At 44.8% G+C, this 72,089-nt stretch overlaps 1 protein-coding gene across 2 annotated transcripts; it reads left to right on the top strand.

Annotated features, from left to right (window-relative positions):
- Positions 1–46,214: 46,214 nt before the first annotated feature.
- On the top strand, positions 46,215–62,623 carry YIPF5 (Yip1 domain family member 5). Of its 2 annotated transcripts, XM_069764058.1 has the most exons (6): positions 46,215–46,324; positions 56,247–56,366; positions 57,245–57,414; positions 59,009–59,154; positions 60,195–60,376; positions 61,755–62,623. In XM_069764058.1, the coding sequence occupies exons 2-6, from the start codon at positions 56,257–56,259 to the stop codon at positions 61,915–61,917; spliced, it is 771 nt and encodes a 256-aa protein (XP_069620159.1). In that variant the 5' UTR covers positions 46,215–46,324; positions 56,247–56,256; the 3' UTR covers positions 61,918–62,623. The 2 variants fall into 2 exon arrangements, with proteins under 2 accessions (XP_069620159.1, XP_069620160.1); XM_069764059.1 differs by lacking the exon at positions 56,247–56,366 and having other exon boundaries at positions 46,227–46,324.
- Positions 62,624–72,089: the final 9,466 nt, after the last annotated feature.

The raw sequence follows: 72,089 nt of genomic DNA, 5'->3' as shown, positions 1-72,089 counted from the left end.
CCTCAACATCCCAACTATTCAAATGTTCAACTCACTGTACAGAACCACAGATGGGTGAGTCTGAAGACCTGGTCACACATTCTATGCCATGTTCATCAGACGTGTACTCAAAAGCTTTGCAGAGTCAAGAGGAGGAAATCTGCACTGATGCCCAACAGTTTTTTAAGCTTGCAACCGGGGCAGGAAAAAGTACGGTCCGAACAGCATCCTGACCCTCATCATCAGACGTTAACCCCTAGGGGTAGGTGATCCTGATAAGACTCAGATATCTGAAGCTTACGCAGACTGTACTGTGCTGACAGAGCAAGAAGAGGAGGGTGACTCCAATAGAGGGGAATGTGATAACACAGAGGATGATGATGATGTTAGATCCCAGCTGGCATGAACAAAGAGGCACTCAGCTGAGTAGGTCATCTAAGGAGGAAGACAAGAAAGTTACGTTGTGCCATCCGTCGCAGACACGTAGTGATGCAGCCACGACGAGCAATGCATCCTCAGCCACAACTGTGCCTCTGACCAGCAGCATCCGCAGGTCTGAAGCGCCCAGGGGTGGAAATGGTTGCCTAGCCTCGGCCTTTATTGACACTGCAAATGATGGGCCAATTCACGTAATCTGGCAATTTTGAAAAAAAAAACTGAGTAGAGGTAAAAACCGCAATAATTTGACTACTACATGTATGAACCTTCACATGCGCAATCAACATGCTTAATGTCAGGACTCCGAACATTTTTTATTACCTTTTGTGCATTACTGCCCTTTTCCTAGATGGCGTCTTTGGTCTCATGTGCAATGTGTCTTCCTGCTATAAAACTCCACCCCAGATTTCAGTCTGTGCTAGAGTATTCTGTCTTGCATCCAGCTCCTGACCCTGTTGACTCCCTGGCTATATACCTGCTCCTGTGAACCTGTGTGGTGATCCTGCTACTCTGCTCTGAGTTCCTGCTGCATACACCAGTTTCCAGTAATCCTCCTTCATCTACTGCTTGTGTTTTCTTCCATCTGCATTTGTTGGACATGTGTTATGATCTGGTGATTAAGGAGCGACATGCGTCTAGCTCTGAGCAGGTGGTATCTATACTGACCGAAGTCCCTAAGCTCAACACAACACTAGAAGTAGCCGTGGAATGCTCCTAACTCGGCCTAGACATCTCGTCACAGCCTAAGAGCTAACTACCCCTAAAGATAGAAGCAGGAAAACTATCTTGCCTCAGAGAAAATCCCCAAAGGATAGATTAGCCCCCCACAAATAATGACTGTGAGAGGAGAAGGAAATGACATACGTAGTATGAAACAAGATTTAGCACAGGAGGCCACTTCTAGCTAAATAGAAATAGTACAGAACAGAACGCTGTGCGGTCAGTAAAAAAAAACTAGAAAAAGTCCACCGCAGAGAAATGCAAAAATCTCCACACCTGACTAAAGGTGTGGAGGGCAAACTCTGCTGCCCAGAGCTTCCAGCTTAACTGAATAGAGCCATACTGAAAAGCTGTACAAATGAACAAAAACAAAGAAAGTGCTGAACAACAAAGTCCACAACAAGAGAACCGCAAAAGGACAAGCAAGGACTTAGCTTTGATGAACTGGTCAGAGTGTCAGGAAAGTCCTAAGAGCAATGACTCCAGGCAGGAACAATTGACAACTGGCATTGAATGAGGGATAAGGCCAGACTAATATAGCCGAGCCAGAAAGACGATCAGTGAAAACAGCTGCTGAAGCCAGCTGCTGAAGCTAAATCCAAGAAGTAGCCATACCACTCAAAACCACAGGAGGGAGACAAAGAGCAGAACTCACAAAAATGCTACTTACAACCACCGGAGGAAGCCCAAGAGCGGAATTCACAACAGTACCCCCCCCTTAAGGAGGGGTCACCGAACCCTCACCAGAGCCCCCAGGTCGATCAGGATGAGCCAAATGAAAAGCACGAACCAAATCGGCGGCATGAACATCGGAGGCAACAACCCAAGAATTATCCTCCTGGCCATAACCCTTCCACTTGACAAGATACTGAAGCTTCCGCCTCGAAAAACGAGAATCCAAAATTTTCTCAACCACATATTCCAACTCCCCCTCAACCAACACCGGGGCAGGAGGATCAACAGATGGAACAACGGGCACCACATATCTCCGCAACAATATTCTATGGAAAACATTGTGGATGGCAAAAGAGGCTGGAAGGGCCAAACGAAAAGACACAGGATTGATAATCTCAGAAATCTTATAAGGACCAATAAACCGAGGCTTGAACTTAGGGGAAGAAACCTTCATAGGAACATGACGAGAGGACAACCAAACCAAATCCCCCACACGAAGCCGAGGACCAACACACCGACGGCGGTTAGCAAACCGCTGAGCCTTTTCCTGGGACAACGTCAAATTGTCTACCACATGAGCCCAAATCCGCTGTAAGCTGTCCATCACAGAATCAACACCAGGACTATCAGAAGGCTCAACCTGCCCTGAAGAAAAACGAGGATGGAAACCAAAATTACAAAAGAAAGGCGAAAACAAAGTAGCCGAACTGGCCCGATTATTAAGGGCAAACTCGGCCAACGGCAAGAAAGTCACCCAATCATCCTGATCAGCAGACACAAAGCATCTCAAATAGGTTTCCAAGGTCTGATTAGTTCGCTCAGTTTGGCCATTGGTCTGAGGATGGAACGCCGAAGAAAAAGACAAATCAATACCCATCCTAGCACAAAAGGCCCGCCAAAACCTGGAAACAAACTGGGAACCTCTGTCAGACACAATATTCTCCGGAATGCCATGCAAACGAACCACATGCTGAAAAAACAATGAAACCAAATCAGAGGAGGAAGGCAATTTAGGCAAAGGTACCAAATGGACCATTTTAGAGAACCGGTCACAAACCACCCAGATAACAGACATCCTCTGGGACACAGGAAGATCCGAAATAAAATCCATGGAAATATGCGTCCAAGGCCTCTCCAGGACGGGCAAGGGCAAAGGCAAAAGCAACCCACTAGCGCGGGAACAGCAAGGCTTGGCTCGGGCGCAAGTCCCACAGGACTGCACAAAAGCACGGACATCACGCGACAAGGAAGGCCACCAAAAGGACCTAGAAACCAAATCTCTGGTACCAAAAATCCCAGGATGACCAGCCAATACTGAACAATGGACCTCAGAAATCACCTTACTCGTCCATCTATCAGGAACAAACAGCTTCCCCACAGGACAGCAGTCAGGCCTATCAGCCTGAAATTCCTGAAGCACCTGCCGCAAATCAGGGGAAATGGCAGAAAGAATCACCCCTTCCTTAAGAATGCCAACCGGCTCAAGGACTCCAGGAAAATCCGGCAAAAAACTCCTAGAGAGGGCATCCACCTTAACATTCTTAGATCCTGGAAGATATGAGACCACAAAATCAAAACAGGAGAAAAACAGGGACTACCGAGCCTGTCTAGGGTTCAGCCGCTTGGCTGACTCAAGGTAAATCAAATTCTTATGATCGGTCAAGACCACAATGCGGTGCTTGGCTCCCTCAAGCCAATGTCGCCACTCCTCAAATGCCCACTTCATAGCCAACAACTCCAGATTGCCGACATCATAATTGCGTTCCGCAGGCGAAAACTTTCGGGAAAAGAAGGCACATGGCTTCATCAAGGAACCATCAGAATTCCTCTGTGACAAAACGGCCCCTGCCCCAATCTCAGAAGCGTCAACATCAACCTGAAAAGGAAGAGAAACATCCGGTTGACGCAACACAGGGGCAGAAGTAAATCGGCGTTTAAGCTCCTGAAAGGCCTCAACAGCCTCAGAGGACCAATTAGTCACATCAGCGCCTTTCTTCGTCAAATCGGTCAGGGGTTTAACCACACTAGAGAAGTTGGCAATGAAACGGCGATAAAAATTAGCAAAGCCCAAAAATTTCTGAAGGCTCTTCACAGATGTGGGTTGAATCCAGTCATGAATGGCTTGGACCTTAACAGGATCCATTTCTATAGACGAAGGAGAAAAAATAAACCCCAAAAAAGAGACCTTCTGAACTCCAAATAGGCACTTAGACCCCTTCACAAATAGAGCATTATCACGAAGGATCTGGAATACCATCCTGACCTGCTTCACATGAGACTCCCAATCATCGGAAAAAATCAAAATATCATCCAAATACACAATCAGCAATCTGTCAAGATAATTGCGGAAAATATCATGCATGAAAGACTGGAACACAGATGGAGCACTAGAGAGCCCAAATGGCATCACAAGGTATTCAAAATGGCCTTCGGGCATATTAAATGCAGTCTTCCATTCGTCACCCTGTTTAATACGAACAAGATTATATGCCCCTCGAAGGTCAATCTTGGTAAACCAACTAGCCCCCTTAATCCTAGCAAACAAATCAGAGAGCAAAGGTAAAGGATATTGGAATTTGACCGTGATCTTATTAAGAAGGCGATAATCAATACAGGGTCTTAAGGAGCCATCCTTCTTGGCAACAAAAAAGAATCCCGCTCCCAATGGTGACGAAGACGGCCGAATATGCCCCTTCTCTAAAGACTCCTTAACATAGCTCCGCATGGCGGCATGCTCTGGCACAGACAGGTTGAAAAGTTGGCCCTTAGGGAACTTACAGCCAGGAATCAAGTCAATAGCACAATCACAGTCCCTGTGTGGTGGAAGGGAACTGGACTTGGGCTCATCGAATACATCCTGGAAATCTAACATAAATTCAGGAACATCAGAAGAGGGGGAAGAGGAAATTGACATCAAAGGAACGCCACTATGTACCCCTTGACAACCCCAACTAGTCACAGACATTGATTTCCAATCCAGCACTGGATTGTGTACTTGTAACCATGGAAAACCCAGTACAACAACATCATGCAGGTTATGCAACACCAGAAAACGGCAATCTTCCTGATGTGCAGGAGCCGTGTACATAGTCATCTGCGTCCAGTACTGAGGTTTATTCTTGGCCAATGGTGTAGCATCAATACCCCTCAAGGGTATGGGACTCTGCAAAGGCTGCAAAGAAAAACAACAGCGCCTAGCGAATTCTAAGTCCATTAAGTTCAGAGCAGCGCCTGAATCCACAAATGCCATGACAGAAAAAGATGACAATGAGCAAATCAGGGTCACAGACAGGAGAAATTTAGGGTGCACAGCACTAGTGGTAACAGATCTAGCGACCCTCTTAATACGCTTAGGGCAATCAGAAATAGTATGAACAGAATCACCACAGTAAAAACACAGCCCATTCTGACGTCTGTATCCCCTCTGTTCCGCTCTAGTCAAAATCCTATCACATTGCATGGGCTCAGGACTTTGCTTAGAGGACACTGCCATATGGTGCACCACTTTGCGTTCGCGCAGGCGCCGATCAATCTGAATGGCCAGAGACATAGATTCGCTCAAACCAACAGGCGTGGGAAACCCCACCATAACATCTTTAAGGGCTTCAGAAAGACCCTTTCTGAAAATTGCTGCCAGAGCGTCCTCATTCCATTTAGTGAGCACAGACAATTTTCTAAATTTCTGGCAGTATAATTCTGCCGCTTCCTGACCCTGACACAGGGCCAACAGTGTTTTCTCAGCATGCTCTACAGAGTTAGGTTCGTCATACAATAATCCGAGCGATTGAAAAAATGCATCTACATTAAGCAATGCCAGATTCCCTGACTCAAGTGAGAATGCCCAGTCCTGAGGGTCGCCACGCAGTAGAGAAATAACTATCTTTACTTGCTGAACGGGGTCACCAGAGGAACGGAGTTTCAGAGCAAAAAACAATTTGCAGTTATTTTTAAAGTTCAAAAACTTAGATCTATCCCCGTAGAACAAATCCGGAGTAGGAATTCTAGGTTCTAAGGCCGGAGTCTGAACCACATAATCTTGAATACTCTGTACTCTTGCAGCAAGCTGATCCACACGAGAAAACAAACCCTGAACATCCATGCCTGCATCCAAATCCCGAATCACCCAGAGATCAAGAGGAAGGAAAAAGACAAAACAAACTAAGGGGAAAAAAATGGCTCAGAACTCTTTTTCTCTTCCTTCTTTTGAGAGGCATTCAGCTCATTTTTGGCCAGTTGTACTGTTATGATCTGGTGATTAAGGAACGACATGCGTCTAGCTCTGAGCAGGTGATATTTATATTGACCGAAGTCCCTAAGCTCAACACAACACTAGAAGTAGCCGTGGAATGCTCCTAACTCGGCCTAGGCATCTCGTCACAGCCTAAGAGCTAACTACCCCTAAAGATAGAAGCAGGAAAACTGTTATGAAAGGCAATTCAGAATCAGACATGGAGGTCAGAGCACATACAGTGAACTGACAATTACCCAAAATAATAGAACGAGCTCTGAGACGTGGGAACTCTGCAGACCGCAATCCCTAAGCCTATCAAACCACACTAAAGGTAGCCGTGGAGCGCTCCTGACCAGAACCTAGGCGCCTCGTCACAGCCTGAGAAACTAGCTAATCCTGAAGATAGAAAAATAAGCCTACCTTGCCTCAGAGAAATTCCCCAAAGGAAAAGGCAGCCCCCCACATATAATGACTGTGAGTAAGATGAAAACACAAACATAGAGATGAAACAGATTTAGCAAAGTGAGGCCCGACCAGCTGAACAGAACGAGGACAGGGAAGATAACTTTGCGGTCAGCACAAAAACCTATAAAAAACCACGCAGAGGGGACAAAAAGACCCTCCGCACCGACTAACGGTACGGAGGTGGTCCCTCTGCGTCTCAGAGCTTCCAGCAGGCGAGAAAAACCAATAAAGCAAGCTGGACAGAAAAACAGCAACAAAACAACATAAGCAAAACTTAGCTTTGCAGAGCAGCAGGCCACAGGAATGATCCAGGGAAAAAACAAGTCCCACACTGAAACATTGACAGGAAGCATAGATCAAAGCATCAGGTGGAGTTAAGTAGAGAAGAAGCCAACGAGCTCACCAGATCACCTGAGGGAGGAAACTCAGAAGCCGCAGTACCACTTTCCTCCACAAACGGAAGATCCCAGAGAGAATCAGCCGAAGTACCACTTGTGACCACAGGAGTGAACTCTGCCACAGAATTCACAACAGTACCCCCCCCTTGAGGAGGGGTCACCGAACCCTCACCAGAGCCCCCAGGCCGACCAGGATGAGCCACATGAAAGGCACGAACAAGATCGGGAGCATGGACATCAGAGGCAAAAACCCAGGAATTATCCTCCTGAGCATAACCCTTCCATTTAACCAGATACTGGAGTTTCCGTCTTGAAACACGAGAATCCAAAATCTTCTCCACAATATACTCCAATTCCCCCTCCACCAAAACCGGGGCAGGAGGCTCAACAGATGGAACCATAGGTGCCACGTATCTCCGCAACAATGACCTATGGAATACGTTATGTATGGAAATAGAATCTGGAAGGGTCAGACGAAAAGACACAGGATTAAGAACCTCAGAAATCCTATATGGACCAATAAAACGAGGTTTAACACTAGGACTACTGGACTCGTGACCCCGCCTAGAACTACTGAAAGGAGTCATTTTGACTCCTTGCTTGTTTTCGTTTATTTTTAGAGTTTCATTTGTGGTTATTTATTAATAATTATATTTTTTGTAATGTATTATTATTGTGAGATCCAACAGTAATGCTTTTGATTGTTTTTTTTCTGCTTTTCTTATTTTTCTACAGAAAATAACAATAATTATAATAGACGTTTTTCAAACATTTTTTTTTATTCAAGTGCACACATATAAACAACAACTGAAGAACAAAAAGCAGAGAAAATGTAGGTGGAGGAGCATAAAAATGAAAATATGGCGCAGAATTCACCTTCTAAACATTTGGTGTTTCGCATTTTAGGCATTGCCTTTGATTTATGGCAGTACATTGCCCACACAAAGACCACAAGTCTTACAATTGCCGACAGATCTATTTTTCTTGCACTTTTCTTTGATCTGGCAAAATTTTGTTTGAACCATCACTTCTGAACATGTAGAAACTTGGGACGTGGAACCCTTTTCCCTATCTGTGACATAAGGACCACTCAACTCTCTCACAAGCGTTTGCAAAAATGCCTTGCGTGACATTTTTTGGTGGGTAATCTCCTTGAATATTATACATGCATTTATACCCGCAAAGTCTAAGGCATTTTCAAATGCATGAACAGGCCATCTCCTTGTGGATGTTCGTGTGGTATATTTTCGTGCCATCTGATCCACTACATCTACTCCATATTTTGTTTCATTGTAAAACTTTACCGTTTCTGGAGTTTTTTTAGCGGAATCAGACGCAACAACAACATCTGGATGGACGGAACTCAAAATGACAACATTTTTGTTGGGCTTTCCTTGATATACTGTAAATGTAAAATTGTCTTCATTTCTAAACACTTTAGTGTTGTACAATTCCTCTTTCATGGATTTTATTTCTTTAGGCACTTCTCGCCTTATCTTATTCAGTGTTCCCACGATGGTTGTTCCTTTGCTTTTTAGCTGTTTAGCTAATTTTAATGAAGTAAAATAATTATCGGTTGTAACATTGCGACCTTTTTTCAAAAACGGGTCCAATAACTTCATTACCACATGGTCAGCTAAACGGTCCTCAGCACGGCATGTGTCATCTTTGCCTAGATAAGGGAAGCCATTTGCCAGATATTTGCTCTCCTTATCAACAGCTAGCCAATATTTGTGGCCATATTTATCTGGTTTGGAAGGCATGTACTGCGTGAATGGACACCTAGTTTTGCTTGGGAAAAGTTGCTCATCCACCGTTATGTATGGGCCAGGTTTGTAACACGCAATACAATTTTCAATAAACCTGTCCCACACAGTAGAAAATAGAGCAAACTTGTCCGTTTGCAGTCTCTCCGATCGAGTAGATTTCTCATCAAATCTGAGAAACCTCATAATTTCAACAAAGCGGTCCCTAGACATTGTCGCTTTGCAAAACGGTATTCCCCAGTCATTACACCAAATACTGCTAATCGAGTGACGGTTCGTGCCAGATATTCCACGAGCATAGAATATCGCAATGAATGCATCTAGCTCCTCATCAGATAGAGTAAACTGTAAATTATTGTTCCTGCATGCTTCTGCAAGCGTACAGTTCTTTATATGTGTCAATATATATGAATCAAAAAATAAACGCCATGCGCTCAAAGGACTATCGATAATGATATTTCTTCTGGCGTATCCTGTAGGGCCAGGTGCTTCTCGAAGAATATTTTGGCTGTCACGCCTACCAGGCAAGTGTTGTCCAATTTCAACAGGTTTCCATTGAATACCATCCGCTGAAACTAGTATTCCTTCAGATTCGCCTTCTCTGGTGTTTGTTGTTGCATTACCTTCGCCGCCATCGTTATCTGTTGTTCTTTCATTTCTGGGACGTTTTGCTGATTTTTTCTGTCCACGACCAGGAGGATGGTCACGAGGCAACATAACTGCATGAGCCCGATCCCCAGTTGATGTGCTTGGAATATCTGGAAAAAAGTTGATGAATATTTAGAATTTTTGTTTTGTAAGGGTCCATGCACACTGGCTGGATTAGCGGCGGAATATCCGACCGGATATTCTCACCACAATCCGGCCCGTACCTGCCCGCTCAGGTACAGAGCGGAGTTTCATACCTGAAGCTCCGCTCCGAACCCCGGGCTGGAGCCGCTGTCTGGGACGGAGCCGTGCTCGCGCGTAAGCAAGCGCTGCTCTGTTCCTGACAGCGGCTCCAGCCCGGGGTTCGGAGCGGAGCTTCAGGCATGAGCGGGCAGGTACGGCCTGTATTGCGGCAAGAATATCCAGATGGCTATTCAGCCAGAATTCTGCTAGTGTGCACAGGCCCTAACTCAGTGTGTGGAAGAACAAATAAATACACATAACTACTTACCTTCTGGATTTGTTCCTTCTGAGTCTTCAGATTCACTTGATATGTTCTGAGGAATGAAATCTTCATCACTGTCAGAATCAAATACATGTTCCTGCAATTCGGATTCCGATTCATCCTCCGGTATGGATTACAAAGTAGCCAGAATATCCTGAGGCTTTATCAAACGTCTTCTCTCCATATTCCTCACAAATTCCATAATTCTATATAGTTCCCTGCTGAAAAATAGAAATGAAAACTAAAAGAAATAATAACTGTTCTGCCACCTTCAAAAGTAGGTGGGCTGAATCAGTTGACAGACAGCTAAACTATTTCATAACAATTCATACCTGTATGAGTCTTCAGAGCTCGTATGTCTGCGTCTGTTCTCTTTGTCTCTTCAGCTGAACTGAAAGTAAAGTTACTATCCAGAATACAGTCTTCTGCTAGGACCTTAGAAAAACACCACTCTTCATTAGCATAAGATAAGAGCCTAGAGTAAACAAGCTATTTTGTTCAGCATTACACAGTAATACAAGCAGGTAAAACACAAGGAAAATGTGAAAAGTTGACATGTAAATTGAACTACATCTATATGAACATCAGGGTAAATAAGACAGAGTGAAAAAATTATGCACAAAACTTTATAGCAACATTTAGTGACAAAAGGACCTCAAAATATAGTAGGGAGTCAAAATGACTCCCTTCAGTAGTTCTTGGTAAATTTTGAAAAAAACGCGCAAATTTTTTACCAAAATTATTTATTCTCGCAAAATCTTTTTTCACATCATATTTGAGGAAAAGTCACCGAGTTTCAAGCCGGAATTCTGAAAAATGTAGTCACAGAAGAGAAATAAAAAACGAAAGGAGTCAAAATGACTCCATCAGTAGTTCTAGTGTTAAACTTAGGAGAGGAAACCTTCATAGGAATATGACGAGAAGATAACCAAACCAGATCCCCAACACGAAGTCGGGAACCCACACGGCGTCTGCGATTAGCGAAAAGTTGAGCCTTCTCCTGGGACAAGGTCAAATTGTCCACTACCTGAGTCCAAATCTGCTGCAACCTGTCCACCACAGTATCCACACCAGGACAGTCCGAAGACTCAACCTGTCCAGAAGAGAAACGAGGATGGAACCCAGAATTGCAGAAAAACGGTGAAACCAAGGTAGCCGAGCTGGCCCGATTATTAAGGGCGAACTCAGCCAAAGGCAAAAAGGACACCCAGTCATCCTGATCAGCAGAAACAAAGCACCTCAGATATGTTTCCAAGGTCTGATTGGTTCGCTCGGTCTGGCCATTAGTCTGAGGATGGAAAGCCGAGGAAAAAGACAAGTCAATGCCCATCCTACCACAAAAGGCTCGCCAAAACCTCGAAACAAACTGGGAACCTCTGTCAGAAACAATATTCTCTGGAATGCCATGCAAACGAACCACATGCTGGAAGAACAAAGGCACCAAATCAGAGGAAGAAGGCAATTTAGACAAGGGTACCAGATGGACCATCTTAGAAAAGCGATCACAGACCACCCAAATGACTGACATCTTTTGAGAAACGGGAAGGTCAGAAATAAAATCCATAGAGATATGTGTCCAAGGCCTCTTCGGGACCGGCAAGGGCAAAAGCAACCCACTGGCACGAGAACAGCAGGGCTTAGCCCGAGCACAAACCCACAGGACTACACAAAAGCACGCACATCCCGCGACAGAGAGGGCCACCAAAAGGATCTAGCCACTAACTCTCTGGTACCAAAGATTCCAGGATGACCAGCCAACACCGAACAATGAAGTTCAGAGATAACTCTATTCGTCCACCTATCAGGGACAAACAGTTTCTCCACTGGGCAACGATCAGGTTTATTAGCCTGAAATTTTTGCAGCACCCGCCGCAAATCAGGGGAGATGGCAGACACAATTACTCCTTCCTTGAGGATACCCGCCGGCTCAGATAAACCCGGAGAGTCGGGTACAAAACTCCTAGACAGAGCATCCGCCTTCACATTTTTAGAGCCCGGAAGGTACGAAATCACAAAGTCAAAACGGGCAAAAAATAACGACCGAGCTTGTCTAGGATTCAAGCGCTTGGCAGACTCGAGATAAGTCAAGTTCTTATGATCAGTCAATACCACCACGCGATGCTTAGCTCCTTCAAGCCAATGACGCCACTCCTCGAATGCCCACTTCATGGCCAGCAACTCTCGGTTGCCCACATCATAATTACGCTCAGCAGGCGAAAACTTCCTGGAAAAGAAAGCGCATGGTTTCATCACTGAGCAATCAGAACCTCTCTGCGACAAACAGCCCCTGCTCCAATCTCAGAAGCATCAACCTCGACCTGGAACGGAAGAGAAACATCTGGTTGACACAACACAGGGGCAGAAGAAAAACGACGCTTCAACTCTTGAAAAGCTTCCACAGCAGCAGAAGACCAATTGACCACATCAGCACCCTTCTTGGTCAAATCAGTCAATGGTTTAGCAATACTAGAAAAATTGCAGATGAAGCGACGATAAAAATTAGCAAAGCCCAGGAACTTTTGCAGACTTTTCAGAGATGTCGGCTGAGTCCAATCATGGTTGGCTTGGACCTTAACAGGATCCATCTCGATAGTAGAAGGGGAAAAGATGAACCCCAAAAATGAAACCTTCTGCACACCAAAGAGACACTTTGATCCCTTCACAAACAAAGAACTAGCACGCAGGACCTGAAAAACCGTTCTGACCTGCTTCACATGAGACTCCCAATCATCCGAGAAGATCAAAATGTCATCCAAGTACACAATCAGGAATTTATCCCGGTACTCTCGGAAGATGTCATGCATAAAGGACTGAAACACTGATGGAGCATTGGCAAGTCCGAACGGCATCACGAGATACTCAAAATGACCCTCGGGCGTATTAAATGCAGTTTTCCATTCATCACCTTGCTTAATTCGCACCAGATTATACGCACCATGAAGATCTATCTTTGTGAACCAACTAGCCCCCTTAACCCCTCTGTGACCTTAGACGTACTATCCCGTCGAGGTGCCCTGGGCTTATCTGACCCTGGACGGGATAGTACGTCATAGCCGATCGGCCGCGCTCACGGGGGGAGCGCGGCCGATCGCGGCCGGGTGTCAGCTGCTTATCGCAGCTGACATCCGGCACTATGTGCCAGGAGCGGTCACGGACCGCCCCTGGCACATTAACCCCTGGCACACCGCGATCAAAGATGATCGCGATGTGCCGGCGGTGCAGGGAAGCACCGCGCAGGGAGGGGGCTCCCTGCGGGCTTCCCTGAGACCCCCGGCTGCGAGGGTCTCACCTCCCTCCCTGCTCCCTCCAGCCCCGGATCCAAGATAGCCCCGGATCCGGGTCCTGCAGGGAGGGAGGTGGCTTCACAGAGCCTGCTCAGAGCAGGCACTGTGAAGCCTGCAGCGCTGCATGTCAGATCAGTGATCTGACAGAGTGCTGTGCAAACTGTCAGATCACTGATCTGTGATGTCCCCCCCTGGGACAAAGTAAAAAAGTAAAAAAAAAATTTTCCAAATGTGTAAAAAAAATTAAAAAAAATATTCCAAAATAATGAAAAAAAAAAAAAATATTATTCCCATAAATACATTTCTTCATCTAAATAAAAAAAAAACCAATAAAAGTACACATATTTAGTATCGCCGCGTCCGTAACGACCCGACCTATAAAACTGTCCCACTAGTTAACCCCTTCAGTAAACACCGTAAGAAAAAAAAAAAAAAAACGAGGCAAAAAACAACGCTTTATTATCATACCGCCGAACAAAAAGTGGAATAACACGCGATCAAAAGGACAGATATAAATAACCATGGTACCGCTGAAAGCGTCATATTGTCCCGCAAAAAAAGAGCCGCCATACAGCATCATCAGCAAAAAAATAAAAAGGTTATAGTCCTGAGAATAAAGCGATGCAAAAATAATTATTTTTTCTGTAAAATAGTTTTTATCGTATAAATGCGCCAAACCATAAAAAAATGATATGAGGTATCGCTGTAATCGTACTGACCCGAAGAATAAAACTAATTTATCAATTTTACCAAACGCGGAACGGTATAAACGCCTCCCCCAATAGAAATTAATGAATAGCTGGCTTTTGGTCATTCTTCCTCACAAAAATCGGAATAAAAAGCGATCAAAAAATGTCACGTGCCCAAAAATGTTTTCAATAAAAACGTCAACTCGTCCCGCAAAAAACAAGACCTCACATGACTCTGTGGACCTAAATATGGAAAAATTATAGCTCTCAAAATGTGGTATTGCAAAAAATATTTTTTGCAATAAAAAGGGTCTTTCAGTGTGTGACGGCTGCCAATCATAAAAATCCGCTAAAAAACTCGCTATAAAAGTAAATCAAACCCCCCTTCATCACCCCCTTAGTTAGGGAAAAATAAAAAAAAATTTATTTATTTCCATTTTCCAATTAGGGCTAGGGTTAGGGCTAGGGTTAGGGCTAGGGCTAGGGTTAGGGCTAGGGTTAGGGCTAGGGCTAGGGTTAGGGTTAGGGCTAGGGTTAGGGCTAGGGCTAGGGTTAGGGCTAGGGTTAGGGCTAGGGTTAGGGCTAGGGTTAGGGCTAGGGTTAGGGTTAGGGCTAGGGTTAGGGCTAGGGTTAGGGTTGGGGCTACAGTTAGGGTTGGGGCTAAAGTTAGGGTTAGGGTTTAGATTACATTTACAGTTGGGAATAGGGTTGGGATTAGGGTTAGGGGTGTGTCAGGGTTAGAGGTGTAGTTAGGGTTACCGTTGGAATTAGGGTTAGGGGTGTGTTTAGATTAGGGTTTCAGTTATAATTGGGGGGTTTCCACTGTTTCGGCACATCAGGGGCTCTCCAAACACGACATGGCGTCCGATCTCAATTCCAGCCAATTCTGCGTTGAAAAAGTAAAACAGTGCTCCTTCCCTTCCGAGCTCTCCTGTGTGCCCAAACAGGGGTTTACCCCAACATATGGGGTATCAGCGTACTCAGGACAAATTGGACAACAACTTTTGTGGACCAATTTCTCCTGTTACCCTTGGGAAAATACAAAACTGGGGGCTAAAAAATAATTTTTGTGGGAAAACAAAACGATTTTTTATTTTCACGGCTCTGCGTTATAAACTGTAGTGAAACACTTGGGGGTTCAAAGTTCTCACAACACATCTAGATAAGTTCATTGAGAGGTCTAGTTTCCAATATGGGGTCACTTGTGGGGGGTTTCTACTGTTTAGGTACATTAGGGGCTCTGCAAACGCAATGTGACGCCTGCAGACCAATCCATCTAAGTCTGCATTCCAAATGATGCTCCTTCCCTTCCGAGCCCTCCCATGCGCCCAAACGGTGGTTCCCCCCCACATATCGGGTATCAGCGTACTCAGGACAAATTGGACAACAACATTTAGGGTCCAATTTCTCCTGCTAACCTTGGAAAAATACAAAACTGGGGGCTAAAATATAATTTTTGTGGAAAAAAAAATATTTTTTATTTGCATGGCTCTGCGTTATAAACTGTAGTGAAATACTTGGGGGTTCAAAGCTCTCACAACACATCAAGATGAGTTCCTTAGGGGGTCTACTTTCCAAAATGGTGTCACTTGTGGGGGGTTTCTACTGTTTAGGTACATTAGGGGCTCTGCAAACGCAATGTGACGCCTGCAGACCATTCCATCTAAGTCTGCATTCCAAATGGCGCTCCTTCCCTTTCCGAGCCCTCCCATGCGCCCAAACGGTGGTTCCCCCCCACATATGGGGTATCAGCGTACTGAGGACAAATTGGACAACAACTTTTGGGGTCCAATTTCTCCTGTTACCCTATGGAAAATACAAAACTGGGGGCTAAAAAATAATTTTTGTGGGAAAAAAATTTTGTTTTATTTTTATGGCTCTGCATTATAAACTTCTGTGAAGCCCTTGGTGGGTCAAAGTGCTCACCACACATCCAGATAAGTTCCTTAGGGGGTCTACTTTCCAAAATGGTGTCACTTGTGGGGGGTTTCAATGTTTAGGCACATCAGTGGCTCTCCAAACGCAACATGGCGTCCCATCTCAATTCCTGTCAATTTTGCATTGAAAAGTCAAACGGCGCTCCTTCCCTTCCGAGCTCTCCCATGCGCCCAAACAGTGGTTTACTGCCACATATGGGGTATCAGCGTACTCGGGACAAATTGGACAACAACTTTTGAGGTCCAATTTCTTCTCTTACCCTTGGAAAAATAAAAAATTGGGGGCAAAAATATAATTTTTGTGAAAAAATATGATTTTTTATTTTTACGGTTCTGCATTATAAACTTCTGTGAAGCACTTGGTGGGTCAAAGTGCTCACCACACCTCTAGATAAGTTCCTTAGGGGGTCTACTTTCCAAAATGGTGTCACTTGTGGGGGGTTTCAATGTTTAGGCACATCAGTGGCTCTCCAAACGCAACATGGCGTCCCATCTCAATTTCTGTCAATTTTGCATTGAAAAGTCAAACTGTGCTCCTTCCCTTCCGAGCTCTCCCATGCGCCCAAACAGTGGTTTACTGCCACATATGGGGTATCAGCGTACTCAGGACAAATTGGACAACAACTTTTGAGGTCCAATTTCTTCTCTTACCCTTGGAAAAATAAAAAATTGGGGGCAAAAATATAATTTTTGTGAAAAAATATGATTTTTTATTTTTACGGTTCTGCATTATAAACTTCTGTGAAGCACTTGGTGGGTCAAAGTGCTCACCACACATCCAGATAAGTTCCTTAGGGGGTCTACTTTCCAAAATGGTGTCACTTGTGGGGGGTTTCAATGTTTAGGCACATCAGTGGCTCTCCAAACGCAACATGGCGTCCCATCTCAATTCCTGTCAATTTTGCATTGAAAAGTCAAATAGCGCTCCTTCCCTTCCGAGCTCTCCCATGCGCCCAAACAGTGGTTTGCTGCCACATATGGGGTATCAGCGTACTCAGGACAAATTGGACAACAACTTTTTGGGTCCAATTTCTCCTGTTACCCTTGGTAAAATAAAACAAATTGGAGCTGAAGTAAATTTTTTGTGTAAAAAAGTTAAATGTTCATTTTTATTTAAACATTCCAAAAATTCCTATTAAACACCTGAAGGGTTAATAAACTTCTTGAATGTGGTTTTGAGCACCTTGAGGGGTGCAGTTTTTAGAATGGTGTCACACTTGGGCATTTTCTATCATATAGACCCCTCAAAATGACTTCAAATGAGACGTGGTCCCTAAAAAAAAATGGTGTTGTAAAAATGAGAAATTGCTAGTCAACTTTTAACCCTTATAACTCCCTAACAAAAAAAAAATTGGTTCCAAAATTATGCTGATGTAAAGGAGACATGTGGGAAATGTTACTTATTAAGTATTTTGTGTGACATATCTCTGTGATTTAATTGCATAAAAATTCAAAGTTTGAAAATTGCGAAATTTTCAAAATTTTCGCCAAATTTCCATTTTTTTCACAAATAAACGCAGGTACTATCAAAGAAATTTTACCACTATCATGAAGTACAATATGTCACGAGAAAACAATGTCAGAATCACCAGGATCCGTTGAAGCGTTTCGGAGTTATAACCTCATAAAGGGACAGTGGTCAGAATTGTAAAAATTGGCCTGGTCATTGACGTGCAAACCACCCTTGGGGGTAAAGGGGTTAATCCGAGCAAACAGATCAGATAACAATGGCAAGGGGTACTGAAATTTAACCGTGATCTTATTAAGAAGGCGGTAATCTATACAAGGTCTCAGCGAACCATCCTTCTTGGCTACAAAAAAGAACCCTGCTCCTAATGGTGACGATGACGGGCGAATATGCCCCTTCTCCAGGGATTCCTTCACATAACTGCGCATAGCGGTGTGCTCAGGCACGGACAAACTAAACAATCGACCTTTTGGGAATTTACTACCAGGAATCAAATTGATAGCACAATCACAATCCCTATGCGGAGGTAGGGTATTGGACTTGGGCTCATCAAATACATTCCGGTAATCAGACAAGAACTCTGGGACCTCAGAAGGAGTGGATGACGAAATTGACAGAAATGGAACATCACCATGTACCCCCTGACAACCCCAGCTGGACACCGACATGGATTTCCAATCTAATACTGGATTATGGGCTTGTAGCCATGGCAACCCCAACACGACCACATCATGCAGATTATGCAACACCAGAAAGCGAATAACCTCCTGATGTGCAGGAGCCATGCACATGGTCAGCTGGGTCCAGTATTGAGGCTTATTCTTGGCCAAAGGCGTAGCATCAATTCCTCTCAATGGAATAGGACACTGCAAGGGCTCCAAGAAAAACCCACAACGCTTAGCATATTCCAAGTCCATCAAATTCAGGGCAGCGCCTGAATCCACAAATGCCATGACAGAATATGATGACAAAGAGCAGATCAAGGTAACGGACAGAAGAAATTTTGACTGTACAGTACCAATGGTGGCAGACCAAGCGAACCGCTTAGTGCGCTTAGGACAATCAGAGATAGCATGAGTGGAATCACCACAGTAGAAACACAGACCATTCAGACGTCTATGTTCTTGCCGTTCAACTCTGGTCAAGGTCCTATCACACTGCATAGGCTCAGGTTTAAGCTCAGGTAATACCGCCAAATGGTGCACAGGTTTACGCTCACGCAAGCGTCGACCGATCTGAATGGCCAAAGACATAGACTCATTCAAACCAGCAGGCATAGGAAATCCCACCATGACATCCTTAAGGGCTTCAGAGAGACCCTTTCTGAATATTGCTGCCAGCGCAGATTCATTCCATTGAGTGAGCACTGACCACTTTCTAAATTTCTGACAATATACCTCTATCTCATCCTGAGCCTGACAAAGAGCCAGCAAATTTTTTTCTGCCTGATCCACTGAATCAGGCTCATCGTACCGCAACCCAAGCGCCAGAAAAAACGCATCGATATTACTCAATGCAGGATCTCCTGACGCAAGAGAAAACGCCCAGTCCTGAGGGTCGCCGCGCAAAAAAGAAATGACGATCCTAACCTGTTGAATTGGGTCACCAGAAGAGCAAGGTTTCAAAGCCAGAAATAGTTTACAATTATTTTTGAAACTCAGAAATTTAGTTCTATCTCCAAAAAACAAATCTGGAATAGGAATTCTCGGTTCAAGCAAAGAATTCTGGATCACAAAATCTTGAATATTTTGAACTCTTGCCGTGAGCTGATCCACACATGAAGACAGACCTTTAATGTCCATTGCTACACCTGTGTCCTGAACCACCCAAATGTCTAGGGGAAAAAAAAGACAAAACACAGTGCAAAGAAAAAAAAATGGTCTCAGAACTTCTTTTTTCCCTGTATTGAGAATCATTAGCACTTTTGGCTTCCTGTACTGTTATTAAAGGCAATTCAGAATCACAATGGACATGGAGGTCAGAGCACATACAGTGAACTGACAATTACCCAAAATAATAGAACGAGCTCTGAGACGTGGGAACTCTGCAGACCGCAATCCCTAAGCCTATCAAACCACACTAAAGGTAGCCGTGGAGCGCTCCTGACCAGAACCTAGGCGCCTCGTCACAGCCTGAGAAACTAGCTAATCCTGAAGATAGAAAAATAAGCCTACCTTGCCTCAGAGAAATTCCCCAAAGGAAAAGGCAGCCCCCCACATATAATGACTGTGAGTAAGATGAAAACACAAACATAGAGATGAAACAGATTTAGCAAAGTGAGGCCCGACCAGCTGAACAGAACGAGGACAGGGAAGATAACTTTGCGGTCAGCACAAAAACCTATAAAAAACCACGCAGAGGGGACAAAAAGACCCTCCGCACCGACTAACGGTACGGAGGTGGTCCCTCTGCGTCTCAGAGCTTCCAGCAGGCGAGAAAAACCAATAAAGCAAGCTGGACAGAAAAACAGCAACAAAACAACATAAGCAAAACTTAGCTTTGCAGAGCAGCAGGCCACAGGAATGATCCAGGGAAAAAACAAGTCCCACACTGAAACATTGACAGGAAGCATAGATCAAAGCATCAGGTGGAGTTAAGTAGAGAAGAAGCCAACGAGCTCACCAGATCACCTGAGGGAGGAAACTCAGAAGCCGCAGTACCACTTTCCTCCACAAACGGAAGATCCCAGAGAGAATCAGCCAAAGTACCACTTGTGACCACAGGAGTGAACTCTGCCACAGAATTCACAACAGAAAACTATCTTGCCTCAGAGAAAATCCCCAAAGGATAGATTAGCCCCCCACAAATAATGACTGTGAGAGGAGAAGGAAATGACATACGTAGTATGAAACAAGATTTAGCACAGGAGGCCACTTCTAGCTAAATAGAAATAGTACAGAACAGAACGCTGTGCGGTCAGTAAAAAAAAACTAGAAAAAGTCCACCGCAGAGAAATGCAAAAATCTCCACACCTGACTAAAGGTGTGGAGGGCAAACTCTGCTGCCCAGAGATTCCAGCTTAACTGAATAGATCCATACTGAAAAGCTGGACAAATGAACAAAAACAAAGAAAGTGCTGAACAACAAAGTCCACAACAAGAGAACCGCAAAAGGACAAGCAAGGACTTAGCTTTGATGAACTGGTCAGAGTGTCAGGAAAGTCCTAAGAGCAATGACTCCAGGCAGGAACAATTGACAACTGGAATTGAATGAGGGATAAGGCCAGACTAACATAGCCGAGCCAGAAAGACGATCAGTGAAAACAGCTGCTGAAGCTAAATCCAAGAAGCAGCCATACCACTCAAAGCCACAGGAGGGAGCCAAAGAGCAGAACTCACAAAAATGCTACTTACAACCACCGGAGGGAGCCCAAGAGCGGAATTCACAACAGACATGTAAGCTGTTTCTGCTCTGCAAAAACCTGAGACTATTACCCAGGCCTCCCTGGTTGAGCTAAGATATTATTTGAACTGCCTTATAAGCATAGCTATCTGTGTTTGGACTAAACAAGGACTTATTCGTGTCAAGTATCCTCAAGAATAATTGCGCTTCATAGACTTTCTGCTTGATTGCATTTTCCTCTGAAGTTCCGTATAGACTGCTAAGCTGCATTTAATATTTACACCAAGTGTTGTGGACTTGAGTTTCTCTCTGCACCTGTTTGAATCACGGTGTGATAATATAGACTTTACCACTTATAAAACTGTGTCCTGTAGTTGTCTTGTTCCATGCAAAGAGTCTCCTGAGTTATGCCCTATAATTATTACAGGATGCTCTAGCCTCAAAAGAGGAGACTGCTGGAACAATGACTGCAGAAAGCAGATTAGAGAAGGTGTTTTCCATAAATAGATCACTGCAGAAAGATGTGGAAGGTCTGCAAAAGAAGTTTGGAAGCATTGAACACAATCAACAAGTGTTTGGACAAACTTTGCAGGACTTAAGAACCCGCATGGCAGCCCAGGAAAACAAAGTTGCTGATATAGAGTCCCAGTATAGACGGGCTTTTCAGGACATAAGCATGCAAATAGCTGCACAAGCGACTTTACCCTCTGGGCAACCGCCACCAGCTAGCCCACCGAAGTTCAGATTTAATGGTGATCACGACAAATTTCGTGGCTTTGTGAATCAATGTATGCTATATTTTGATGTACATGCCGACCGTTTTGCTAATGACAGATCAAAGGTATTGTGTGTAATAATGATGCTGACCTCATGAGCGCTCGCCTGGGCGAATCCGATGATTGAGTCTCGTGACCCAAGATTTAATAACTTGGATGATTTCTTGGCCGCTATGGCATTAATGTTTAATTATCCTAATCGTCGTGCAACCGCTGAATCTGCTTTATTGTCTTTACGCCAGGCTAAATGTTCTGTTACTGAGTATGCTACTGAATTCAGGAGATTAGCGGTAGATACCAATTGGGACAGTTATGCACAATTGCCTATTTTTAAAAGGGGTCTGTCTAGTATTGTAAAACATAAATTAGCTCGCTCTGAGTCACCACAAGAGCTAGAAATGTTTATACAGCATTGTGTGCGCATAGACATTCGCCTTGATGAGCGTAGGCAGGAGAAGTTTGCTGCCTTTAACCGTATCTCTAATTTTTTCCTTCCTTCCAAAGAGCCTGCAGGTAAAACATCTCGGGAGGTGGAGGAGGTGCCCATGTAAATTGATTCCGTTCAGAGGCGCGAGATTAATGAGCGCCGCAAGCATCACCTTTGTGAAAGTCTATGTTTCTACTGCGGTCAGTCTGACCACTTTCTGATCAATTGTCCTAAGTGTCCCAGACGGCCTATCAAGGTGCTAGCAGCGGTAGGGGAGTATGACAACTGTGATGATGAATCTGACATCTCTGAATGTAGCCTGCCTTTAAACGCTGTATTCCATTCACTTTCTAGGACTTCACCCACCAAGGAGATTAAGGAAAAGAACTCTCACTGTTCTCTCCCTATTAAGATCCTGTGTTCGGGACAGTGGATTTCCAAGTGCAGCTATGATTGACTCTGGTGCAGGTGGAAATTTCATGGATATCGCATTTGCCAAGGAACATGGTATTGAAATTCAGGAAAGAGCCTCTCCAATAACCATGGAAACAGTGGATGGGTCACCTTTAATCTCTGGGCCTGTGGATCAGGAGACCGTACCCCTTGAAATTTTGTTGGAGCCTAATCATCAGGATCAACTTTCTTTCTTGCTAATTTCTTCTCCTCATTTTCCTTTCCAACAAGGAGCAACTCAGCGTTAACAGAAGCTGTCCCTGAATCCACGGCAATGGAACCACATGTACAGGTATTTACTTTACCTTCAGCATATAAAGAGTTCTCTGACATCTGTGACAGGAAGAATGCAGATCAGCCTCCTCCACACAGGCATTATGACTGACCCATTGAGCTGCTTCCTGGGGCAGCTATTCCTTTTGGTAACATATACTCTTTGGCGGCACCTGAGCTTCAAGCCGTAAAGGAGTATATTGATGAAAATCTGGCCAAAGGCTTCATACGTCCTTCCTGACCAGCAGGGGCTGAATGCTGTCTTCCACTCATTCCCTGAGAAACCAGGTCCAGGATCGTCCTGAGGCCGCTTCTAAGGAGGAAGTAATGTCAGGACATTTTTTTTATTACCTTTTGTGCATTACTGCCCTTTTCCAAGATGGCGTCTTTGGTCTCATGTGCACTGTGTCTTCCTGCATTAAAATTCCACCCCAGCCTTCAGTCTGCTAGAGTATTCTGCCTTGCATCCAGCTCCTGACCCTGGTGACTCCCTGGCTATATACCTGCTCCTGTGAATCTGTGTAGTTATCCGGCTACTCTGCTCTGCGTTCCTGCTGCATACACCAGTTTCCAGTAATCCTCCTTCATCTGCTGCTTGTGTTTCTTTCCATCTGCATTTGTTGGACATATAAGCTGTTTCTGCTCTGCAAAAACCTGAGACTATTACCCAGGCCTCCCTGGTTGAGCTAAGGCTACGTTCACATTTGCGGTGCGTCGGGCGCAACCGCGGCGACGCATGCGCCATGCGCCCCTATATTTAACATGTGAGGCGCATGGACATGCGTTTTGTTGCGTTTTGTGACACATGCGTTTTTTGGGCGCAAGCGCCAGGGCGCAGGGGACGCTGCTTGTTGCATTTTTTTGCACTATAAAAATGAATGCATGCGTCACAAAACGCAGCGTTTTGCTGCGTTTTTGCGTGCATTGTGTTGCGTCGCTGACGCAGCACACAACAACGCAAATGTGAACGTAGCCTAAGATATTGTGAAGAGCAGAACAAAAATGATTACCTCAATGAACAAAAATAAAAAAAAAGAATTTGTGATAAATATTGACCTGTCCATTCAAGGACATTTTAGCTATAGTATGAAATCCTGTTTTTCTTGTCTGTGGAATTGCCTTTGTACTGTTTGTTGTGAAACTGCCGCCCACGAAACTGTTTTCTTTTCTTTTCTTTCTTTCCTGTTTTGTCTCTTTGTTTAAACATGCAAAACTTGTATAACCACTAAACCTACTGAAACAACTATATAAAGAAGGGATAGCACCTTGAAGGCAGGCGTGCTTCAGAGACTTCCCAGTGATACACTATACAAGACGTGTCTTGTGTATTATTTCTGGTGATTCCCCACTTCCAAAGGCTGCTCCGACTGAGTGTGATCCCGACATTTCCTGGCGCCCGAACAGGGACCCGAGGTCTGTGTATTCCTTCAAGAACACCGGCAGAATACGAACGAAAAGAGAATCTGGGATAATGGACGGCAGATGAACAAAAACCTGGCCAGGTAAGAGACACTGTTATATCTCTTATATCTGCCCTACACTGTTCGTAAGATTTTCTGTGTCGTGTTCTTTAGCGGGTAGTTCTAGTAGAGGAGGATACCTATAGCTCGGGTTCTTGAACTATTTAGGAATTGATCACCTCACGGAGTACGGCATTGAATGAGAGTGAATGTGAATAGAAGGTGTGTGGAAGTTGGGAATAGCCCTATAAGCCGCCCAGGGGGTTGAAACAGAAGAAGTGACTGTCCCACTGGGCAACGTGGTTGCGTCCTTTCGGGGAGACCTCCGCGCCTATGTTCAATCTCTGATCCTGTCTTTGACAAAAACCTGGTGACGGATAAGTGTATGATAGTATGAGCCCAGGACAGATAAATTAGCCTGGGACAAGAATACGTTGTATGTGATAGTATAAGCCCAGGACAGATAAATTAGCCTGGGACAAGATACGTTGTATGTTCTTTTTCTTTTTCTGTCTGGTTGCATTTGTGTTGTTTGCTATAGGTGTAGGAATCAGGATTTTCTTACATCAACACAGTTTAAACATCCTAGCTCCTTAGGAAGAAGGTAACGAGGTATTCTCATACCCAAACGCCACCTAGGGCAAGAAAAAGACATCCTAGCTCCTTAGGAAGAAGGTAACGAGGTATTCTCATACCCAAATGCCACCTAGGGCAAGAAAGCTCAGGATAAGAAAATGGGGAATAAGCAAACAAAGTCGGAACCAGAAGAATTAGATATCTATACTATCATAAAGGAGAGAAGTGGTGAAGATGCTACTAAGGGGCTGAAAAAGATTTTTAGTAAGTTTGGAGTTACTAGGGCAGAAGCTTTTAGTAGAAAACTATGGGAAGGAAATTCAGGAAAGGAAAAAAGGCATAATCAGAGACAAGAAATGGATAGATCAGATCCAAGCATTGATTGATGTCTCTAGGGTAGCAGAAAATGAGGGATGGACATATAATCAACAGAGTAAAAAGTGGTGTATTAGACCCACAGGCTGTGGAGAAAAACAAAATGTGGAATCTAAAAATACCCCACCCCCATACCTTAACCCACATGCCCCATCTTTTCTCCAAACACCACCTCAAAGTTTAGCCGGACCAGGAGGATGGGTATGTCCGCACTGTGGACAACAAAATCCAGACTGGAGAAATGATTGCCTAGCCTGTGGTACACCTAGACATGGCGCTGTACTTGCCCCTGTTAGGGTAGTACCAAGACCCTTTAGGGAACCTGGTGCTGACGGAGTAATGGGAACTAGATATCACCAAACTCGACAATATTTCCCTTGGTCCCCCGCTGAAGGCATGTCTCTCTTGCATAACGCACCAGATCTCACCCAGTGTCCAGTTAGATTTGCACAATATATACAGCAAATTATGCAGACTCACGCTGGAGTTTGGGCAGATGGAGAAGAATTATGTAGAATGAAAATGACTCCTGGACTCTTCCAGGAGCTATTAGCAAATCTACAGGTACATAGGCCCCAAGCAGGAGATGGTGCCTTACAAACGATAGAATCAGGTACACAATTTGTAGATCACTTAATGGTTTTCATGAGGGAGAGACAGAGGCAGAGAGGAACAACGGGAGTGGTGGCTCAGAAATCTGGACAATCAGTAGACGAATATTATCTAAGTGTAGAAAATAATTTCAGAGATGAAGGCATGGATCTAACCGCTCCAGGAATGATGAGGTTAGTTACAAAAACCTTTATAGATGGATTGTCTCCAAAAGGGAAGGAAAAGCTTAAGGCCGCAACCCCTGATTGGAGAACCTTGGAAGACCCACACCTGGCTAGACAGAAAGCTGTAGGGATAGAAATGGACTTAAGAGAAAATTCTAAGCCAGTAAGAATTGCACAGGCTAATACTGGCTCTGCTAATCAAAAGTTTACTTGTCATTACTGTAAGAAGCCAGGACATTTCCAAAGGGAATGTAGGAAGAGAAAAACAGATATAGATTCAGGAACCTTTGTACCCAAAAATAGGATAAATAACCCAGTGCCTGATCAAACAGACAGCTCAGAATGACTGAAAGTTATGCAGGTCTCTCTTCCTTCTAGAAGACCAATAATACAAGTTGAAGTTGAGGGTAAAAATGTACCTTTTCTGATAGATACGGGAGCAACATCCTCCATTTTAAATCAGGACTTTTTACCATATCCTGACAATATATCCTCAAAGGTTACATATGCAGAAGGGTATGATGGTAAAATTCAGGCGTTGCCCTTTACAAAACCTTTAAATGTGAGCTTTGGCCCTAAAACTTTTGTATCCAAATTTTTATTTGCTAAAGGTGCACCTACCTGCTTGTTGGGTACTGATGTCTTAAGTAAAATGCATGCAAACATCCATTTTAGAGAAGATGGCACAGTTATGCTGACCATCCCTGAAGATGCAGAAACTCTGGAACCATATGTTAGAATACAGGCAATGGAGGATTTTCCCGAAATTTACACTCAACAAGCAAAAATTGACTTGTCTCGGGTTCCTGACAGCCTATGTGCAAAAGGAGACACTGATGTAGGATTTTTATCAGTAGCTCCTATACTGTTAGAAACTGCCCCGGGAACCATATTACCTCAGCTTAGGCAATACCCCATCAGCGCCCAGCAAGAACAGGCGATTTCTCAACAAATTCAGGATTATGTGTTACAAGGTGTTTTGGTAGAAATCAGGTCACCCGCCAATACACCCTTATATCCTGTTAAAAAGAAAGTGTCCTCCAAAGAAACTATGGTGAAATATCGCATGGTGCACGACTTACGGGAAATCAATAAGGTTTTGGCACCGGTCACCCCTGTGGTACCGAATCCTCATACCTTACTGTCTCAAATTCCCAGCACTGCTGCATATTTTACGGTAATTGACTTATCAAACGCATTTTTTTCTGTGCCACTACATAAGAACTGTTGGCATTTGTTTGCCTTTACATTCAAGGGTAAACAATTAGCATGGACAAGATTGCCACAAGGTATGGTACACTCACCAACTTTGTACTCTGAAGCAATGCAGACCGTGCTAAAAAATTTCATCCCAGAACCAGGAGTAGTCATTCTACAGTATGTAGATGACTTACTTATTTGTTGCCCTGATGAGCAGACGGCAGTTACCTCAACTGTTAATTTCTTAATTTTCCTAGCGCAAGAAGGCTGTAAAGTAAATAGACAGAAACTCCAGGCTTGTCAACAAACAGTCGTGTTTTTAGGTCACTGCATATCACAGGGCATCAGACACCTCACACCTCAACGTACGGAAGCCATACGTAACATGCTTGAACCCAGGAATCACAAACAGCTGCGTGCTTTCCTAGGTATTGTTTCACACTGTAGACAGTGGATCATACATGCAAGTCAACTCATGCAGCCTTTATATGACTGTATTGCCAACACACCATATTCACTCAGTGAAGAGGCTAAACAGTCATTTTCCTCTTTGAAAACAGCACTGGTATCAGCTCCGGCTTTGGGACTCCCAGACTACACTAAACCTTTTCAATTGATGGCAGCTGAGATATCCTCACATGCTACAGGGGTGCTCACACAAAAACATGGAAACAAACAGAGACCTGTGGCATACATATCAGCTCATCTGGACCCTGTAGCTAGAGCCGCACCTTCTTGTGTAAGAGTAGTAGCCGCAATTTCACTGTTATTAGATAAAGCTTCTGAGATTGTTCTTGATCACCCACTTCTAGTTCAGACCACTCATGATGTACATGGCATTCTTAACCAGGTCCAACCTAAACATATTTCAATGGCCAGACACCTCCGTCTCCAATGTTCCCTACTACTGCCGCCCAACATTTCCTTTGCCAGGATTCAGACTCTTAATCTCGCGTCTTTGCTCCCTTTAGAGTCTGAGGGGGGTACCATACCTGAGGAAACTGCACTCTCCAACTCCTTTGAAACTGCACTCTCCAACTCCTTTGACCCATCAAAGTCAATGCATGATTGTGTACAATTAATGGAACAAGAGACTCAGGGCTTATGTAATGTACGTGACAAGCCACTCTGTAATGCTACATTTGAACTTTTCATAGATGGCAGTAGATATGCAGATATGAATGGACAATTTCATACAGGTTATGCGGTAGTAACTCAGCATGAAGTGCTGAAAGCAGAACCTCTCCCTGCTAATCAGTCTGCACAAGAAGCAGAACTTACGGCATTAGTTGAAGCTCTAAAAATAGCCAAAGATCAGACAGCAAACATATACACTGATTCTAGATATGCAAATGGCATTATTTTCGATTTTGGCGTAATATGGAGTGCCAGAGGTTATATGACTGCTTCAGGCCAACCTGTTAAACATGCCTCCCTCATTAGACAGATTCTGGAGGCAGCACAAGAATCTAAAGAAATAGCGGTGATAAAGGTAGCTGCACATGTGAGACTCGACACCGAGGAAGCCAGGGGTAACGATAAAGCCGATAAGGCAGCAAAACAGGCAGCACGTAAACCCTTACATCATGCCCACACACTAGATAGCTCTGAAGATGATGAGGAAAGATTGAAGGAAGCTCAGAAACAGGTAGACGACGAAGAACGAGGGCAGTGGCAGAAAAAAGGGGCAGAAGATCAGCAAGGATTATGGAAAAAAGGAACTTTGTTGTGTTTACCCAGAGCCTGGTACCCCGCAGTGGCAAGTGACCTCCACCTACCCACGCATGTGTCGGCAAATGGTATGACGCTCAAGGTAAAAGAAAGGTGGTTGGCTCCAGGCTTTGGTAATTTTGCTCGGAACATGTGTTCTGCATGCGCTATATGCCTGGCACACAATCCAGGTCAGGCCATTAAAACCCCAACCAAGCATCATGTAAGACCACTGTATCCCTTTCAAAAACTCCAGATCGACTACATCCAACTTCCTAGGTACAATGGATACGAATATGTGCTTGTGTGTGTGGACATGTTCTCAGGGTGGCCAGAGGCTTATCCAGTTCGTAAAGCCTCAGCAAAAACTACTGCCATTAAAATAGCACATGAACTGATACCCCGTTACGGCATGCCTGAGGTGATCGAGTCAGATAGGGGTACCCATTTTACTGGGGAAATATTCCAGAATGTTATGAAAATGTTGGGAGTAGAAAACCAGTTTCACACTCCATATCATCCACAGAGTTCAGGTAAAGTGGAAAGATTAAATGGGACAATAAAATTAAAAATCCAGAAGGCCATGGCAGAAACAGGAAAGCCTTGGACCGAGTGTCTACCACTTGCCCTGTATTCCATCCGAAACACCCCAAGGGGGAAGGCTAAGCTGTCACCACATGAGATTCTTTTTGGTAGAGCAGCAAATTTGGGTTGTTATTTTCCACAACAACTGATGTTGAATACTGAGACTTTAACTGCTTATGTACAAGAATTACAAAAACGTTTAACTAAAGTGCATTCGCAAGTTTTTGCTTCCCTTCCAGATCCAGAAAATCTCGAAGGAGGCCACAAGTTGGAACCTGGTGATCAAGTCTACGTGAAAAGACACACCAGAAAGACTCTGGAACCGAGATTTGACGGACCTTTCCAAGTCCTGTTAACAACTCCAACAGCAGTCAAGCTTGAAGGAAAGGCATCATGGATACATGCAAGCCATTGCAAAAAAGCAGTATAAGACTCATGATATTGATGTTAATAATGTTAACATCAACGGAGGCATGGGAAAGACTGAATTCTCTAGCCCCTTTGAACAATAGATTCGTACAACATCATAGAAAATTAGTGCATGACTTGTTAAATAATACGCAACCCCTGGCAGATTGTTGGATCTGTACCCATTCACCAGTATCAGCCACAAGTATACCTTTTCTAGCAGTTCCCGTGTCAGCTGAAGAAATATTCGCTTGGCCTAATTGTTCAGACAACCTGGCCAACAACCAACCTGGCAATACTAGACTATGGAATACTACAATCGCCATACCAATTGTGGGATGGGTAGAATTTCCTTGGTGGCAGGGCAATCTTACAGGAAAAATAGACAACTTACAATATTTAGCATTCAAGGGAGGAAAATGGGTACCTAGGAATAAGACTGGATTAACTGATTTAGGACAGGTCCCCACTGAAAATCTACAGCTCAGTTTCAGTACAACCACCCCTTCCTCTGATGCTTTCAAACCTACAGTATTGGAAAGATACATACATAATAGAAAATGGGAACATTCTGAGTTGTTCCCCCAAGGTGATGCAGACAGTTGTACAAGTAAGCCGGGGAACCTGGTTTGTAATGAATCCAATGAGTATGTCAACGGAATGCATGTATGTGGGAATCCCGCAGCCGGGTACTGTAGCCCCTTGGGACAAAAACCCTCTTGGTGTATGCTTCAGAATGTATCTAGTTTTGTGGATTTGGCTCACAGATTGGTATTGCAGCACTCAGCTTTGTGGGATCTGCCTGAGGGTACATTTTGGATATGCGGAGAAGGAGCATATAAATGGCTTCCCGTAGGTATAAAGGGTACTTGTACATTAGGACGCCTAACCCCGGCTACTTTCATAATTTCAAATAAACAAGTGAATATGCAAGCCGTGCCCAAGCACACACTGTATAAAAGAGCTGCAGATAACTCACCACGTCCCTCGGGGAGGCCGCATATAGTACAAATGGGAATTCCCAACAAAATTGCTAGTACCATTTTTATTTATCCTATGTTAACACAAATGTTGGATAAATTAGTTAGAGCCACGGATTATCTAGATGATCAGATTTGGGATATATTGGACATATTAAATACTAGTATAGCTGTACAGAATCAGCTTATAATAGTCACTAACCAACATACCCTGGTATTGGATTACCTAACTGCCTCACAAGGGGGTATGTGTCAAATCATCGGACCCACCTGCTGTCATTATATAGACCCGAATAGTACTATGAGTATGAGATTTAAATTAAAAGACGTACAACGACTCAGGGATCAGTATGACAAAGACAATGACCAAAATAAGGATAGCTGGTGGTCAGATACCTTTTCTTTTCTTAACCCGGCCAATTGGTTCAGAGGGATCGGTGGGTGGGTTACCGGGATTATGCAAAGCCTAATACATACAGTTATGGTTATTGTAATTATATATGTATTATTCAAGGTTGTACTCAAGGGTATCTCGGTATGCACAAATAAATTTTGTGTAATGGATGCGAGAATATAAAGTTTTTTTTTGTAATATCACAAAAAGAATGACTAAAATGATCGACAAGGTTTTGAATGGAATATGTCAAAGGGGGGATTGTGAAGAGCAGAACAAAAATGATTACCTCAATGAACAAAAATAAAAAAAAAGAATTTGTGATAAATATTGACCTGTCCATTCAAGGACATTTTAGCTATAGTATGAAATCCTGTTTTTCTTGTCTGTGGAATTGCCTTTGTACTGTTTGTTGTGAAACTGCCGCCCACGAAACTGTTTTCTTTTCTTTTCTTTCTTTCCTGTTTTGTCTCTTTGTTTAAACATGCAAAACTTGTATAACCACTAAACCTACTGAAACAACTATATAAAGAAGGGATAGCACCTTGAAGGCAGGCGTGCTTCAGAGACTTCCCAGTGATACACTATACAAGACGTGTCTTGTGTATTATTTCTGGTGATTCCCCACTTCCAAAGGCTGCTCCGACTGAGTGTGATCCCGACAATATTATTTGAACTGCCTTATAAGCATAGCTATGTGTTTGGACTAAACAATGACTTATTCGTGTCAAGTATCCTCAAGAATAATTGTGCTTCATTGACTTTTTGCTTGATTGCATTTTCCTCTGAAGTTCCCTATAGACTGTTAAGCTGCGTTGAATATTAACACCAAGTGTTGTGGACTTGATTTTCTCTCTGCACCTGTTTGAATCACCGTGTGATAATATAGACTTTACCACTTATAAGACTGTGTCCTGTAGTTGTCTTGTTCCACGCAAAGAGTCTCCTGAGTTATCCCCTATAATTATTACACTTTAGTGTGGGAATCCCAATGTGTAAAAATGCAGACCAGCAGTTTGTCTGGTTCACTGTACTCAGCCCTTTTTACAGCACTGCAGCCTGCCCACAGTTCCGGTGGTTGTGGTCACGGAAAATATTTGTTTCCTCCTACACATGACAAAGTTAAAGGGACACTGTCACCTGAATTTGGAGGGAACAATCTTCAGCCATGGAGGTGGGGTGTTCGGGTGTTTGATTCACCCTTTCCTTACCCGCTGGCTGCATGCTGGCTGCAATATTGGATTGAAGTTCATTCTCTGTCCTCCGTAGTACATGCTTGCACAAGGCAATCTTGCCTTGTGCAGGCGTGTACTATGGAGGACAGAGAATGAACTTCCATTCAATATTGCAGCCAGCATGCAGCTAGCGGGTAAGGAAAGGGTGAATCAAACACCCGAAAAGCCCGCCTCCATGGCTGAAGATTGTTCCCTCCAAATTCAGGTGACAGTGTCCCTTTAAGAGGTTGAACTCCATTATCTCCAATTTGTTTACCACAGAAATGCTGCCTTTCCACCTGGTGGATACAAACGGTTTCCGAGAGCTGATGGCCGTCGCAGTCCCCTAGTACCAATTACCCAGTCGCCATTACTTTTCTAAGAAAGCTGTGCCTGCGCTACACCAGCATGTAGCAGACAACATGCCAGGGTGCATTTCACCATTGACACTTGGATGAGTAAGCATGGACAAGGGCGTTACATCTCGCTGACTGGGCACTGGGTGACTCTAGTAGCTGTGGGGACAGGTGTTGCTCCACAAGTTTTGGAATCCCCAAGGCTTGCAGGCCAAACCTCTACATTTAACAATTCCTCCACTGCTTCTGCCTCCTCTATCTCCTCTTAGGGCCTCCACCTGCCCCTCAACTTCTGCCTTAGGCTACGTTCACATTTGCGTTGTGCGGTACTGCGTCGGCGACGCAAACCACAACGCAAACAAGAACGCATGCAAAACGCATCATTTTCCTTTTTTGGCATGATTTTGGACTAAAAAAAAATGCAACTTGCTGCGTCCTCTGCGCCCTGACGCTTGCGCCAAAAAAGACGCATGCATCACAAAACGCAAGACAATGCATGTCCATGCGCCCCCATGTTAAATATAGGGGCGCATGACGCATGCGTCGACGCATGCGTCGCCGCGGCTGCGCCCGACGCAGCCCCGCAAAACGCTAATGTGAACGTAGCCTTAACGAGGCACGTGTTCCAACAGTGCATAGCGAACCTCCACCACCTCCGTACTGCGCAGCCAGGGTTCATCGCAATTAGGCAGTCTTAAAATTGATATGCTTTGATCGCAGTCATACAGCTGAAGAGTTGTGGATAGCTCTCCAGGCTGAGTCTGATCAATGGCTGTCTCCGCTAACCTGCATCCAGGGAAGTCTGTGTTCAATAACGGTGCGTACCTGGTGGCGGCCCTAAGGCAAGCTTACACACGTGCCTCTCATGGCTCACGTCCTCAACCTGGTGGTGCAGCTTTTTCTCAGCCACTATCCTGGCCTGGGTGGGTGACCTGCTCCAGAAAGAACTTAAGCTGTGTGCTCATTTCACCTGTTCGCATCCCTCTGCTCATCGATCTGCATCAATACAAAAGGCTTTGTCCATGCCAGTCAACAGGTTGATATGCGATGTGCCAACACGGTGGAATTCCACTCTGCACATGCTGCAGCGACTGTGGCGCAGCAACGAGCCCTGACGCAGTATGTCATGTCGTATTCTGCTACAGATGGATCTGGATAAGTTGGAAACTTGGGCTGAAAGGTGGCAGATGAGGTTTAACAATGATAAATGTAAGGTTATACACATGGGGAGAAGAAATCAATATCACCATTACACACTGAACGGGAAACCACTGGGTAAATCTGACAGGGAGAAGGACTTGGGGATCCTAGTTAATGATAAACTTACCTGGAGTAGCCAGTGCCAGGCAGCAGCTGCCAAGGCAAACAGGATCATGGGGTGCATTAAAAGAGGTCTGGATACACATGATGAGAGCATTATACTGCCTCTGTACAAATCCCTAGTTAGACCGCACATGGAGTACTGTGTCCAGTTTTGGGCACCGGTGCTCAGGAAGGATATAATGGAACTAGAGAGAGTACAAAGGAGGGCAACAAAATTAATAAAGGGGATGGGAGAACTACAATACCCAGATAGATTAGCGAAATTAGGATTATTTAGTCTAGAAAAAAGACGACTGAGGGGCGATCTAATAACCATGTATAAGTATATAAGGGGACAATACAAATATCTCGCTGAGGATCTGTTTATACCAAGGAAGGTGTCGGGCACAAGGGGGCATTCTTTGCGTCTGGAGGAGAGAAGGTTTTTCCACCAACATAGAAGAGGATTCTTTACTGTTAGGGCAGTGAGAATCTGGAATTGCTTGCCTGAGGAGGTGGTGATGGCGAACTCAGTCGAGGGGTTCAAGAGAGGCCTGGATGTCTTCCTGGAGCAGAACAATATTGTATCATACAATTAGGTTCTGTAGAAGGACGTAGATGTGGGGATTTATTATGATGGAATATAGGCTGAACTGGATGGACAAATGTCTTTTTTCGGCCTTACTAACTATGTTACTATGTTACTATGTTATGTATAACCTGGCCCAACCCAGTACATAGGTGGCGCATATCACATTTACAGAGTGGGCACAGACTAAGGACCTCTGCCCCCTTCTGCACAGTACTGAAATGGCTACTAAGATAGTTAGCGCAGACGACGTCATCAACATCATTATTCCGGTCATTTATAAGCTGGAGCAAACATCGATAGACTTCGGGAGATGTTGGTCCCAGAAGAAGAGGAAGCATAGGAAGGGATAACATTGTCTCGAAGTTAAAGACTGTCGTCACACAGGCGGGTGCCAAGAGAGGGTGGATTACTGCGATCGAGAGGGGGTTGGTGATGATAACAGACAAACTGTTATCAAAGGTGCAAGATTCGAGGAACAAATGGAGGAAGAGGTGATGGGTGAGCAACTGTCGGATGAAAAGGATAATCCTCCCCTCTCTGTTGTTTGGGGTTGGCGGGAGGGGACGGAGGAAACGAGCCTCATTGTTACCCCGCCACCAACACAGTATGGGCTTGGACTTCATGATAGAGCCCGACATATGGTGCCTTCTTGCTGCACTTTCTGCAACATGATACCCGTATAGTAATGATTAAGAATAAGTCCGACGATACACGTTATAAAAATAAATTTTGCCAGATGATTCCCACGCTAGAAAGGGACTTGAGAATGCTGGAGTATCGAAACACGCTTTTATACAACCTTAAGAGAGCTTTTCCCCAAGACAGCAGCGTAGCGTAGGTGGAGCATCTGCGCTATCGCGATTGCATAACGTGATCTTTAAAAGGTACTAGCGTTGGTGCAGTCCGTTTAACGCATGCGTTGAATGGACTGCACCAACGCAATGTGAACCCAGCCTTAGGCGTCGAGTTCCCGGAGCTGCACAGGGGGAATCACAAGCCATGTCCTCTGCAGTCTCCCATTCTTCCTCAGCCACAGAGGATCCTGCTCAGCAGAGATGTCGGTCCCAGCGTCTTGCTCGGGCTCATGCTGTGCATCTGGTTGCTGCTGCTGCGGTCCCAGGTACAGCTACAGCATCCAGCATTATTCAGCGGCGAGCAGACGCTCCTTGGACCAAGTCCTGCTTTTTGCCTTCTCTGCATGCCCATGAGACGACCGCTCATTGGTGGTCGGAGGTCATATGCCCAGGTCCTCAAGCAGCTCAGATTGGTCCTCTAGTAAGGTCCCGGAAGGCTGCGGCTATAAAAGGATCGCACGGCCGCACGCTAGTATAACCCAAAATCGTGGTGTGTGTAGATGCATGTATGTAACTGGTGCAAGCTCTTAATATTCCACTTCCCTCGTGTTGCGTTTGAGTCAGGGTGATTGGAGCAAATACAGCGCCATGTAGTGCATTGCCAGCACTAAGCACGATAACTATCATCATTAGTGTCGTTCGCCAGTGCGACACCATGTGGAATCAGTGCGCTTTACTCCCTAGTCAGAGTGGTTAGTGGCATTCGCCAGTGCGACACAGCTCGTTGTAAGTACACATCGGGTGACTGTTAACCAACGTGTGTCCAATGCGATACCGCCTCTTTGTGTTTGCCATTACCGAGCAGCAGTTAGAATCTCTGCACGTCGGACCCCGGGCAGCGAATGCACCTTATTATTATCCTTATAGTTATTTGGTGCGTTCCGCCAGCCCTAACATTATACTAGCAGCAGGGTCTGGCTAGTAATGGCAGACGAGCAGCAACTGCAGAGGTACATCCAGCAGCTAGAGGGCAGGTTGGTGACATTTGAACGTACAACCTCAGCTGGAGATGTGACTGCAGTAGCCTTTCAGGCAGCTAGTGAAGCTGCATTCTGTATGTCCGCTGTCATCCCTGTTCCGACCTTATCTCACCTCCTGAAAGGTACTCAGGCGATAGCAAGATGTGTAGGGGATTCGTGAACCAGTGTGCGATACACCTTGAGTTACTGGCTGCACGTTTCCCCTTAAGCAGACTAAAGTGGGATATATTATTTCCCTTCCGTCGGACAGGGCGTCGGAGTGGAATACGCCGCTGTGGGAGCGCAACGATCATGTGGTGAAGACTCCGCGGTTTCTGAGCACTCTGAAGCAGTTCTTTTGGGGACCACGAGGCACCCATGAAACGGCGCTACATCTGCTGGCATTGACACAGGGCTCATCCATGGTCAGTCACTTTGCTGTCCACTTCAGGACTTTAGTATCTGCGCTGGAGTGGCGGGATAAAGTCCTCATTCCTGTTTTTTTGGAGAGGGCTGGCTGACCATGTGAAGGACGCTCTGGCCACTAGGGAGATTCTGGCCACACTGGAGTTAATATCAGTCTCTACTCGCATAGACCATTGTTTCTCTGAGTGAAGGTTGGAGCGAACCCAATGTCGGCAGAGGTTGGCTTCTAACTTCGCCAAGCCTCTGGAATATCCGATCCAGGCATCAGAGTTTCAGGAGGCCATGGAGGTGTCACGAGCGGGTTCTAAGTCCCAGACCGCTAGTGCACTCATGGTCTGCCAGAAGTCAGGACATTTTGCCTCCAGATGTCCCCAGCGGTCGGGAAAATGTCCCTGTCTAGTGGCTGTAGGAGGAGACTCCCTAGACATAGCGGCATTTTCCTCTAAATTGTCCTTCAAGGGGACACTCAATATTGGCCCGTCCACTCACACGGTAGAGGTTTGTGTGGATTATGGGACAGAGGGCAATTTCATGTCATCTGCCTTCGCCCAACGGCACGCAATACCTCTTGTGATGCTCACTAAGCCAATGACCATCCGAGTGGTAAGTGGGTCAACACTGCCCTCACAGATCACACACCACACAATCCCAATCACTCTCACCATGTCTCCAGGCCATCAGGAGATAATCTCCCTACTAATCATAACCAAGGGTATAGATGAGGTCTTACTTGGGGTCTCTTGATTACATCACCATTCCCCCCCATATTGAGTGGTCCTCTGGGAGAATATTGGGATGGAGGAAATCTTGTGAGGGTAGATGTCAGAGGGAGTGCGTTCAGGTGGCTTCTACAGCAGTGCCCTCAGAGCTATCATCTTTCCTCAAACACTATTGGTCATATGCGGACGTATTCTCCAAGAGAGCTTTACATACCTTTCCGCTTCACTGCCCCTATGACTGTCCTATTGATCTCTTGCCTGGTGCTGAGCATCCCCGGGGTCGAGTCTCTCCGTTATCTCTCTAGGAGTCAGAGGCAATGTCTCAGTTCATCAAGGAGAATCTGGCAAGAAGATTCATTAGGAAGTCAGTGTCACCTGCAGGGGCTGGGTTCTTCTTTGTGCAGAATAACGGGGAGTTACATCCATGCATAGTCTACAGGGGTCTTAACGCTATAACCATCAAAAATAAATACCCTCTGCCTCTAATCTCTGATCTCTTCGACAGGTTGAGGGGACTGAGGGTATTTACAAAATTAGATCTGTGGGGCGTTTATAACCTGATACGCATCCGTGAAGGGGACGAGAGGAAAACGGCATTCAACACTAGGAACGGTCACTACGAGTACCTAGAGATGCCTTTCGGGCTCTGTAATACCCCTGCTGTTTTCCAAGACTTTGTGAACGACAACTTCTGGGATTTGTTATCCACCTCGGTCATAGTTTATCTGGATGACATTCTCATCTACTCTCCAGGTATAGACTCCAACAGCAGAGATGTTGGCAAATTTTTCGACCTCCTACGGGTTAACTCCCTCTACGCAAAGCATGAGAAGTGTGTGTTTGAGCAGGAGTCCTTGCCTTTCCTGGACTATATTATCTCGGCCCAGGGATTGGCCATGGATCCTGCCAAACTAAAATCTGTAATGAAGTGGCAAGAACCCCATTCTCTTAAAGCGGTGCAGCGCTTTATGGGGTTCATTAATTACTATCGCCAGTTCATTCCCCCCTTCTCAACTTTGGTAGCTCCCTTGGTTGCCCTCACCAAGAAGGGACCTAACCCCAAATTATGGTCGGATGAGGTCTCCAAGGCCTTTCTCCCTATTAAGTCATACTTCCCTAGTGCTCCCATTTTACATCGCCTTGATGTTGATAAACCATTTATCATGGAGGTGGATGATTCTTCCGTCGGTCCTGGAGCAGTCCTCTTTCAGAAGGATGCTCAAGGTCGAAAGCATCCTTGTTTCTTCTTCTCCCAAGACCTTCTCACCGGTGGAGAGGAATTATTATTCAATCGGGGACAGGGAGCTGCTAGCAATGAAGTTGACTTTTTCAGAGTGGAAACATCTACTGGAGGGAGAAACAACATGGGCAATTAGCTATCATAACCAAAAACAAACAACCCTACAAACCAGTTATTAAACTAAAGAACCCTGCAACATGCTTACAGGCAACTGGCCATGAAGAGATAACACAAACTTTTAGTGACTATTATGAGGACCTACATAGAGCCTCCCCTGCCAGTCCTCCGCACAATTAACTCCTTTTTGAACCGTATTAACCTTTTATCATTGACTAGTGAACAACAAATGATGCTGGACTCGGGGATCACTGAGGACGAGGTGAGGCAAGCTATATCAGGTACATCTAACGGACCCCGAGCCCTGATGGTTTCTCTGTGGAATATTACACAAGATTCTCTCCCGACTTGGTACCCATTTTAACTAATCTCTTTAACTAAGCTTTTCTCCAGGGAGCTTCTATCGACCAATTAACAGACTCACGGACAAGTTACCTCCAAGTCTAATAGAGACCATTATTACCACAATCTTACCGCCCAATCTCATGCCTCAACCACGACAATAAGATCTTGGCGAAGATCCTGGCAAACAGACTGCAGACACTGCTGCCTGGTCTCCTACATGAGGCTCAGAAACGATTTACCCAGGGACGGAGTAGTGTGGCAAATATAAGCATAGCGATCACAGCCACGGTCCTGGCCCAAGACGCATCGAGACCGCCTGCAATGCTGAGTCTCGATGCTGAAAAGGCCCTTGATAAAGTGGCATGGCCTTTCCTATACAAAGACTTGGGTAGGGGAAATTTTGGTTTAAAGTTCCTACAATATGTCCAATACCTTCATACAAATGCTTATACTCGGGTGTCAGTCAATGGATACGATGCACCAGCAAATGAGCTTTTTCAGGAAGTTAAACAGGGATGCCCTCTGTCACCCCTCCCATTCAACCTCTCTACAGAACCCATACTGCACCATCTATTGCAGACCTCTACTTTTGGAGAGCTTACGACAGGTTCTAGAGAACTGAAAGGTACAGCGTTTGCAGATGATATTCTGCTGGTGGTAACCAACCCCAGAAGGGTCTTACACCCTCTTATACAAGAGTTGGGGGAGGTGGGAGGCTTGTTGGGCTATGATATCAACTGGGATAAAACAGAGGTGATAATGTTACGCGGCCCCTTCAAACCTTTATGTCAATTTACTAATGGCACATTAAAATACTTGGGAATACAAGTGACAAAACACCTTGCCAAAAATTATACAAAGCCAATATTAAATCATATCTCAAAAACTTAGAATCTACCTTAGTCAAACATTAAGATTTTAACTTGTCGTATCTAGGCAGAGACAACTTAAGTTTTTGGAATTCCTACGCCTCCTCCACCTCTTCCATACTCTCCCAATTTATCTAGCTCTCAAAGAGTAGAAGCAGATCAACTATCTGTATCGCTTATTTGTCTGGGAGGGAAAAAAGCCTCGTATAGCCTTTAAAATACTCTCAACAATTGAGGGGGAACAGGGGATAAATTTCCCTGATATTAGACACTATAACCTAGCATCCCTGTTCCAGGTTGTGGTGGACAGGCTAAGAGGGATATCTTATTATGCCCGATATGACCTGGAATGTTGTCTTACACCTGGACTGGCTCTCCCTGCCCTCCTACATCTTCCCTTATACTGAATTTCCGACTGAGGTACGAGTTAACCCACTTTTAAAGTCTACATGGAGGACATGGCAGAAGTTAAGGCGACACTTCCTGCCCTCTCCCTGGGTCTCTCCATCCACTCATTGGTAATCCCCACTTTCAGGATGGGCACTCTCACTCTGTCTTCTACCAGTGGTACTCCCAAGGTATAACATCTATTATATACTTAGTCCACCCCGAGGAACGACAGATATACTGGATAGAGGAGTTTAAATGTAAATATCCCACCACCATATTCCCCCCAATCCTTGGATGGTAAAAGCTACGTAACAAAAGTACTAACACATCTTTCTGAACATGAATGAAGACTAAACGTGCTTAGATGGGTTACTGAATCTAATTCTTCACGTGGCCAAATAGCCACTAACTACAAATTCATCCACATAGCCCTGGATTGTGAACAATTTCAATTTTCGCTAAAAAAATGGCAGATCAAAGACCTCAGCCTGTCCTGCAACACCATTCTGAAAGATCTAGACCAAGCCTATAAATTCCTCCATTCAGCCCGTTTCCTAGAAATGAGACTGAAAACCTATCATGTCTCCTACCTAACTCGGCAAAAGGGTCATAGAATAGCGCAATACACAACTTCCAAAGTTGTGGCCCCTCGTGTTCGTTATGCCCCATGTGGCCCCTCGCGTTCATTATGCCCTGTGTGGCCACTCGTGTTCATTATGCTCTGTGTGGCCCCTCACGTTTGTTATGCCCTGTGTGGCCCTCGTGTTCGTTATGCCCTGTGTGGCCCGTTGTATTCCTTCTGCACCAGCATTGACCCCTTGATGAAGGGTTGATGAAGGGTTAGGACAGGACTTCTCAAGTGTACACTATCAGGCCGGCGTCACACTCAGCGTATAAAAATACGGTCCGTAATTTACGGCCGTAATACACAGAAAAGTCCCCAAAATAGTGGTCCGTATCTCCTCCGTAGGCAGGGTGTGTCAGCGTATTTTGTGCATGGCATCCTCCGTATGTAATCCGTATGGCATCCGTACTGCGAGATTTTCTCGCAGGCTTGCAAAACCGACATACGGACATAAAATGGATCCATGTAGTCAAAAAATCGTAACAACAAATATACTATCTCTCTCTATATATATGTCAGTAGACACATATATGTATATATATTAATATTTCATCCAGCGCGAGATAGCTTTAAAGCCGGTAATTCAATTGCCAGCTTTTGCTATCTCCTTCCTAAACCCGACATGATATGAGACATGGTTTACATACAGTAAACCATCTCATATCCCCATTTTTTTGGCATATTCCACACTACTAATGTTAGTAGTGTGTATGTGCAAAATGTGTTTGTGTTTTTTTAACCATTTCAGACTATTGGATTAATAATGGATAGGTGTCATAATTGACGCCTCTCCATTATTAATCTGGCTTAATGTCACCTTACAATAGCAAGGTGGCATTAACCCTTCATTACCCCATATCCCACCGCTACACGGGAATGGGAAGAGAGTGGCCAAGTGCCAGAATAGGCGCATCTTCCAGATGTGCCTGTTCTGGGGTGGCTGGGGGCAGATGGTTTTAGCCAGGCGGGGGCCAATAACCGTGGACCCTCTCCAGGCTATTAATATCTGCCCTCAGTCACTGGCTTACTACTCTGGTGGAGAAAATTGCGCGGGAGCCCACGCCAATTTTTTCCGCCATTTAACCCTTTAATTTAATAGCTAGAGCGCCCAAATTTTGCACATACACACTACTAACATTAGTAGCGTGTAATATGCAAAAAAAATGGGGATATGAGATGGTTTACTGTATGTAAACCAGGTCTCATATCATGTCGGGTTTGGGAAGGAGATAGCAAAAGCCGGCAATTGAATTACCGGCTTTTAAGCTATCTAGCGCTGGATGAAATATTTATATACATATATGTGTCTCACTGACAAACACACATATATATATATATATATATATATATATATATACAGTATATATATATACCTATTCTATGTGTACACATTTATTCTACCTATTCTATTGTAAGCTGTCGGTGTGATTTTACTGTACACCGCACTGAATTGCCGGCTTTTCTCTCTAACACCGCTGCGTATTTCTCGCAAGTCACACTGCTGGTCCGTGTGTAATCCGTATTTTTCTGGCCCCATAGACTTTCATTGGCGTATTTTTTGCGCAATACGGTGACAAACGCAGCATGCTGCGATTTTCTACGGCCGTAGAAGACCGTATAATACAGATCTGTAAAATACGGCTGATAGGAGCTGGGGCATAGAGAAGCATTGTATCGTATGCAATCCGTATTTTCAACACCCCTCTTATGTCCATAAAACACACTGTGACGCCGGCCTCAGTGTGGCGGCTGCAGACACCGTGGCTGTACACAAGTCCACGACTCCTAATTATACCTGTTCGTGAATTTTTCCTAATGGTGCTGGCCTTGCTTGCCAAACATGCTAGCTTCCCATATAACCCAATGGTTTGCACCGAAAACTGGCGCACACAGCTTATTTGTCCGTTATAGTGGACACTCGTGAAGAAATGGGGACAAGTTTTAGTAACTCTGTTACTATTTAGCGCTCGGTGAGGGTTATATAGGAGCGGTGCTACAAAATCCTAAAAATGAATGCTAGGAAAACACTTCACATCTATTTTTAAGTGAGGCCCATTCAGCTGTTCATATGAGCAGGTTTTTGATGGATTTATTTAAAATTTTTCCAAAGGCGAGGTATATTCACAAACATCAAATACTCTGTGGTCTGCACTTACATCAGAAGTAGTCGCCAAAGCAGCAGAACTGCTTGGACCTGCGATTGGCTGACCTGGGCAACCACTTTAATGCCGTGTTCACACAGGGCAGAAATGCTGCGTTTTTTCCACCGATTTGTATGTGTGCAGAAAATAAGCATTTGAGTTCATGTAAAATTAGTGGGATTTTGTGCCAACTGTTCCAAAAACGCCAAAAAAAAATAGTTCAACAATGTTTTTACATTGTTGAACTATTTTTTTTTTTTTACGTGTAGCTATGTTGAACCTGGAAAAACCCTTGTGTTGTGAAAAGAGTAGTGTTTTAGATGCAGAATTTCAGTGATTCTGTACTAAGAACACATAGTAAAAATGAAGCTGACCTACCTGCACCAAAAGCATATAAAAAGAGGCCAATTGCAATATTTATAGCAGAATTTTTTTGAACAGATTTGAAAAAAATATGTGTTTTTATATGCAGCAACATGGCCTAAATGGTTTAGAAAAACTGATTGGAAAAAAAAGGCACCCCTCTTACTTGATAATGATCCTGACATATTAAAAGGCTGCAAAAAAAGTGATGAAAAGAAATACAGTGTTTGCTGAAGTTGTGTCCACATAAAATACTCTTTGGATTTGCTTCAAAAACCTCTGTGTGTACATAGCCTACAATGTATAGTCTGAGAGTCCTGAATATCTGTTCCATACATAAATGGAACAGCCCTTGAAACGTATTTTAGTGATTTTCATCAGCGCCTCTCTCCAGAAGGAAAATATGCAGTGGAAATACACTGCCAACTGCTGGAGATGTATGTACGGTCCTGCACTGTACTGTAATAACATAAGAGACTTATTGCCTCTTTTCTTTGATCTATTCAACAGGTTTGCTCACACTGATTTTTTCAAGGAGTTTTTAGACCATAAACAGAGTTGAAACTCTCCAAATTCTCCTCTAAAACTCCTCAAAAACTTGGAATTTTCAGTCCAAAAATCAGCACGAAGAATTCAGTGTAGACATGTTCCTGATATTTTCCTTGCAGAATTGAAGCAGTTGCAACATGTCAATCCTTTCAGCCTTTCTGCAATTTTCACCCGTTCCAATGCAAGAAGAAAAATGCCTAAGAAATGTAGCAAAAACACGTTTAACGCTACTTTTTTTTTTTTTTTCAGAAAAGACACATTTTTTGGTACATAAATTTCTGCACAACATGCGGTTTCACACATATAAAAGCTAAACATTTAAGAAAAATGTTGTTGTCCTTTCGTGCCTTTCCATGCGTCCTTGCTCTAGGATGCTGCACGGTACAGCTTTTCTTGGGTCTGCTCTTTTTAATGTGGGCTCCAGCGCTGAGCTCTCATCTTTTCTGGCACATGTCAGCTGAGTTCATGAACTGTCATGTGCCTCTAACAGCCACGAGTGGAATCGCGGTCAGCCCTCGGCTATTAACATTTTAAGTGCCACTACTGTAAAAGGGGTAAAAAAAAAAAACCCTGAGAGTGTAAATGCCTGTAAAAAAATATTTTTGTTGAAACCAAAACAAACTAATTCAAACAACTATTGTCTTCAATCTATCAATATATAAAAAGTATTAATCGGATCGGTAAATGGCTTAATGAGAAAAAAAAATCAAAGGGCCAGAATTACATTTTTTTTGATCGCTGCAACATTTCATTAAAATGGTGATCGAAACATTGTATCAACCCCAAAATTGTATCAATAGAAACATTAGCTCGGCACGCTAAAAAATAAGCCCTCACCCAGCCCCAGATCCCGAAAAATGGAGATATGCTACTCATCTCAGAAAATGACACAATTTTTTTTTAATTTTTAATGAACGTTGGAATTTTTTTTCACCACTTAAATAAAAAAAGAACCTATACAGGTTTGGTATCTACAAACTTGTAATGACATGGAGAATCATAACGGCAGGTCAGTTTTAGCATTTGTTGAATATGGTGAAAAAAACAATTATGGATTTGCACTATTTTTGCAATTTCACACTTGTTTATTTTTTTTAATTTTCCAGTACATTATATGGTAAAATCAATGGTGTCGATCAAAAGTACAACTCGTCCAGCAAAAAACAAACCCTCAAACGGCCATATTGATGGAAAAATAAAAAAAGTTATGGCTCTGCGATGAAGGGAAGCAAAAAAACAAACAGAAAATACCCCAGAGAGGTGGGGAGGGGGGGTAATGTGGTTTAGGCTACTTTCACACTAGCGTTGTTTGGCCTCCGTCGCAATGCGTCGTTTTGGAGAAAAAAACGCATCCTGCAAAGTTGCCCGCAGGATGCGTTTTTTTCTCCAGACTTTCATTAGCGATGCATTGAGACACGTCACATCTGTCGTGCGACGGATGTGTCGTGTTTTGGCGGACTGTCGGCACAAAAAAACGCTACATGTAACTTTTTTTGTGCGTCGTGTCTGCCATTTCCGACCGCACATGCGCGGCCAGAACTCCGCCCCCTCCTCCCCGGACATTACAATGGGGCAGCGAATGTGTTGAAAAACTCCATCCGTTGCCCCGTTGTGCTTTTACTTCACATCATGTGTCGGTATGTCGGCCCGACGCACTGCGACGGGACCGCACCGACGCTAGTGTGAAAGTAGCCCAAGATTCATATTTTTACATACACTTTACACGTATAGCGCCATATGCTCACCCTAATCTAATAGCTATAATCTCTTTTTTTCGTCCTGCATTGCATCTACATATTCGCATCATTCATTCCTGCGACCGTTGACATCACTGGCTACAATATCAATTGGCTGGGTGGAACGCAGATTCGCACTGCATCCTGGGTGTGTCCCCCACTCACGCTCTATTCCCTCGGTACGTGGGGTGGTGGCAATATACTGTGACCTCCTGTGCCAGCCTGCGTTAAGCCACACCTATTCCTAGCGGTCTGTCTTTATTTTTAAACCCCCCTTTCTCTGGGTGACACCACCAAAACGTATGTCTGGGTGGGCGCATCCTCGTGACAATTCCTGATAGCAAGACACAAGCAGCAGCATCCTCACTCGCTGCCAACTACACAGCAACTGGCGCGAAAACCACTGTGACATCCGGTCTCATCTCCTTGGCTGGGCGGGGCGAGTCTGTATAGACGCTGATTGGTGGATTCCTCTAGCGCTACTGCGCATATGTGAAAGTCTCTGAGCGGTAACCCGGAAGTGAATCGTAGGGTTTGACACGTAGTGACGGGACTCGGAGTGTGGTGCTGCGGCAATAGCGGCCGGGAGGTGAGTGCGCCTGACTAGCGGGCGGCTGTGCATGCGCTGTGTAGCCTCTTCTGCCGCTGTGCGTGCGCTGTGTAGCCTCTTCTGCCGCTGTGCGTGCGCTGTGTAGCCTCTTCTGCGGCTGTGCGTGCGCTGTGTAGCCTCTTCTGCGGCTGTGCGTGCGCTGTGTAGCCTCTTCTGCGGCTGTGCGTGCGCTGTGTAGCCTCTTCTGCGGCTGTGCGTGCGGCGTGTAGCCTCTTCTGCCGCTGTGCGTGCGCTGTGTAGCCTCTTCTGCCGCTGTGCGTGCGCTGTGTAGCCTCTTCTGCCGCTGTGCGTGCGCCGTGTAACCTCTTCTGCCGCTGTGCGTGCGCCGTGTAGCCTCTTCTGCCGCTGTGCGTGCGCTGTGTAGCCTCTTCTGCCGCTGTGCAGCCTCTTCTGCCGCTGTGCGTGCGCTGTGTAGCCTCTTCTGCGGCTGTGCGTGCGCTGTGTAGCCTCTTCTGCGGCTGTGCGTGCGCTGTGTAGCCTCTTCTGCCGCTGTGCGTGCGCCGTGTAGCCTCTTCTGCCGCTGTGCGTGCGCCGTGTAGCCTCTTCTGCCGCTGTGCGTGCGCCGTGTAGCCTCTTCTGCCGCTGTGCGTGCGCCGTGTAGCCTCTTCTGCCGCTGTGCGTGCGCCGTGTAGCCTCTTCTGCCGCTGTGCGTGCGCCGTGTAACCTCTTCTGCCGCTGTGCGTGCGCCGTGTAGCCTCTTCTGCCGCTGTGCGTGCGCTGTGTAGCCTCTTCTGCCGCTGTGCAGCCTCTTCTGCCGCTGTGCGTGCGCTGTGTAGCCTCTTCTGCCGCTGTGCGTGCGCTGTGTAGCCTCTTCTGCCGCTGTGCAGCCTCTTCTGCCGCTGTGCGTGCGCTGTGTAGCCTCTTCTGCCGCTGTGCGTGCGCTGTGTAGCCTCTTCTGCGGCTGTGCGTGCGCTGTGTAGCCTCTTCTGCCGCTGTGCGTGCGCTGTGTAGCCTCTTCTGCCGCTGTGCGTGCGCCGTGTAGCCTCTTCTGCCGCTGTGCGTGCGCCGTGTAGCCTCTTCTGCCGCTGTGCGTGCGCCGTGTAACCTCTTCTGCCGCTGTGCGTGCGCCGTGTAGCCTCTTCTGCCGCTGTGCGTGCGCTGTGTAGCCTCTTCTGCCGCTGTGCAGCCTCTTCTGCCGCTGTGCGTGCGCTGTGTAGCCTCTTCTGCCGCTGTGCGTGCGCTGTGTAGCCTCTTCTGCCGCTGTGCGTGCGCTGTGTAGCCTCTTCTGCCGCTGTGCGTGCGCCGTGTAGCCTCTTCTGCCGCTGTGCGTGCGCCGTGTAGCCTCTTCTGCCGCTGTGCGTGCGCCGTGTAACCTCTTCTGCCGCTGTGCGTGCGCCGTGTAGCCTCTTCTGCCGCTGTGCGTGCGCTGTGTAGCCTCTTCTGCCGCTGTGCAGCCTCTTCTGCCGCTGTGCGTGCGCTGTGTAGCCTCTTCTGCCGCTGTGCGTGCGCTGTGTAGCCTCTTCTGCCGCTGTGCGTGCGCTGTGTAGCCTCTTCTGCCGCTGTGCGTGCGCTGTGTAGCCTCTTCTGCCGCTGTGCGTGCGCTGTGTAGCCTCTTCTGCGGCTGTGCGTGCGCTGTGTAGCCTCTTCTGCCGCTGTGCGTGCGCCGTGTAGCCTCTTCTGCCGCTGTGCGTGCGCCGTGTAGCCTCTTCTGCCGCTGTGCGTGCGCCGTGTAACCTCTTCTGCCGCTGTGCGTGCGCCGTGTAGCCTCTTCTGCCGCTGTGCGTGCGCCGTGTAGCCTCTTCTGCCGCTGTGCGTGCGCCGTGTAGCCTCTTCTGCCGCTGTGCGTGCGGCGTGTAGCCTCTTCTGCCGCTGTGCGTGCGCTGTGTAGCCTCTTCTGCCGCTGTGCGTGCGCTGTGTAGCCTCTTCTGCCGCTGTGCGTGCGGCGTGTAGCCTCTTCTGCCGCTGTGCGTGCGGCGTGTAGCCTCTTCTGCCGCTGTGCGTGCGGCGTGTAGCCTCTTCTGCCGCTGTGCGTGCGGCGTGTAGCCTCTTCTGCCGCTGTGCGTGCGGCGTGTAGCCTTTTCTGCCGCTGTGCGTGCGGCGTGTAGCCTCTTCTGCCGCTGTGCGTGCGGCGTGTAGCCTCTTCTGCCGCTGTGCGCTCAGTCAGCTGTGGTGTAGACCAATAGCGTAGCAGAGGGGGCCTTCGCCCGGGGCCCTGTCCCATGAAGGGGCCCACTGGGAGCCGACATTGCCACCTCCGTGCACAATACAGCACAGGAGGAGAGCAGCAAAGTGTCTGATGGAGATTCTGCACGCTGGTGGGACAGTGGCCAGTTACAAGTCTCCCTCCTGCTCTGTATTGTGCTGACCGACCTCGGGCTTCTCCCACGCTGCAGGTTTCTTCCCTCTGTGTGCTGGAATTGGCTCAGACACGCTGGGTCCTAGTGCCCACCTGCACTTCACTCAGATACTGCCTGGTCCTGCTGCAAACTTCATTGGTACGTGGGGTTAAAAGTACTATCACATTTAGCAACGCTGCAGCGATCTAGACAACGATGCCGATCGCTGCAGCGTCGCTGTGTGGTCGCTGGAGAGCTGTCACACAGACAGCTCTCCAGCGACCAACTATGCGAAGTCCCCTGGTAACCAGAGTAAACATCGGGTTACTAAGCGCAGGGCCACGCTTAGTAACCCGATGTTTACCCTGGTTACCAGCGTAAACGTAAAAAAAAAAAAAACACTACATACATTCCGGTGTCTGTCCCCCGGCGTTCTGCTTCCTGTACTGACTGTGAGCGCCGGCTGGCCGTAAAGCAGAGCGGTGATGTCACCACTGTGCTTTACGGCCGGCGCTGACAGTGCAGGGAAGCAGAACGCCGGGGGACAGACACCGGAATGTAAGTATGTAGTGTTTGTTTTTTTACATTTACACTGGTAACCAGGGTAAACATCGGGTTGCTAAGCGCGGCCCTGCGCTTAGTAACCCGATGTTTACCCTGGTTACCAGTGAAGACATCGCTGAATCGGCGTAACACACGCCGATTCAGCGATGTCTGCGGGAGATCCAGCGACGAAATAAAGTTCTGGACTTTCTGCTCCGACCAACGATGTCACAGCAGGATCCAGATCGCTGCTGCGTGTCAAACACAACGATATCGCTATCCAGGACGCTGCAACGTCACGGGTCGCTAGCGATATCGTTGTTAGATTGTTCAGTGTGAAGGTACCTTAAAATCCATTAGATTGAGGCCGGCGTCACACACAGCGTAAAACAATACGGTCCGTATATTACGGCCGTAATACGCTGAAAAGTCCCCAAAAAAATGGTCCGTTGCTCCTCCGTAGGCAGGCTGTGTCAGCGTTTTTTGCGCATGGCATCCTCCGTATGTAATCCGTATGGCATCCGTACTGCGTGGTTTTCTCGCAGGCTTGCAAAACCAACATACCGCTATAGAAGTGATCCATGTGTCCCAAAAAGAAAAGAAAATGTGTATATATATATATATATATATATATGTCAGTAGACACATATATGTATATATATTAATACTTATTCCAGCGCTATACAGCTTGAAAGCCGGTAATTCAATTACCGGCTTTTTCTTTCTCCTTCATAAAACCCGACATGATTTGAGACATGGTTTACATACAGTAAACCATGTCTTCTCTCCATTTTTTTTGCAGATTCCACACTACTAATGTCAGTAGTGTGTATCTGCAAAATTTGGCCGTTCTAGCTCTTAAAATAAAGGGTTAACTGGCGGAAAAAATTGGCGTGGGCTCCCGCGCAATTTTCTCCGCCAGAGTAGTAAAGCCAGTGACTGAGGGCAGATATTAATAGCCTGGAGAGGGTCCATGGTTATTGGCCCCCCCCTGGCTAAAAATATCTGCCCCCAGCCACCCCAGAAAAGGCACATCTGGAAGATGCGCCTATTCTGGCACTTGGCCACTCTCTTCCCATTCCCGTGTAGCGGTGGGATATGGGGTAATGAAGGGTTAATGCCACCTTGCTATTGTAAGGTGACATTAAGCCTAATTAATAATGGAGAGGCGTCAATTATGACACCTATCCATTATTAATCCAATTGTAGTGAAGGGTTAAATAAAACACAAACACATTCTTTAAAATTATTTTAATGAAATAAAAACAATGGTTGTTGTAGTATTTTATTCAACGCCCAATCCAGTCACTGAAGACCCTCGTTCTGTGAGTAAAGAAACATAATAAACCAACAATATACTTACCCTCCGCAGATCTGTAACGTCCAACGATGTAAATCCTTCTGAAGGGGTTAAAACATTTTGCAGCAAGGAGCTGTGCTAATGCAGGCTGCTCCTCGCTGCAAAACCCCAGGGAATGAGGCTAAAAATAGATCAATGATCTATATTTAGCATCATTTGCGGTGAGGCGCCCTCTGCTGGCTGTTCATAGATCGTGGGAAATTACCTAGAAAGCCAGGGAGCCAGGGAGCTTTCTAGGTAATTTCCCACGATCTATGAACAGCCAGCAGAGGGCGCCTCACCGCAAATGATGCTAAATATAGATCATTGATCTATTTTTAGCCTCATTCCCTGGGGTTTTGCAGCGAGGAGCAGCCTGCATTAGCACAGCTCCTTGCTGCAAAATGTTTTAACCCCTTCAGAAGGATTTACATCGTTGGACGTTACAGATCTGCGGAGGGTAAGTATATTGTTGGTTTATTATGTTTCTTTACTCACAGAACGAGGGTCTTCATTGACTGGATTGGGCCTTGAATAAAATACTACAACAACCATTGTTTTTATTTCATTAAAATAATTTTAAAGAATGTGTTTGTGTTTTATTTAACCCTTCACTACAATTGGATTAATAATGGATAGGTGTCATAATTGACGCCTCTCCATTATTAATTAGGCTTAATGTCACCTTACAATAGCAAGGTGGCATTAACCCTTCATTACCCCATATCCCACCGCTACACGGGAATGGGAAGAGAGTGGCCAAGTGCCAGAATAGGCGCATCTTCCAGATGTGCCTGTTCTGGGGTGGCTGGGGGCAGATATTTTTAGCCAGGGGGGGGGCCAATAACCATGGACCCTCTCCAGGCTATTAATATCTGCCCTCAGTCACTGGCTTTACTACTCTGGCGGAGAAAATTGCGCGGGAGCCCACGCCAATTTTTTCCGCCAGTTAACCCTTTATTTTAAGAGCTAGAACGGCCAAATTTTGCAGATACACACTACTGACATTAGTAGTGTGGAATCTGCAAAAAAAATGGAGAGAAGACATGGTTTACTGTATGTAAACCATGTCTCAAATCATGTCGGGTTTTATGAAGGAGAAAGAAAAAGCCGGTAATTGAATTACCGGCTTTCAAGCTGTATAGCGCTGGAATAAATATTAATATATATACATATATGTGTCTCACTGACATATATATATATATATATATATATATATATATATATATATATATATACCTATTCTATGTGTACACATTTATTATATCTATTGGACTGGAAGCTGTCAGTGTGATTTTACTGTACACCGCACTGAATTACCGGCTTTTCTCTCTAACAGCGCTGCGTATTTCTCGCAAGTCACACTGCTTGTCCGTGTGTAATCCGTATTTTTCACGCTTCCATAGACTTTCATTGGCGTATTTCTTGCGCAGTACGGTGACAAACGCAGCATGCTGCGATTTTGTACGGCCGTAGAAAGCCGTATAATACTGATCAGTAAAATACGGCAAATAGGAGCAGGGGCATAGAGAATAATTGTGCCGTATTTTTTGCGAGTTTTACGGACGTAGATTCTGCGCTCTTACGTCCGTAAAACTCGCATGTGTGACGGCGGCCTGATAGGCATGTCATAGTCACTGGGGGGTAAATGTGAGGGGGAGGGGGACAGGGCACTGGGGGTGAATGTGAAAGGATGGGGGTGTTGTGGGGGGAGGGGGACAGGGCACTGGGGGGTGAATGTGAGAAGATAAGTATCTGGGGCTGATTATTATACGGTTTTGTTAAGAGATTACATGCACTCCATCACGTGTAATAGTTGTTCTCTGGGATGGGGAGGTAGGGGGCGGCTTATACTATCCAGCTGGGTAAGCCATGAGTTGCATCACATTTAAAGCACCACTCCAGCTTTTTTTTTTCACCGCTGGAGTGGCGCTTTAAGGGTATGTGCACACGTTGTGGATTTGGCTGCGGATCTGCAGCAGTTTTCCATGCGTTACACAGTAGCATGTTAACCTATGGAAAACCAAATCCGCAGTGCACATGCTTTGGAAAATACCGTGCGGAAATGCAGCAGTTTTTCCGCAGCATGTCAATTCTTTGTGCGGATTCCGCAGCGTTTTACACCTGCTCCTTATTAGGAATCCGCAGGTGTAAAAACGCAGGCGAAATGCCCTGTGGTGTGGCCCCTCGCGCTCGTTATGCCCTGTGGTGTGGCCCCTCGCGCTCGTTATGCCCTGTGGTGTGGCCCCTCGCGCTCGTTATGCCCTGTGGTGTGGCCCCTCGCGCTCGTTATGCCCTGTGGTGTGGCCCCTCGCGCTCGTTATGCCCTGTGGTGTGGCCCCTCGCGCTCGTTATGCCCTGTGGTGTGGCCCCTCGCGCTCGTTATGCCCTGTGGTGTGGCCCCTCGCGCTCGTTATGCCCTGTGGTGTGGCCCCTCGCGCTCGTTATGCCCTGTGGTGTGGCCCCTCGCGCTCGTTATGCCCTGTGGTGTGGCCCCTCGCGCTCGTTATGCCCTGTGGTGTGGCCCCTCGCGCTCGTTATGCCCTGTGGTGTGGCCCCTCGTATTCTTTGGTGCTATTCCATTGTGTTTTCCAATGCTGGCATCAAAAATCCTAGTGGAACGCGTTTCCTTGCTATTTACTTGCGTGAGAAGCAAATTGTCACTTATATTTTACTGTGTTGTGAATTCCATTGGTGCAGCCCTGGACAATTAGGGTATGTGCACACGTATCTGTGAGGGCTGCGGATTTTTCTGCAGCGGATTTGATAAATCCACAGTGCAGAACCGCTGCGGATTTATCGCGGTTTCTATTGCGGATTCCGCTGCGGGTTTACACCTGCAGTTTTCTATTGGAGCAGATGTAAATCCGCAGCGGAATCCGCACAAAGAATTGACATGCTGCGGAATATAAACCGCTGCGTTTCTGCGTGTTTTTTTCCGCCGCATGTGCCTTGCGGATTTTGTTTCCCATAGGTTTACATTATACTGTAAACTCATGGGAAACCGCTGTGGACCCGCAGCTGCAGATCCGCAGCAGTTGCCCATGATTTTACAATACAATGTAAACCTATGGCAAAAGAAAAACGCTGTGAAAAAAAAACGCGCATAAACGCAGCGTTTTATTTTCCGCAGCATGTCAATTCTTTGTGCAGAAGCCGCAGTATTTTTACATCTGCTCCAATAGAAATCCGCAGCAGAATCCGCAATAAAAAACGCGATAAATCCGCAGTAGTAATCGCAGCGGTTTTGCACTGCTGATTTATCAAATCCGCTGCGGAAAAATCCGCAGCCCTCACAGATACGTGTGCACATACCCTTAAAGGGAATGTCCTCTACTTGGACAACACCTTTATAAATGCCAGAGTTCCTGAAGTAAAAATAAAAGCTTCTTCTCCCCTCAAATACTGTCTGTACGGCTCGTGTGACATGTCCCATGAACGCCGCTCATTAATATTCTTTCCGAGCTGATATCAACCCTGACAATATAGTACAGGCAGCAACCGATTTGCTGCAGCGCTTATGTGACATAATGGTATAAGAGATGAATATGAGTTTATTCTTTCACAGGTCATTTAAAAAGCCTGTAAATAGCTCTCAAGTTGTTTTGGCCCCCAACAACCTCTTCTATATAGCCCTAGTAGAGCACACATGGTGTCCTGATGTGGTGGTCAAATTATCCAGGTTCCTATTAGTAAAAATAGCCACCATGAAACAAGCAAGGAATTTTCAGCATTTATTATCTTCAAATGGTAGGAATTAGTGTTGAGTGAGCATGATCGGATAAGGTGTTATCCCAGCATGCTCAAGTGCTAATAGAGTATATTCGACATGCTCCGATACAATTTTCAAATTGTCGTGGCTAGATGTCTTGCAGCTGTAGACAGCCACAACACATGCAGGGATTGCCTAACTAACGAGACATGCAGCCACAGCGACTCAACAATAGTGTTGGAGGATGCCGCAGATACTTTACCAGCACTCATGCTCATATAACAACTTCGCTCATCACTAGTAACTTTAATTGGAGTTTCAACATGTATAAAACATTACTTATTGATCTATACAGAGACTTTTCTGAAGTGTTCTGTTTTTTTTTCTTTGCACCATTTGTGGTGTTACCCATCTTAGGACTATAAGGGTGTGTTTCCACAGTCAGTATTTGCAGCGCTTTAGACGCAGCACATGTCCGCTCCATCCAAAGCGCTGCCTGTTTTTGTATGTGCCGTGTTTCCGCAAGTGTTCATTGAACTATGCGGAATCACTGCGTCCTTTACATCGGAGGGTGATATTTATCTTCTGGAGACTGAGCGTCTCCGCAAGATAAATAGATATGCTGTGGTCTAGAAAGACGCGCCGCATGTCTGGTTGCGCAGGGAAGCCGGAGGCGTCCCTGCACGCATAGTGGAGACGGGATTTCATAAAATCCCATCCACTATGCTGTAACATCTGGACGCTGCGGCTGTAACGCAGCGTCCAATCCGCAGCATTTACTGACCGTGGAAACATACCCTTAAAGACACTGCAAAGCTGCTGCAAACTCCTTGTTTCTTTATTGTGTCAAAAGGTGTTGTCCAGTCACGTATTTATTGTACTCATTTATATGATGCCATTAATTCCAAAGCACTTTACACGCATTGTCCCAATTGGGGCTCACAATCTAGATTCCATATCTGTATGTCTTTGGAGTGTGGGAGGAAACCCACACAAACACGGGGAAAACATACAAATCTCCTTTCAGATGTCATCCTTCGTGGGATTTTAACCTAGGATTCCAGCGCTGCAAGGCTCTAGTGCTAACAACTGAGCTGTGTATCCATAGAATAAGTCATCTGTGGGGGTCTGACACCTGACACACCCACCAGTCAGCTGTAAACAGCTTCTGCAGCAGCCCTATGAAAACGCAGGGCCGCGCTTAGTAACCCGATATTTACCCTGGTTACCATTGTAAGTGTAAAAAAAAAAAAACCTACATACTTACATTCCGGTGTCTGTCGCGTCCCCCGGCGTCAGCGCCGGCCGTAAAGCAGAGCATGGCGGTGACGTCACCGCTCTGCTTTACGGCGGGCTCTCACAGTCAGTGCGGGAAGCTGACGCCGGGGGACGCGACACACCTGAATGTAAGTAGTGTTGTGTTTTTTTTTTTTTTTTTTGTTTGTTTGTTTTTTTTTTCATTTACAATGGTAACCAGGGTAAACATCGGGTTACTAAGCGCGGCCCTGCTGTAGATAAGCCCCTGATGCCGGCGGCCTTAGCGCATATACGATTTTTGTGGTGACATATTCCCTTTAACAGATCCTAGAACTGTTTGTTTTTTTTGCTGCTGCATCACACTGTTGACTCATGTGCAGTCTGTGATCTATTATTATAGCCAAGCCTTTTAGACGTGTGCTGTTGCTTAGTTCTTTCCCTCCCATTCTGTAGGTGCAATTTTCGTTTTTTGTTTTTTTTGCCCAGATGTAGAATCTTGCATTTCTCCCTGTTAAATACCATTCTGTTAGTCGCTCCTGATTGTTCAAGCTCTCTTATCCATTCATTCAAGAACTCTTGGTCATTTTTACAATCTTCGCTCACCAGGCAGTTATATCCCACATTGCTGCTTTCAGTTTGCCAATGATCATTATCATGTTACTTTTGATGGTGTTGATCCATCAAGTTCTTGACCTATAGCTAATACTATTTTCTTTCCATAAATTGTATCCTGTAATAGTATGCTGCTCAGAAATTCCTTTCCTTGTGTTTCAGAGCTGCTGCCATGTCAAACTTTGATAACTTCAATCAAGACTTCTACCAAACAAGCTATAGTATAGATGATCACTCTCAGGGTTACAACTACAATGGACAAAGTGGAGCACAGTATGACAAGTGAGAAGCTTTTCTATAATATTTCTTGTCAATAGAAATCTCATTGACATATATGGATATATTTGCAGTCTGCTGTGAAAATCTGCTGACTCTGGCGATTCCTTTTAAATGTCCTCTAATCGATACCAATTTAAGGATACATTAAAATATAACTATTAATAAATCTTGTAAAATTACTGATACAGTGAAAAAAAATTCATACCACCACTAAAATATCATACATGCAGTACAGACCAAAAGTTTGGACACACCTTCTCATTTAAAGATTTTTCTGTATTTTCATGACTATGAAAATTGTACATTCACACTGAAGGCATCAAAACTATGAATTAACACATGTAGAATTATACACTTAACAAAAAAGTGTGAAACAACTGAAATTGTCTTATATTCTAGGTTCTTCAAAGTAGCCACCTATTGCTTTGACTGCTTTGCACTTTCTTGGCATTCTCTTGATGAGCTTTTTTTTTTTTTTATTTTTTTTTTTTTTTTACATTTCTGCCCCGAGATTTAGATGTGAGTTAGGTTAAAAAGGGGATGGGAGTTATTTAAAAAGAGGGAAAAAAGTTAAGGGAGTCACACCTCCCTTAACTTTTTTTTCCCCTTTTTAAATAAAATAATTTGATCTTGTGAATTTGTATGCTGGCCATAATGTGATGTGTAGTCATAACCAATTTCACTTGTAATGTGAAATATGTGCTGTTAATAGGTAGGGCAGAAACGTAGAATTTTACTGAACAGCTTTTCACATTATAAATTGGCAAATGCTGTGTTTCTATGGGGGAAACCCTGATAACTTTTTAATGATACTGTCCTATGAATTTAAAAACATACTTAGTGAAAGCTGATTGACGTCTGCATTCACTTCTATTTTTCAGACAATACCAATATGACTATAGCCAACAAGGTGGCTTTATTCCTTCAGACATGATGGCTCAACAGCAGCCTTACACAGGACAGATCTACCAACCAACGCACACTTACACTCCGACTTCTCCAGATTCTGTGTATGGAAGCAGTTTTGATGATGAGCCACCTTTGTTGGAAGGTAAAGTCCAGTCTATGTAATAAGCAGTGATTGTGTCATTTCCTTTACAGCTATAACTCACACTACAATAATCTAGCCTTTATCAGCCAGAGCAACGAGGGTTCAGTTAGCAGTACACCACTTTTTCTAAAATATGTACAGTATATATTATTTGTTTCCCGAAGTTTTGACACGTAAACGTTTTTTTTTTTTTTTTTCAAAAATCAAAAGAATAAGAGAGTTTGATAGCTGAGGTCCCAAATCTAGGTCTCCTACCAAACACAAGAACAGTGGTCAAATGTTCCCCATGAGAATGGAGCGGCTATCCATCATTTGCACTGCTGGGCCATTCAAAGTCAATAGTACTGGTGTATGAAAGCCAGGCTCTGTAGATGGCTGTCTTCATAATTTCTGTAGATTTTGGCCTCTTACCTATCTTCTTACCAACATATGACATAATAGTACGTCAAATGGCATCTTTTCCGTCCGATAATGGCTGAATAGCACAGCCGTCATCTGCCACTAACAGCTGCAAGTGGAGCAGTGCTCCTCCTGCGGTTGTTAACTCGTGTAAATGCCACAGTCATTCTCTGACAGTAACTTTCATAACATAGGGCAGCACATACCCCAGAGTCACATCAGCTCCCGTGTTACACAATCACGTGGTACAATTATACTGTATATAGGAAACTTTCTACAGTATAAGATTTGACAGTCGTAGGTCTAGGTCCACAAAACGAACTAAACCTAAAGTAAAGTCCTTAAAAATATGAAAACCTTTTAAAGGTTCAAGTCGCCCACTCTTTCCATAATTTAAAAATAAGAAACTAAAATGAAAATACTTGTATCTCTACACGTCTGTAAAAGTCCAAATGGGGGGGGGGGAAAGTATGACTCGATTGGTAAATGTATTGAAACAAAAATCAAGATGCCAGAATTGCAGTTTTTGCCACCAATGCAACATCGCAAAAAAGTAATAAGAAACTATCAAAATATCGTAACCCGTAATAGCATCAATAAAAATGACTTTTTTTTTTCTTTTTTTTCTTTTTCAAATTTCCACTTTTTTTTTTTTTTTTCATTGCATAGATAAAAAAAGTCTGGCATAACTATAATTGTGTTGTGCTGCCTTGGAGGATATTGCCACATAATTTTATTTTTACTATATAATGAATACTGTAGAAAAAAAAAATTGCAAAATTGTCTTTTTTTTTTTTTTTTTTTCCCTCCACATTTCTGCCATACTTGACATTATGTCCCTGCCTTCTAGTACATCACTTGTTAAAGTGGACGGTGTCTGCAATAAAACAAGCCCTCGTACGTCTGTCGAAAAAACCTATGGCTCGTGGAAGAAGGGGAAGATGAAACGAAAGCACGAAAAAAATAGAACATTGCCCAGTCGGAAAGGGGTTGGATTGATCATTTGAAGCTCAGCATCAACCATGATGCCATTTTAATTGAAACTTGAGACCCCCAGTTCTCTTGAACTATTTTGGTCTCTGCTTAGCTGGATATTCACAAAAATGTTAGATAATACGATCTAAAATGTAGTGTACTAAGGGCTAAACAATAGTTTAGCACATATCCAGGTAACATATGCATTCCTTCTCTGCAGAGCTTGGTATCAATTTTGACCACATTTGGCAGAAGACGTTAACTGTGCTACACCCTCTGAAGGTAGCCGATGGCAGCATCATGAACGAAACAGATCTGACTGGACCAATGGTTTTCTGTCTCGCATTTGGTGCCACGTTGTTGCTGGTATTTAGCATTTTATGTTAATTTATTTCTTAAATCTGATTGTTAGGTGTTTGTTACAGCACCTGAAATAAAACTGTTCTCTTTTATGACTAGTTTTATTCCTCTGCTTTGATATAACCCATTCAAGGGGAGGTCCAATACTAAATTTTAGTTAAGCAAAGGCTTTTAAATGTCTGAAATAAATGGAGCTATTGCTCACCTTCCTTGGCGCCGGAGCTTGCTATCTGCCGCTGATTGTTTATTTGTTGCAATGGTGACAACCGGGCATATGACTGCTGTAGCCAATCACTGTGCTCGGTTGATGTAGTCAGCACAAACTGCTGTGCTCGTTGATTGGTCGCAGCCTATATGCAATCGCCAGAGCAGCCCCAGGGAAACCTCTGGCACCCACACTGATCAGCAGAACAAGGAACTTGTATCTTGCTTGAAGTAAGTGGAAGTTTTCATGTTTCACTTGCTTCATTCCTTCCCTGCGGGGCTGCCGAACTTCTCTTGTTTTTTTTTTTTTTTTTTGTTTTTGTTTTTTCTGGCAGCTCCTTAGAAAATAAATGGGGAGGAGGTCAGACATCTCACCCAATGCGCCATTTTATAACTGGGGTAAAAACTTGCTGATCGGCAAGACATCCACCAATCGGTGGGCTATCTCCTATCCTTTGGATAAGCAATTACTTGTTTTCACTGGAAGACTCCGTAACATAAAATGGAATCTGTCAATGTTTTACATATAGATGTAGTGCGATAGCTGTAAAAATACTTGATCCATAATAAAAAATTCTACTTTTTGTAGAGATCCGATGAACCAGTCCTATGCAAATCTGGCTGGTATACCAGAGCTCTACAAAAAGTACCGTATATACAGTATGTTGGAGGAGAGGCGCCTATGCAGCTATACCGCTGCTTCTGTAACAAAAAAAAATATTAAGTCAAATTTTCTAAAAGTAGAAAAAGTAAAAATGTGTATGAAGAAAGCTTGTACATTTTACATCTTAATTTTGTAATACTTTCATTGTAATTCCATTTTTTTTTATCTTGTCTGCCAGGCTGGGAAAATTCAGTTTGGATATGTCTATGGGATCAGTGCAATCGGCTGTCTAGGGATGTTCTGCCTTCTTAATTTGATGAGTATGACCGGAGTTTCATTTGGCTGCGTCTCCAGTGTATTGGGCTACTGTCTTCTTCCAATGATTATCCTGTCTGGATTTGCGGTAGTTTTTTCTTTGCAGTAAGTCTGTTATGTTTTTTTTTTTTTTATCTAAATACTTCAACTGGAACATTACCCTTTACTCCATGGGTAGGACAGGTTCTCTTGTAATCTTGAAATTCAACACTCGTCAGTAGTTAATGCTTCTTAATACATACACAATTTCCCTCTTCCCCCATAGTCTCGAAACATAACGTTCACCCTTAAAGGAGTTGTCCAGGCAAAATAAAACTTTACTCAGGGACCAGGATATGTTAAGAAGATTAAAAAAAACCTCCCAGTAATACTCTCCTACTGGGAACCATCTGGATTCAGCACAGGCTGCTGCATCAACTACAGAGACCACAAACTGTTATGTCACCATTCCACAAGGCAGCAGGCTGCAGCCATCCTCATAAAACATCTGATGAGGGGCTGCTGACGTCACCTGATTGCTGCAGTGGTCCTGCTGCTGGTGGAGCAGTGATGTCTCTTCTTCCTGTAAGTTAAAACCATCAATCCCGGATTCAGGTGGGTGGAGGTAGGCGAGTATCAAAATGGACAACTATCACAAACTTTATCCTACATGTTAAAAGGTCCTTATTCCTCAGTGCCACCTTTTTATGGCACAAAAAAAAAACGTTTTTGTTATAATTTGGCCATTCTACCCCTAAGAAAGCAACTACGTGGGTTGTTGTGCGTGGGGCTCATCCTTATTTTTGGCTTATCCATTAGACAGCACGATATTAATCTTCATTGCAGCTATGGTTCAGTGCTTCTTTTACTATTCTATATTACACCATTCTCTGTGGGCTGTTGTTACCTTAATATAATTATTTACAGGAAGTATTTTGGCTTTTTCAATGTTTTGAAGTGTTCTTTCTGTTGTGTAATAAAATTGATTAGGTGATCGCAATTGTTTAAAATAACTTTTTTTTTTTTTTTCTTTGAATACAATTCGCTTATGCTATATGTTCGAATGATCCCATTAATATTTAGTGGTGCCCTCAGTATTTTTTTCTCTAACCTCTGCGTATACGGAACTGCTGAAGAGGAGAGCCCACTTTAAAAATGTCAAAATGCACGTCTCCAGAACATCAAATTGGGCATGAAGATGATATATTTCCAAGAAAGGTGGAAACTTGCTTCGTAGGGAAAGGTCTAACGTGTGCAGTGTCCAGCTAATCTCTGTTCAGCTGCTTACTCTAATTTTGTATTGCTGAATAATGAGGACCGTCCAAAAGTTTTAAGCCATATGTAGTCTGCAATCAGTTAAGCCACAGATAAAACTTCTCCACTTTTGTTCTCCCCATTATCTTTTATCTATCTTGATGTATGTGAAATAGAGGTTTGCATTTCCATGTCTTGTATTTTATTCTTTTTATAATGTAGTAATATATGGCTTTGTGTTTTATTACAGAGGGATTGTTGGTGTCCTCCTCACAGCATTAATAATCGGCTGGTGCAGCTTCTCTGCGTCTAAGATCTTCATTTCTGCTTTGGCCATGGAAGGACAGCAGCTCCTCGTCGCCTATCCGTGTGCTTTACTATATGGTGTATTCGCTCTGATTTCTGTGTTTTGAGCTGCACATTAAAGTTGGACTACCATGGGCCAAACATATTTTGAAGATGGATCTAATCTGCTGTTGTGGATCACTAAGCCGTTATCTTGCACACCTTTTGGGATCAAGTGATGTACATCTTATGTTCGTGTTTTATATAGGACTTTTAAATACTGAAGTTGCTCAGAATATTATAAAATGCTAGCGTTTTGTAGCATTTACACACTGAAACATCAAGCATGCTGGGAGTTCCACAAAATGTAAAAGTAATAAAGAAGATTGAGTTCAAGAGGTGTTCTATTTTATAATAGAAGCTGATGAATTTCTCAGTGTTCCACCCTATGTTCATTGCTATTTCACAGTTTACATTTAGATGACAAATTCAGTACGTTTACAATGTTTAATGTGGTCCAATGTTATAGCCTTTATTCTATATAGGCCAGAGCTGCAGTCGTAATTCTGCTTGTTATCCATCGATACGTAAAAACTTGTTGACAGATACTTTTCCGAAAACGTTGAGCTTTTAAATTAGCCTCTGGTTTTCCTACATTAGATTACTGAACGGTGCGTATATTTAATAGTCAATGAATGCTGAGTGATCTCAGCTCTATCGGCAGAATTGTGAATGCAGGTCTGAATTAATTCAGGCTGCAATGCTGGATCGGTACAAGAAAAGTAATGTATTTATAAATGTGGAACTTTGAAATGATTAAAAGTGAACATCCAAGTCATGTGTTAAGATAATTTTGATCAGAGCTTATAAAAACCAACCTTTTATATAGGTGATATTTTCCCTGATACTACAACATTTAAGGTGACTTATCATATTTTTTTTTTTTTTTTTTACTATTGTGATTCAAACACCCTTTTTAACCCCTTCCCGACCTTTGACGCCACGTAGGCGTCATGAAAGTCGGTGCCAATCCGACCCATGACGCCTATGCGGCGTCATGGAAAGATCGCGTCCCTGCAGATCGGGTGAAAGGGTTAACTCCCATTTCACCCGATCTGCAGGGACAGGGGGAGTGGTAGTTTAGCCCAGGGGGGGTGGCTTCACCCCCTCGTGGCTACGATCGCTCTGATTGGCTGTTGAAAGTGAAACTGCCAATCAGAGCGATTTGTAATATTTCACCCATTATAACGGGTGAAATATTACAATCCAGCCATGGCCGATGCTGAAATATCATCGGCCATGGCTGGAAATACTAGTGTGCCCCCACCCCACCCCTCCGATCGCCCCCCCACCCCCCCCGATCTGGCCGGTACACTGCTCCGGCTCCCCTCCGCCCTGTGCTCCGCTCCCCCCCGTGCTCGTGTCCGCTCCCCCCGTGCTCCAATCACCCCCCCGTGCTCCAATCACCCCCCCTGCACTCCGATCCACCCCCCCCCCGTGCTCCGTTCCACCCCCCCCGTGCTCCATTCCAGCCCCCCCGTGCTCCGTTCCACGCCCCCCGCGCTCCGTTCCACCCCTCCCGCGCTCCGATTCCCCCCCCCGTGCTCCGATCCCCCCCCCCCCGTGCTCCGATCCCCCCCCCCCGTGGTCTCCCCCCACCCTATCATACTTACCGATCCAGCCGTGGTCCCGTCCGTCTTCTCCCGGGCGCCGCCATCTTCCAAAATGGCGGGCGCATGTGCAGTGCGCCCGCCGAATCTGCCGGCCGGCAGATTCGTTCCAAAGTGCATTTTGATCACTGAGATATAATCTATCTCAGTGATCAAAATAAAAAAAATAATAAATGACCCCCCCCCTTTGTCACCCCCATAGGTAGGGACAATAAAAAAATAAAGAAATTTTTTTTTTTCCACTAATGTTAGAATAGGGTTAGGGGTAGGGTTAGGGTTAGGGGTAGGGTTAGGGGTAGGGTTAGGGTTAGGGGTAGGGGTAGGGTTAGGGGTAGGGGTAGGGTTAGGGTTAGGGTTAGGGCTAGGGTTAGGGGTAGGGTTAGGGGTAGGGTTAGGGTTAGGAATGTGCACACGTATTCTGGTCCTCTGCGGATTTTTCCGCTGCGGATTTGATAAATCCGCAGTGCTAAACCGCTGCGGATTTATGGCGGATTTACCGCGTTTTTTTCTGCGCATTTCACTGCGGTTTTACAATTGCGATATTCTATTGGAGCAGTTGTAAAACCGCTGCGGAATCCGCACAAAGAAGTGACATGCTGCGGAATGTAAACCGCTGCGTTTCCGTGCAGTTTTTCCGCAGCATGTGTACAGCGATTTTTGTTTCCCATAGGTTTACATTGAACTGTACACTCATGGGAAACTGCTGCGGATCCGCAGCGTTTTCCGCAGCGTGTGCACATACCTTTAGAATTAGGCTATGTGCACACGGTGCGGATTTGGCTGCGGATTCGCAGCAGTGTTCCATCAGGTTTACAGTACCATGTAAACATATGAAAAACCAAATCCGCTGTGCCCGTGATGCGGAAAATACCGCGCGGGAACGCTGCGTTGTATTTTCCGCAGCATGTGAATTCTTTGTGCGGATTCCGCAGCGTTTTACACCTGTTCCTCAATAGGAATCCGCAGGTGAAATCCGCACAAAAAACACTGGAAATCCGCGGAAAATCCGCAGGTAAAACACAGTGCCTTTTACCCGCAGATTTTTCAAAAATGGTGCGGAAATATCTCACACGAATCCGCAACGTGGGCACATAGCCTTAGGGTTAGGGTTGGAATTAGTGTTGTGGTTAGGGGTGTGTTGGGGTTAGGGTTGTGATTAGGATTATGGCTACAGTTGGGATTAGGGTTAGGGGTGTGTTGGGGTTAGTGTTGGAGTTAGAATTGAGGGGTTACCACTGTTTAGGCACATCAGGGGTCTCCAAACGCAACATGGCGCCACCATTGATTCCAGCCAATCTCGTATTCAAAAAGTCAAATGGTGCTCCCTCACTTCCGAGCCCTGACGTGTGCCCAAACAGTGGTTTACCCCCACATATGGGGTACCAGCATACTCAGGACAAACTGCGCAACAATTACTGGGGTCCAATTTCTCCTGTTACCCTTGTGAATCTAAAAAAATGCTTGCTAAAACATAATTTTTGAGGAAAGAAAAATGATTTTTTATTTTCACGGATCTGTGTTGTAAACGTCTGTGAAGCACTTGGGGGTTCAAAGTGCTCACCACATATCTAGATAAGTTCCTTGGGGGGTCTAGTTTCTAAAATGGGGTCACTTGTGGGGGGTTTCTACTGTTTAGGCACACCAGGGGCTCTGCAAACGCAACGTGACACCCGCAGACCATTCCATCAAAGTCTGCATTTCAAAAGTCACTACTTCCCTTCTGAGCCCCGACGTGTGCCCAAACAGTGGTTTACCCCCACATATGGGGTATCAGCGTACTCAGGAGAAACTGGACAACAACTTTTGGGGTCCAATTTCTCCTGTAACCCTTGGGAAAATAAAAAATTCTGGGCTAAATAATTATTTTTGAGGAAAGAAAACGTATTTATTATTTTCACGGCTCTGCATTATAAACTTCTATGAAGCACTTGGGGGTTCAAAGTGCTCACCACACATCTAGATAAGTTCCTTTCAGGGTCTAGTTTCCAAAATGGGGTCACTTGTGGGGGGTTTCTACTGTTTAGGCACATCAGGGGCTCTGCAAACGCAACGTGACGCCCGCAGAGCATTCCATCAAAGTCTGCATTTCAAAACGTCACTACTTCAATTCCAAGCCCCGGCATGTGCCCAAACAGTAGTTTACCCCCACATATGGGGTATCACCGTACTCAGGAGAAACTGGACAACAAATATTGGGGTCAAATTTCTCCTGTTACCCTTGGGAAAAATAAAAAACTCTGGGCTAAATAATTATTTTTGAGGAAAGAAAACGTATTTATTATTTTCACGGCTCTGCATTATAAACTTCTATGAAGCACTTGGGGGTTCAAAGTGCTCACCACACATCTAGATAAGTTCCTTTGGGGGTCTAGTTTCCAAAATGGGGTCACTTGTGGGGGGTTTCTACTGTTAAGCCACATCAGGGGCTCTGCAAACGCAACGTGACGCCCACAGAGCATTCCATCAAAGTCTGCATTTCAAAACGTCACTACTTCACTTCCGAGCCCCGGCATGTGCCCAAACAGTGATTTACCCCCACATATGGGGTATCAGCGTACTCAGGAGAAACTGGACAACAACTTTTGGGGTCAAATTTCTCCTGTTACCCTTGGGAAAATAAAAAATTGCAGGCTAAAAGATCATTTTTGAGAAAATAATTTTTTTTTTTTTTTTCATGGCTCTGCGTTATAAACTTCTGTGAAGCACTTGGGGGTTCAAAGTCCTCACCACACATCTAGATTAGTTCCTTTGGGGGTCTAGTTTCTAAAATGGTGTCATTTCTGGGGGATCTCCAATGTTTAGGCACACAGGGGCTCTCCAAACGTGACATGGTGTCCGCTAATGATTGGAGCTAATTTTCCATTTAAAAAGCCAAATGGCGTGCCATCCCTTCCGAGCCCTGCCGTGCGCCCAAACAGTGGTTTACCCCCACATATGGGGTATCAGCGTACTCAGGACAAACTGGACAACAATATTTGGGGTCCAATTTCTCCTATTATCCTTGGCAAAATAGGAAATTCCAGGCTAAAAAATCATTTTTGAGGAAAGAAAAATTATTTTTTATTTTCATGGCTCTGCGTTATAAACTTCTGTGAAGCACCTGGGGGTTTAAAGTGCTCAATATGCATCTAGATAAGTTCCTTGGGGGGTCTAGTTTCCAAAATGGGGTCACTTGTGCGGGAGCTCCAATGTTTAGGCACACAGGGGCTCTCCAAACGCGACATGGTGTCCGCTAACAATTGGAGCTAATTTTCCATTCAAAAAGTCAAATGGCGCGCCTTCTCTTCCGAGCCCTGCCGAGTGCCCAAACAGTGGTTTACCCCCACATATGAGGTATCGGCGTACTCGGGAGAAATTGCCCAACAAATTTTATGATCCATTTTATCCTACTGCCCATGTGAAAATGAAAAAATTGAGGCGAAAAGAATTTTTTTGTGAAAAAAAAGTACTTTTTCATTTTTACAGATCAATTTGTGAAGCACCTGAGGGTTTAAAGTGCTCACTAGGCATCTAAATTAGTTCCTTGGGGGGTCTAGTTTCCAAAATGGGGTCACTTGTGGGGGAGCGCCAATGTTTAGGCACACAGGAGCTATCCAAACGCGACATGGTGTCCGCTAACGATGGAAATAATTTTTCATTCAAAAAGTCAAATGGCGCTCCTTCCCTTCCGAGCCTTACCATGTGCCCAAACAGTGGTTTACCTCCACATGTGAGGTATTGGTGTACTCAGGAGAAATTGCCCAACACATTTTAGGATCCATTTTATCCTGTTGCCCATGTGAAAATGAAAAAATTGAGGCTAAAAGAATTTTTTTGTGAAAAAAAAGTACTTTTTCATTTTTACGGATCAATTTGTGAAGCACCTGGGGGTTCAAAGTGCTCACTATGCATCTAGATAAGTTCCTTGGGGCGTCTAGTTTCCAAAATGGGGTCACTTGTGGGGGAGCTCCAATTTTTAGGCACACGGGGGCTCTCCAAACGTGACATGGTGTCCGCTAAAGAGTGGAGCCAATTTTTGATTCAAAAAGTCAAATGGCGCTCCTTCCCTTCCAAGCCCTGCCGTGCGCCAAAACAGTGGTTTACCCCCACATATGAGGTATCAGCGTACTCAGGACAAATTGGACAACAACTTTCGTGGTTCAGTTTCTCCTTTTACCATTGGGAAAATAAAAAAATTGTTGCTAAAAGATAATTTTTGTGACTAAAAAGTTAAATGTTCATTTTTTCCTTCCATGTTGCTTCTGCTGCTGTGAAGCACCTGAAGGGTTAATAAACTTCTTGAATGTGGTTTTGAGTACCTTGAGGGGTGCAGTTTTTAGAATGGTGTCACTTTTGGGTATTTTCAGCCATATAGACCCCTCAAACTGACTTCAAATGTGAGGTGGTCCCTAAAAAAAATGGTTTTGTAAATTTCGTTGTAAAAATGACAAATCGCTGGTCGAATTTTAACCCTTATAACTTCCTAACAAAAAAAAATTTTGTTTCCAAAATTGTGCTGATGTAAAGTAAACATGTGGGAAATGTTATTTATTAACTATTTTGTGTCACATATCTCTCTGGTTTAACAGAATAAAAATTCAAAATGTGAAAATTGCGAAATTTTCGCCAAATTTCCGTGTTTATCACAAATAAATGCAGAATTTATTGACCTAAATTTACCACTAACATGAAGCCCAATATGTCACGAAAAAACAATCTCAGAACCGCTAGGATCCGTTGAAGCGTTCCTGAGTTATTACCTCATAAAGGGACACTGGTCAGAATTGCAAAAAACGGCAAGGTCTTTAAGGTCAAAATAGGCTGGGTCTTGAAGGGGTTAATAAATCCTTGCATTCCTCAATAATTTACAAGTCTGACATGATATTGTTGTCACATGATCTCTGCTGCAGCCAATAATCAGCCACTGATTTGCTGTAATCACATGACGACAATGTGACTTCATTGCTCGAACATTGGTGGACCATTGCTAGTTTGGAATTTGTGGGATTTCTTAAATCTAGATATGGAGCGCTACTTCATGACCCGGTTTTCCGTCATTGGGCTATATTTTGTTCATGCTGGCCACTGCATACCATGAATACCCCACATGAGTTGCCGATTTTCTGATCTTCATGTCAGTGTCCATCCGTCAGAATGATATACTGCTAAAAAAAAAAAAAAGAGAACCCAGTTAGTCTTGGGCTTCAAAGACTTTGGATGAATTTTGCAAATATTTCAAGCAAGTGCAAGTAATGTGAACAGTCACTAAAAAGTAATGCTCCCCAACCTCTAGCTTGGGAGGCACATCCAGACAGCGGTAGGTAAGTATGTAGTGTTTGTTTTTTTTTTTACTTTTACGCTGGTAACCAGGGTAAACATCGGGTTACTAAGCGCGGCCCTGCGCTTAGTAATCCGATGTTTACCCTGGTTACCTGGGGACTTCGGCATCGTTGGTCACTGGAGAGCTGTCTGTGTGACAGCTCTCCAGCGACCAAACAGCGACGCTGCAGCGATCCGGATCGTTGTCGGTATCGCTGCAGCGTCGCTTAATGTGAAGGGACCTTTAGGGGATAAAGAAATCCAAACCTTTAGGACCCTGTGTGAAAAAGTGATTGCCCACTAGACCTATTAACTGGTTGTACCAACCTTAGCAGCAACAAGTACAATCAAGTGTTTACTATAACTGGCACTGAGTGTTTTTTTTTACAATGTTATGGATTAATTTTGACCCACTCATCTTTGCAAAATTGTATATCCGCCACATTGGGGAGTTTCCGAGCATGAATTACCTTTTTAAGCTATTCAGAGGTGGACTTGTTGATCTGTTCTGGATCATTGTCCTGCTGCATAACCCAAGTGCGCTTCAGCTTGAGATCACGAACAAAAGGCCGGAAATTCTTCTTTAGGATTTTTTGGTAGAAGGCCATGAAGCAGAAAACAGCACCAGACCATCACATTACCACCACATTTTACTCTTGGTTTGATGTTCATTTTCTAAAATGCTGTTACTTTTACAACAGATGTAATGATACATACAATGTTGAAAAAGTTCAACTTTTGTCTCATCAGTCCACAGAGTATACTTCCAAAAGTATCGGGGACCATCTAGATGTTTTCTGGCAAAACTGAGATGAGCCTTTATGTTCTTATTGCTCATTTTTCATCTTGTAACTATGCCATGCAGGCCTTTTTGCCCAGTCTCTTTGTTATGGTGGAGCAGGGCTGCCACTAGAAATTTCGGGGGCACGATACTGGCAAAATTTTCGGGGCCCCCTTGAGGCTCCACCCCATCCCCGCCTCCACGCTCCACCCCTCGAACTGTCCACAGTCCCACTGCTCTCTCTTGGAAAAACTCCACTTCTCACCTATCGCACATTAACAGTTCCCATCACCAGATCACATACATAGCCAGCAGCTTTTGTTTTGGCCAAAAGATTTTTTAAGCCGCCACCATAACACGGTAGACAATTTTGGCCGGGCCCTACTCTACTGTAACCTATTAAATATTTGTTAAAATATGCAATACAATTTAGGTATATTTTTATTTATTTTTCAATTTTTAAAATGACTAATAATATCACATACAAAGAACAAATACCGCTACACCATGACCAGACCGTATATTACCACCACAGTGATCGAATAATATCACATACAAGGAACAAATACCGCAACACCATGTCCAGACCACATATTACCACCACATAGTGACTGAATACTACAATTCTGATCAGTAATTTTAAAAAAAAGCACCATACTATCACCATAAGTGCCATTATACACAGGAGATCTGTACTTACAGTAGTATGCAGTGTCAGTACAGATAATACAGTGATCACTAGTGAAATTATACACAGGAGCTCTGTTAACAGTGTATAATGTCAGTGTATAGGTAACATACTGACTCACCAGTGACGTCTCTAGGTGAAGTCCTTCATCTTTCATCCAGCACAGACCGCCATCATTTCATCCAGCCAGGACTTCTCTCTGCAGGAAATAACACAGTTATCTCGAGCTCCGCTTGTAGAATACATTACTTAATTTTTCCCAACTTCTACATTACACCACATGAAGAAAAAGAGGCGACATAGTGTCACTACACAGTAACAGGACCGCCCCCCCATTTAAAACCGTGTCCTCAAAAAATAAAAAAAATACATCACTGCAGTAATAATATCCCTAAATTAGCCCCTATGGTAATAATATTCCCCATCCTGGCCACCGTGTGTCTCATTCCTGGCGTCAGCCATATGTTCTCCCATCCTGCCCTCATGAGTATCCATTCTGCCCCATATGATCTCCCCATCCTGCCCCATGTGATCTCTCCATCATATCCATCCTGCCCCATGATCCTGCACGATCTGTCTCCAATTCTGCCCCAGTGTCTCCAATCATGCCCCATGTCTCCATTCTGCCCCCTATGTCTCCAACCATGCCCCCATGTCTGAAATCCTGCCACTTGTCTCCAATCATGCCCCATGTGTCTCCATTCTGCCCCATCTGTCTCCAATCCTCCCCCATCTGTCTCCAGTCATGCCCCCATGTCTTTCATCCTGCCCCGTGTCTCCAATCATGCCCCGTATCTCCATTCTGCCCCAATGTCCAGCATTCTGCCCCAATGTCCAGCATTCTGCCCCAATGTCCAGCATTCTGCCCCCGGGTCTCACAGTCTGCCCCTGTGTCCAACATTCTGCCCCTGTCACTGTGTCCAGCATTCTGCCCCTGTCACTGTGTCCAGCATTCTGTCACTGTCACTGTGTCCAGCATTCTGCCCCTGTCACTGTGTCCAGCATTCTGCCCCCCGGGCCCCCCTGGATCGCCGCTCTCAAAAAAAAAAAAAAACAACCACGAGTTCTTACCTGGCCATGCTCCTGCGCCGGGCGAATCTCCCTCCAGGCTCCACGCAGACGCACTCGCCGGGCCCGGCGGCTGAGAATGACGTCAGACGCTGGCGAGTGCGCACTGCGGCCCTATTCAGCTGACAGCCTCAGGCTGGCTGGCGGCTGTTAACTATTGACGTGCGGGCGCGGGCCCGTACGTCAATAGTGTGCCGCAGCGCCTGCAGGGGGGACCCGGTGAGCAGATGAGATGGGGCCCGATGCGGGCCCCCTCTGCTCACCGGGCCCCATACACCAGTCACGGCTGTAATGCCCTGATGGCGGCCCTGTGGTGGAGTCCTGAACGCTGACCTTAACTGAGGCAAGTGAGGCCTGCCGTTCTTTGGATGTTGTGGGAACTTTTATGACCTCTTGGATGAGTTGTTGCAGCTCTCTTGGGGTAATTTTGGTTGGATGGCCACTTCTGGGAAGGTTCACCACTGTCCCATGTTTTCGCCATTTGTGGGTAATCGCTCTCGCTATGGTTCGCTGGAGTCCCAAAGCTTTAGAAATGGCTTTATAATTTTTTTCCAAACTGATAGATTTCAATTACTTTGTTTCTCATTTGTTCCAGAATTTCTTTGGATCTTACATGATGTCTAACTTTTGAGGAACCTTTGCTCTACATGATTTTGTCAGGCAGATCCTACTTAAGTGATTTCTTGATGGTGGTTTGCACGTTAATGACCAGGCCAATTTATGCAACTCTGACCAGTGTCAGTGTTAGGCCTCTTTTGCACTTGCGAGAAAAACGGACGAGTGCAATCCGATAAA

This window comes from Ranitomeya imitator, chromosome 4 (genome assembly GCF_032444005.1).
Source record: "Ranitomeya imitator isolate aRanImi1 chromosome 4, aRanImi1.pri, whole genome shotgun sequence".
NCBI lineage: Eukaryota > Metazoa > Chordata > Amphibia > Anura > Dendrobatidae > Ranitomeya > Ranitomeya imitator.
Note: the sequence above shows the minus strand (reverse complement) of the source record. Positions and strands in the feature narration are given on the sequence as shown.

Bases quoted from the DNA above. Each gene is read 5' to 3' on its own strand.
- YIPF5 (XM_069764058.1), top strand. From the start codon at position 56,257: ATGTCAAACTTTGATAACTTCAATCAAGACTTCTACCAAACAAGCTAT. The intron at 56,367-57,244 runs GTGAGAAGCTTT...TCTATTTTTCAG, and splicing joins AGTGGAGCACAGTATGACAA to ACAATACCAATATGACTATA. The intron at 59,155-60,194 runs GTATTTAGCATT...CTTGTCTGCCAG, and splicing joins TTGGTGCCACGTTGTTGCTG to GCTGGGAAAATTCAGTTTGG.